Consider the following 66,011-nt stretch of genomic DNA (forward strand, 5'->3'; position numbering starts at 1 on the left):
CAAGAAAACTGGAACTAATCAATTCAGGGGAAAGCAGAACCAAATGCCAAGATCTGGATGCTAAGGACCAGTGCAATGGGTTCCCCTTAATCACCTAAAATGAGAACATATTTGCCATGACAGGGAATTTCAAGAGCACATGATGCCAAGCTCTGCTCCCATCACTCCCGTGGATTTGTTCTATTAGGGTAAGACTCAATTACTCAGCACTAACTGCCTGAAAAGAACAAAGCCATCCAAAGCTATAGAATTACATTAAAGCGAACAGAACAGCACAGTGGGTCAGATACACATCTTGCACAAATCAAAACAGGAAAAAGCCAAACCCCTACACTGTTGAATTTAGCCCCATATTCTTAGCTAGAAATATGCAAACTGCAGATTACAGTCGAGCAGGATGCATGTTACATGCCTGAGACATTAAGGAACATTCTTAGAAAAAGGGGGAAGCTAGATCAAGAGCATGGGGTGCACAATTATCTGGCTTCTGTCCTCCAGATAAACCCTGCCTTTTCCATGCCCACAGGAATGCAGGCACAGCAGCACGAGGCTCCTCTGAACTAGAGACACTTATATTAACTTGCACTGTGCAAAGAAAAAACCACCCCATCGAGTGTTGCACTTTGATCACCAAAATGGCACCTCAGTCCTCAAAAAGATATAAACTGAAGAGACAAGGGGGTTAATTCATCCATAAAAAGTAGCACTGCTAAATAAGTTAATCTATATAAAAAACAAGAGAGGCTATCGACAGGTTTGGGGGTAGAAGAAGAGTCACCTTCTGAGCCCACATGCGCTTGTTTTATTTACATATCCACAAATACCATGAAACACCATCCCAGCCCCCCCACTAGCAGCATGGTCACATGAATCCCATAGATGAGCAGTTCATTCATGAGGCTGAAGTCTACACGCCTTCGCCCCAGTAAGAGGAGGATGATGGAGAGTTTGTACTGGAAACGCAGAAAGATCCGGATGCCAAGGTACTGAAGGCAAAACAAGATAGAGAGTGCCACCCAGAGGATGGAGGTAAACAGGCTGCAGCTGAAGTACAGCAGGAAACGGATGAATCCATACATCCATCGGGATTTGAGATAGATGTCGAAATTGTTGTACTTGGTACGCACCAAGTGAGTGGTCCTCACCGGGCCACAGGCCGAGTGCAGGCAGGTCGTGTGGGGGCCGTGGAACGAGCGGACCCGGCGGGGAATGGGGATTACCGGCATCAGGCACCCCACCGGTCACCGAGTCCCAGGGCAGGATTTACAGGGCACATATCAAATATTATCCATGAACATGGAAGAGCTCCAACAGCCCAGGAACGCTAACTCTTTGCTGAATTTCCAGGAAGGAAGAGACCTGCAGGAAGGCAGAGAAGGAAAACACATTTAAGTAGCCCCAGCAGGAGGAGAGCAGCACAGCAGATACTCCAGGCTCAGCCGTGACTTACAACTGCTTTGTGAAACTCAGCAACTTCACTTTGCTTCTTTGGTTACTGTTTACCAGCCATACAGAGGTACCAAGTCAGACTGCACACAGCTCCCTAGTCACCTGCAATGTCAGCACTAGTTGTAACCTGTTAGAAGCTCCACGGTGTTACTGCAGGAAAGGGAACAACTTTGCTCTGGAATAAATCACAGATCCTTCTTAACCAAAGAGCCACGCTGCAGCAGTCCACCCATGCGAGTAGTAATATTAATGGAATAATGTAATATTAATTCATGTTTCTTTGAAAGGAGAATACCAGTTTTCCAGGTACTTCTGCAAGTGAATTCCACCGCCCAGCCCCAGCGGTGAGTTTGGATTTCGGCTCATTTCTAAACTTGGCAAAGCTTCACCAAATAAACAAACTGAAAAGAATGGCAGGTCCTGCAGGAACAATGAGGCAATCGTGTTTTTCACACTCCGCAGGATGTACCTCCCCTTGCTCTGCCTGTCACTGCCTCCCATGGCAAACAGCCTTTCAAAGACATCCACTAGTTTCTTTCTCCCTTTGGGACCTGCAGAGATAAGTGAAATTATCTTGATCTTCTGGAGTGTTTAGGATTTATAATCTTAACATCCTTCCACACACCCATTGTTGTTGTGTGAGTGATGAGCAGTAGCCCCTTAGCTGCTCTCTGCTTCACCCCAGGCTCACAATGTGCCAAATTCCGGGAATTATACAATGACAATGCACTCATCAGATAATGCTGAAAACAACAGGGACTTCCCTGGCCTCCTCGCACACCCAGGCTGCAGAGCTGGGCAGATCTTGCCTTTGTTGAACTAGAAATCCTACTACACTTCAAATGAAAACTAATATGAAAGGGACTTCAAGTTTTACTTTGCTACTAACAAAACTCATCACAGAGTAAATGACGAGGTGGCAGGAAACTGCACTTTGATAGCAAACCCCTCTTCTGATGCAATGTGCACCACTGCCCAAGTCTTCACTGCTTCCTACCTCAAATTCCCTGCAAATGGAAATTGCAGCTCTGCTCTCTGCGTGGCCCCAGGTTCCAACTCCTTTTTGCCAGGAATCAGCAGGCAACCTGCTGGCTCTGCATGAATCAGGGGTGAATAAAAAGGAGCCTGGATTAACTTATGATTAAGGAATTTAGGAAATTGAGGTCTGTTCTCAGCTCTCAAAGACACCCTTGTAATTTTAAGCGCTGCTTGCCCATAATTTCCTGCCTGCAGAAAGGAAATACCATCAGCTCGGAAGTGTGTTACAAGAATGTATTTTGCAAGACATGTAATTTGGTCAGATACTAAACCAACACTACTTAAAATCAACACAGTTTTGCGCCTGGAGCCTGCAACCAAACATGCTTCTCACATGCTCTGTATATACTGCTCTGTGTTTGTTTTTAAAGGTATTTTTGGAGGACTAAATTAGCAAGAGAGGTTAAAATTCATACTCGGGACTCAGAACATGCAGTTTCTATTGATGCAGCCTCCTTCCAACCCCTTTTCCAGGCCACAAAGGGCAGTTAACATTTCCAGCAAACTCTTACACAGCTCCCGAATCCAAGTCCCTGAGAGCCACAGGGAAATCAGAGCACTCAGCACCACTGTGCCTGTGTGAGGAGCCAAACCCTGCCCACCTAAGGTGCAGTTTGTGGGGGTGAACTCAATACCTTGGCTTCATGTCTGAGCCCTGCTTTGGAAGAGTTTTCATCCTGATAAAACCTTCAGTAGATGAACCCAAGAGAAGCACTTGAACAGCTCAGCTGTGGAGAGTTACTGTTGGGAACAGCAGCAGCTTGTTCCCATGTACTCTGCCCACCAAATAACCAACAAGCCTTTGGCAAGTTCATGCTCTTCAGACAAACTCCAGTACCAACACTGGGACAGCCACGAGCAGAGGGACATGGTCAGAATAAAATAAACTCTCTGAAATATTACATTTTAAGGGTGCTGTAGCCACTCAGCAGGAGGTCAGGAATCCACTGCCGGTCCTGAGGCCACTTAATTCTCGTGCCAAGACAAGTGAGGTTTTCCTGGGACACCTGGCCTTCTAGGAAGAGGGAAACAAACTGCTAAGGTGCTTCAGAGACTCACAACACTCTACATATGAGTTGATCTAAAAGATAAAACAAGAGAGTGAGTTTCAATTTGCTCATTTTGTGTGTCAGAAAGCTCCGAATGACAAGGCCCCTCCCCAAGCACAAACTGTTAATACCATAAAGATTCCCAGAGAAATCCCACACTCAGAATCACCCAGCTTGTACTCAATGCCGGATAAAGACAGGAAAATCACAAAATACTCTTGTCAGTCCCCTTCTCCTACCACAGAGCCATCAACATCCATCTAGGGTGTAGGAAACACGATGCAGAGCACCCACTGCCAGCATCTTCCAAACAGAACATGGAAAAGCAGCTCCCCCCAGGCTGTACTTTGGCACACAATGCCTAGATACAGATCTGGACACCCAGTTCCTCACGATCATCTTTTTAGGGACCCTTTTGTTTTAAAGCACCTTGCTGTGAGGTTGCAAAGCTGCATCAGGCTCTTCTGGATGTCACCCTACAGCTCAAAGGATTTCAACTCTAAGGCCCGAGCAACCCATGTCAGCCATGCTGCTGTCACCCAAAGCATCACATTGACAACGGCCTCATCAGGAGGTTATAAATCCGAGAATTATTCACTTGGGTGAGTTTTCACTTCCTCTCCTTCAAAATGGAGTGGATGAGGAGGAAGCTATGGAAACCCAGCCCTGCTTCCCTTCATCCATCTCACATTCCAGACAGGTTTGCTGTTACTCGGGTACTTCGTGGAGGAGGAGGAATGATGGAAGGGCCTCCACGGTCACAAACAGGCCCATCAGTCAGGTCCCACGGGACCCAAGTGTTCCAGGAGCCCAAGGAGGTTAGGGACAATGACAAATAAAGGTTAGTGCTGATAACAGAAAGCAGGGAGCGCCGGAAGGAGGGGAAATTCCAACTCCTCCTACATCCTACCCGATCCTAAATTAAACCGCATCGACTTCGGAGAAGAACCGGAGGCAGGAAGCGCAGCCCGGACTTCCCGGTGGCCGGCGAGGTCGCAAGCTCGGCTCAGACAACGCGGAGCCCCGCGGGCGGGCAGCGACAGCCGCCACGGCCCCCGGGCCGGGCCGACAGCCACCTCCGGAAACCGGGGCCTCGCAGCGGCACCGGCGGGCGCAGGCCCCGCGCCCGCCCCCACCCCGCGGACCACGCGAGGCCCGGAAGGCGCCCTCGCGCTGCCCCCCCCTCCCGCTGCGGGCCCCAGCGCAGACGGGGGCTGAGGCAGCGCGAGGGCGATTCCCGGGCCGCCGCCGCCGCCGCGTCCTCCCCGTTGGCAGCCCCGCACTCACCGTCCTGCCCATGGCCTCCCGCCGTGCGGCGGCCGCCCAGGCCAGGCGCCCCGGGCCCGGGCTGATGGAAGGCCCGGGCCTACGGGCGAGCGCCGCAATGCGCATGTGCGGGGGGGAGCAGCGGCGCGCCGGTTCCGGCCGGTGGCGGCGGCGGCCACGGTCAGGGAGCGGCCGCGGAGGCGCGCGGCGATGGCGTCATCGCGCCGCGCCGCCCAGGCCGGCCGGAAGCGGGAGGGCGCTGCGTTGCCCCGGTAACGCGGCTGGGTGCAAGGGGCAAGGCCTGCGCCGGGGCTGATGGCGGCCGGGCCGGGGTGCGGAGCCGGCAGGGTCCAGCTCGGCTCCGGCACCGGGGGCAGCTGCACGTTAGAGGAGTCCGCGTCCCGGGAGAGCCCGTGGTGCTCACCCCGCTGGAGGAGCTCGAACGCTCTCAGGCGGTAACATGACAAACGCACAGCCCCAGGTGTCTGGGGGGCGCAGAAGGAGCCAAAAAGTTCCTACGAAACAGACGGGTGGAGGAATATTGAAAAGCAAAATAAAGAGGAGGAAAAGAAGCGTCCTCCCTGCTGTCTTCCGTTGAATTGAATTAGGAATGGCCTTCCGTCCTGGAAGGAGCACAGGAGTGTCTCTTTGGCTCCCTGCCCCGCTCGCTGTCCAGGCACTGTTGTGTGGAATAACAGCAAATAATCATAACTGGGTCCATCTGCCAGTGCCGAGACCCGCGGCGCTGCCCACCCCTGTCCGTGCTCGGTGCTGGTGTGTCCCTGTGCCTGCAGAGCAGTTCTGCCCAGCCCGCACAATGCAGGGCCTGGGGTGCGCATCAAAGGGAGATGACAGGCAAGGTAACAAGTGCTGCTGCGCTGCCAACAAATTGCTGTTGTGTGCCTCCCACACACCGCCTGCTGGGAGGGAGAAGGGAGGCGAAGCTGGTGTGGTTTCTCAACAGCCTGAAACGGAACATCTGTTCAGTGACTAAGATAAGCAGGAGAGCCACGTTCCACTTGTCCCTCTGCCATTGCCTGGGACTGGAGCCACAGCCCAGGGCTGGGAATTTCAGCCCAAGCAACACGATGATGAAAGGACTTTGGCTTTCCAGCTTTGCTTTTGTCGGAGAATGGCAGGGATGCTGTAATTCCGCAGAGGGGGGGTGCTGGCATCCTGCAGGATCCCCTTGGGGTAGGAAAGGTCTTTCCTGTCCTTCAAAAACACCCAGGCAGCTCCAGTGAGCAGCCCCACAACCTAAACGTGTGCAAGGGTGTGATGCAGCAGCATCCATGTCAAAACTGACCTGTTTGGTTTGTTAGGTCAGCATGACAAAAAAGCAAGGTGCCTGAAACATTCCGACCCCTTTCCTGCTTTAAATGCACACGTACCTTCACAAAGAACAGCCTGTCCTCAGGCCAGGCATGAAGTAAAGCTTTGACATTCACAGAGGTAAGGTCCTGAAGGCGTGCCGGTGGCTCACATGCAAGGAGCCCGCCCACAGCACCCGGCAGCGCTCGGGGCTGTATTTCTTCCCTGTGCTAATTTTACTAAAGACACAACTCATATTCCTGTTGATTGAACAGTTTTGTGGTGACAGCGGTGAAGATTTGTGGGGAAACTTATCATCAGCCCAGAGAGCAGCCATTAGTCCCAGTCACAGCGCCCAGCCAGAGCTGATGTATTTTATGGCAGGCTCTGAAGACAAACATACACATTTATATGTCACTTGTTGCACTATAAATTCTAACTTGTACTTCTTTCAAAACTTTTAATGAATTGTACACATTTCCGAAGATTTATAGCGTGAAGCCAACAGCTCAAAATATTACTTTCAACATATTTGTCACTTTGGCAACAGAACAAAACAAATCGGGAAGATACTGCGTTTAGGAATAAATCATGAATATATGCATCTTGAAAGAGTTTGTTTTGGTCATTAATAGTTGATGCCCCCCCCCCCCAGTGCAGGATTTAAAGTTAAATTATGCAAAATCAAAACCAAACCTTATAATACTTAATCAAACATGCATAAAACTGTCAGGGCCAAATAAATTCTCTCAATTAACTTGCTTCAGATTGTGATTGCATTTACTAATTTAATCAACACCAGAATAATTTGGAGCCTGGGTAATGATGAATTACTGTGGTGCGGCACATGAGGGGCCGCTGAGGCACGTGCTGAGACGGGGATGTGAGACACGCTCTCAAGGCTGAGGGCAAGAAAATAACAGCTGAGTTGTTACCATTGGTTTATAATAGAAACATCTTCTTATTCCATTTTGGGGGGGGGAACTTTGTCCAGTGATGGTTTTAAATGCCTGTCATTGCTAGACCTGCTCTGGATGAATGACTTGAGTCAATCTCATTTCCATCTGAGCTGAACAAGGAACTCAAATTGACATTCTCGCCACATTTTGAACTCATTTTGTGACTGTGATCTTCTGCTCTGAGTACAGGGATCTATGACTTCCAGCCCTGCTTTCTGGCACCGACTCAGACTTAGCCTGGGTCAACTCATTTAGGCTGGAGCTGGAGTAACAACCCTGTAATATTGAGATGTCCTTTCGTTCAATCCTTTTGCACTCTGAATGGATCTGCACTTACAAGAAAATGGGTCTGACCCCTATCTGGAAAAAGCTTTCAATACTATTACTTGTGGAGAGCTAAACATCTCCATTTTGCAAGCGTAAGCAAGGTTTTATGGGGAGGTTCTCATTTACAGGTCCATGTGAAGGAGGCTGTAAGGCATTCAACCCCATCAAATACCTGCACCTCTGAAAATCACACCCTTAGTTGCTCTTTAACCTTTCCACACCTGTTTCACAAAAAAATAACCATGTCCCTATAGCTGCTGTGGGACTGATGTCAGCACTGCAAAACTCTCCCTTTTTCTCTCTCTCACTGCAAAACAGACTTCCCACAGGCTGGCTGGCCATTTTTGTCACCGTTCATTTGAAATGGGGGTTGTGCTTTATAAACGTCGAGCACTCAGCGAGCGCAGTTTGGTCCCCAGCAGAAATCAGTAAATAAAACTGTGTGTGCTGAAAAGGACAGCCAGAGAGCTCGCTAACAAATTTCCTCCACTGACCCAGAAACAACTCCTTGCTCAGTGGTGCTAGAGCCATTCAGAGAGCCATAATTCTTAAGGTCTTAAAGATAATAAATGTGTTAACATGGTATTTTTCAGCCTTGCATTCACTGCTGCCTTCCAGCCGTATCCAAAACCACCATTCAAAACAAAGTGTCCTGGCAAACTCCCTTGGGGTTTGCTGAACCAGCCTGTAGAGCTGAAATATAACAAATTAAGGAATTAATTCGTTCCTTTTCCTGAAAGGAGATTTAGGATCAGGTCTGGGCTTTAAATTTTAAACATAATCGATCCTCCCTACAAATCTGAAGTGCAAAAGCTTGTGAAATAATTTTTCCTTATTTCTTCTCTCCAGATCTCACCTCTTAGCTGAAATGTCAGCTTTAATCTGTTTGGAGAGATTTGCATGTGGTAAATAATAATGCACTAGATTAGACTAATCGAATAAAAACCTATGTAGCAGAAAGTGGAACTAATTCCCACTTCTGCAGCACTGCAATACCCGTGGGCATCCCCTGAGCAGTGCTCAGAATCCCTATCCCTCCGGTCCTCTCACCTCCCCAGGGAGGCTTGGGGTATTATTTGGGATTTCAGTAGCACTGGAAACCAAGGGAGTGATGTATATGCATCCACACCCTCAACTAAAATCCACACTGCAGCAGTGCTGAGCACAAACAGATATCCCAGCTCAGCAGGTAAGGCTACAGAGCACGAGGAGGGCAGGCTGCCGTGTCCCTGCAGGAATTCCTGCTCCTGGAACACTTTTATAGATAGATATTTTACAGGTGACTTGTGAAATATAAAACTAGACCAGTCTGCAGTTTCTAAAGAAATAAATGGTCCGTGTGAGGCTTGGTGAGACAGTAATGTTTGATGTATTCAATATACATGACACCTCAGCGTGTGCTCTGGCATAATAATCTGCCCTCTGCTGCCGCCAGCATTTGCCTCACTGAAGAGCCTGGGGGTGCCCAGGGAGCTGGGGGAAGCCTGCCCCTCCCTGCCCTGCAAACTGCTCCCTCCTGCCACAGGGAATGGGGCACAAGGACCAGCCCCAGTGTGGTGGGATCCCAGTTAACCCACAACAGGTTGGGTTAAATGTGTCATCCTATAGCGGGGACACTCACCTGCACTGGTACCATAGCACAGGACAGAGCCTCACTCCCAGCCATTCCTCCCGCCTCTGGAGAACAGAAGGTTGTTATTTTAGCGATACTGGAGTCAAGGAAAGATTCCTGCTGACCTGCAGGGCTGGTGCAGGAGCCAGCTGCACACATATGGTGAGTGAGAAACTGTCTCTAAAACAAATGAAAATAGAATTGGACACTTTGCCAGGGACAGGCCTCCTGCCAACGCTTGTTGCTGCATCATGTTGGCTACCCCCGATCTGCCTGATGTCAGAAACTGCTGATTATGCAGAAAAACCTCATGCAGAAGTGTCGTTATTGCCTTCTGTTCATCCGTGCTCTAACGTAAGCACGAGGCGTTAAACCAGCCCCAGTCCCAGCCTGCCCTGCGGAGCTGAGGTTTGGTGGGCAGGCCCGGGAAGCCTCCCGGCTCCTCAGGCTCTGCCAAGCCCTTCTCAGAGGTGATATTTCAGTAACACCTTTTCTCTGGGAACCTCGGTTTCCTGTTTTCCCATTCATCAATAACATGTCTCAAACGTATCATGGTAGTAGCAGATGGGTCCTTTTAAACTCATTGTGTAGATCCACCAGGTCTGTGCTGGTCTTGCTGCCCCTGGGCAGCAGCAGGGCTGGGATATGTCTCATCTCCAGCATTTCCAGTGCCCCTGTCTCTGTTTCCAGAGGTACTTTAGCAGCCCATGAGGGTGCTCAACACCACACCAGCACTTTGGGGCAGGGAGTTTGAGCAGCCTCTCATGCGACAGGAGCACACCGTGGCTCTGCAGGGAAACAGCAGCAGTTGAAGGCTGATAACTGCCACAAAGCTCTGTGCTGGGCAAAGCAGGAAGGCTCATCTTGAGCTCTGCAGTGAGAAAACACAGACCCCATCTCACGCCATCACCCCCAACAATTCCCTGGGGAAAAAACCACGAACACCAAGATACCCAGGCAGACTTGAATTTTACTCCTTCTATCCCTTTTCCAACACATAAGTCCCAGTTATCCAACCCCTGCATGCAAGGGAAGGGAAGATGCTTGGGAAAGATGGAGAGTGACAGGAGAGAGCAGAGACAAACCTACTCTCGGCTAAGGTGTGTGTTCCTGAGCTCCCCCTGTCCCTGTCTCTGTCCCCCCACTGTGAATCGATGAAGCCATCTACTCTGGGCATTGGCTAAATGTCAAATTTAGAGACAACATTCATTTTTCTGGGATCAATGGAGAGCAGTTTGCCGGTATCCGTCAGTGGCCAAGCCCTGCACTCGCCGGGATTAGCTGTGATGGCATCAGATCAGCACTAGGGGTTCACTGCGTTCACAGAATCCTCTGTGCTTTGAGTTGGGGTGCACAAAATAGCTCCATGATCTTTTAAGGTAAATTACTGTAAGAGTTCCTTCTTCTTTTTAAAGCAGCCAGGAAGAGCAGGTGATTCCCATGCTGAATCATAGAATCATGGAATGGTTTAAGTTGGAAGGGACCTTAAAGCTCATCCAGCTCCACCCCCTGCCACGGGCAGGGACACCTTCTACTGGAGCAGGATGCTCCAAGCTCCTGTGTCCAACCTGGCCTTGAACACTGCCAGGGATGGGGCAGCCACAGCTTCTCTGGGCACCCTGTGCCAGCGCCTCAGCACCCTCACAGGGAAGAGCTTCTGCCTAAGAGCTCATCTCAGTCTCCCCTCTGGCAGGTTAAAGCCATTCCCCTTGGCCTGTCCCTACAGGCCCTTGCCCAAAGCCCCTCTCCAGGTTTCCTGCAGCCCCTTCAGGCACTGGAGCTGCTCTAAGGTCTCCCCTTCCGGAGCCTTCTCTTCTCCAGGCTGACCCAGCCCAGCTCTCTCAGCCTGGCTCCAGAGCAGAGCTGCTCCAGCCCTCGGGGCACCCGACCCCGCAGCGCAGCAGGTCCCGCACCGCGAGGAGCAGCCCCGAGCCCCGCACTGAGCCACCCGCGGGTCCCGCAGCCATCGCGGACTGTGCGTGCGGCCGCGCCCCGCGTGGCGGTGCTCCTGCCCCAGGGATGCTGCTGGAGCGCAGGCAGCAGAGAAGGATGCGGGGAGGGAGGGGAAAGCGACTCCAATGAGTTCAAAGCTTTGGGTTCAGAGCGAAATCTCTTCTCGGAAGCTTTACAGAGCTCTCTGTGGGAGAGACGAGGGGAGCAGGCAGGTACTGAGTGCCCTCCTGTCACGATGCCCTAAAGATGCCAGGTGGGAGTGATGTGCACAAGGGAAGGACCCGCAGTGGGACCCCACAGAGCTGTCTGCAGACCCCTGAACCCTCTCTATCCCTGGTGCCAGGGGAATAAAACAAACCCTCTCATTCCTGTGGGGCAGAGCTGCCCCGGTCTCTTTTACTAAGCCAATTTTCCCCTTGTTTTAGCAGGGGAATCATCAGTTTCGAAAAATGCTTTGCTGACAGAAACTTTTGGTGCTCAATACATTTCAAAAGTGTGTTTGACACTGCTTGTGCTTAGGCTGTGTAGCGCCAAGAAAATGACTTTCCAGCAACATCCACATCAATAAAAATGATCAAGAAGAAAGGAACAAAGGATTTATAAAACAAAACTATCCCCAACTATTTCAACATCTAATAGCAGTGCCTTTTCAAACCGGGTTGCAATAAGATAAAGCTGATTTTGCTGTAGGTAGAGCACTACCCCTCTCCTAATTACCCCTGAACGGGGGGAATGTGGATCTCCATGGCCAAGTTACACCTCCTTCAATAAGGAATGTCACTTTGTCACTGCAGGAAGCACAGGAAGTGAGAACATCGCTTCCAAAAAACCCAGCCCTAAACTCCACTGAAGGGCCATGTTTCAGGTGCGGGTACCCTACAGGTCCCTGCTTGTGGAGCGCAGCGGTGTCAGTCCCGCTCCTTTCTCCCCAACTTGCCTGGATTTGTTGCCTGTAACTCAATGGTGCAACATTTTACTGGCAAGAACATGGAGGAGACAAAACCCCAAAGCCCTCATCAATCACAGCCTGGCTCCTGGTACAATTAGCAAGTTCTATTATCTTAAGAATGACACTTGTAGCACAGAGCAAAGCAACGCGCACCTGATATTATAATGCTGCATGTAAAAAAAGGGAAGGCTGGAATTGCATTAGCATTGCATTAGATTCCCATGACTTTTTATATCAGCACTTGTGAGTTATTTATGAATTCATTTATTTACTAGGACAGCCCTTTCTGCATTCAGTTGCCATGGTTGCTTTAACTCCTGTATCCTATTAATTCTGGATGTTATGAAATAAATATAGATCAGACAATCCTTGTGTGTTGGGTTTTTTTATTGTTCTCATTTTACAGTTATCCCCATGTCCTGGCCAGAAAGGGTTCAACTCCAGCATCTCACCCTCACCAGTGCTTCCTGCCGCAGAACTACAGCCTGGGCTGAGGGTGCTGAGGCGCTGGCACAGGGTGCCCAGAGAAGCTGTGGCTGCCCCATCCCTGGCAGTGTTCAAGGCCAGGTTGGACACAGGGGCTTGGAGCAAGCTGCTCCAGTGGAAGGGGTCCCTGCAGCTCCTTGCTGAAGGAGACCAGTTTGGCTGCCCTGGGAGATGGGGAGCGACTTTGTTTTACAGGGTGAAAGCTTTGAGGCTGCTGCTTGTTTCAGCCTCAGACCCCACTGGAAATACCGGTGGGGCTCAGGGGCTTGGCTTGTGTTTTGCCCCTTTGGAGAAGGTAAAAGTGCAATTCAGAGAAGAGGATGGTCCTGGAGCCAGGATCCCAAAGCCAACATGCTGGAAGTGTTTTGTAATAGAATTCCACAAGAAAATTAAATCAATTACTGAGTCTAATAAAGCTCTCAAGGTTTTTAATTAAACTAAGTTTTAATTAAAGCAGCATGGGCTCGTGCTCTTGTGATATTCTGCCTCAGACCCTAGAGGATTGCAACTCCTTTTTGTAATTTACGTGGGCTGGATCAATCACTGGAGTCAGGGAAGCAGGAGAACTTTGTCGATTGTCTGGGATGAAACAGTGTTTGTGAGCCTGGAATCTCCAGCAGCTCCAGGCCAGGAGTGACACCTCGGAATGGGCATCAGCCTGAGCTAGTACTGTCCTGGGAAAAGTCCTCTCCCAAACAAAACTCCTGCTGCCTAATCCATGATGATGCTGTTAGGGGGCTGTTGTAACAGCTCAATAATTCGCCAGTGCATGCCAGAGGTGGCACTTTTGCCTCTTTACAAAGCCATGCCCCACTTGTCCCCCAGCAGTGGATGAGTGCGGGATGAGGAGGGGGATCCCATAGGGCAACAGCACCAGTCCAGGACACAGGCAGGAGAACGACAGGCAAACCAGAGCCACCTCCTCCAACCTGGACATCTGGTAAGTGGCCCCAGAATGTTCTGCCTCTATTTTAGTCTTGTTTTGTACACAATATGCCCAAAACATGCTTTATTTCTTAAGGAGATAAGGATCTTTATGTAACCCCTTTTTCCTTAACGTTAAGTCCTTTGTCAGGATTAAAGAATCCTAAAACATCTGCACGGGCTTGGGTGGCAGATGTATAGAGAAAATAGCTTAAAATAACACAGAATATTAACCTACTGAGGTATTAAAAAATAAAATAGAATAAAAGGACCCTCTTGCATTCTTAGTTCCAGCCAATTCCTGACCCTGGCCACCACGCTGCAGGTGGGTAACAAGAGTGTGTGGTGGGGATTCCCATCTGAGTGCTTCAGGCATTTTTATCTGATGCCAGAACTCAACATTTCCAGGAGTTTCAGCCACGCTGAAGAAGCAGAGCTGCCTCAGTGCTGGGTCCTGTGAGCTGCCATGAGGATGCATCCATCCATCAGGAGCGCCGGAGCAGCCGGCTCGAGGCTCACTGGGTGACACCTCTGGACACCAGCAACTTCATTTAAATTTGCTCGATCCTACTTAAACCCCAGTCCTTTGTGTTAGGCAGACTGATGGACAGACACTTCAGATAGGGGGGTTGGTGCTAACAGGAGGAAGGACAAACTTTCCTCTTGGCTGCAAGTGCCCCGGTCCCCAGGCCACCTTTGCTGGATTTGCTGCACTGGGTGGCCACTGTCATCCTCCCTCCTGCCTGGCTCCCAAACTATTTCCCCTCTTTTTAGCAGCAATAGCATCACTTTTCCGGCCCTGACCTGTGACACCTCAATGAGGAGGTCTTCCAGGTCCTCTGCACCCATGAAAAGGAGCATAGGGAAGTTAACCCAAGGCTGCATTTGTCACCTCCAGGTCTGCTTGTGCCCTGCTGACGCTGCTTTGCAATACCACAGTGCTGGGAACCAGTATCCTTGTCCTGCTCCTCCCATCACCACGAGAGCCAGACTCGGGCCCCAGGGGCTGGCAGGAGCCCCTCTGCAGCCTCATGCAGCACTGCTGGGCCTTAAGACACACTGACAGCGTCCAAGGAAGGCTGGGAGCCATGGTCTGCTCTCCAGAGAGTGCACATCAAGCACTGCCCCAGCCAGCCCTGCTCCTGACACCATGTCCACTAACCACATGGGCTGTGGGTGCTCAGTGCCTTTCACAGCTCAGCAGGGATGGATGGACAAACGGCCGTGTGGATGGATGGCTCAGAGCACTCAGTAACTGCTTTCCCGATGCCTTTGCCAATACCTGTGATCAAACCTGATGCAGCTGAAAGGCCTGCAGTGCCTTGGTCAGTTAGAGCTCACTGTTAGCAGCCTCTGCTGTCCTCATCTCCCGGCCCATTTCCAGCGATCCATACAGGTCCCATCAGTCCTGGCCACAGTCAGCTCCCTCCCAGCCAGCAAAGACCATTAGTGTGATTACTGGAGGTCATGAAGTTCAAACCAAAATGTCAATTTTCATTTGGAAGAATGGTCTCATTTTAGGAGCAAAGGGAATTTTTTTCTCTCTCAGAGAACCCCCGACTGTGAAATCATTGCTCCCCAAAGACTTGCAAATTTCTGGCCAGCAAAAGGTGCCAATAGCTGCTGGAGCCAATAAAAAGATTAACAAGGGTCACTGGTGCTTTCCTCTTCCCTGCACTCAGAAGGCTCTGGGGCCTGTTTTGAAGATATTAACCACTGCCTTTACCTTCTGCGTGTTCATCACCAGGTTTGGGGTCTTTATGGATTTATTGACAGGACATTGCCATTAATCCTACCTACGGAATGCCAGCCTGGGAGTCACTGAGGTTACATCACCCCGTCACACAGGAGCTTTAGCCAGAGAAGTCTTAAAAGGTAGAGGGAAACAGGACAAAGTAGGTGGTGGGTGAAGAGGAGTGGGGCTCTGCCAGGCCCTGAGGCATGGAGAGCACCCACCAAGCAGCCTCTGAGAGTCTGGGAAGGCAAAGACCTGACCTTGGGAGGTAGATGGAGTCTGCTCATTGATTCAGCAGGGCCAGGGTGCCAGCCGCATGCTCTGGGGTTAATGATCTCTATCTTGGGGTGACTTGGGAGGGCAGAGAGCTGGTGAGATGGGTGCTGATCCTGCTTGGAGTGTCCCGGGCAGGGCTGGCACAGTGTGGATATTGGAAATTTTAGATGTCTCCTTTCTGCAGGAGCTCAAAATAGGTCCAAAAGGCTTCACTCACATTGGGATGCTCCTGCGAATCCTGGCTGGGCTGCTGGCAGCTTGGGAGGGCACAGGACAAGGCTGGGTGGGCTCCTGCCTACCCAGGAGGTGTCACGCTTTTAAAGTGGGTTTTTCCTTCTATGTCATTGTGTTAACTAATTAAGTCTGTTCCATCTTTACCTACTGACAACGTGGCACTTAATTAAGTAGTTTAATTAGAAGCTGGCATCTTTAATTAAGTTTAGGGCTGTAGAGGTGACTGGGAGCCTCCAGCTGAGTTGCAGAGCCTTTCCCTAGGAAAATGATGTGGGCTGCTGGTGAGGGAGAAACCTTTGCTCCCTTGTCCATCATCCTCAGACATGGCAGGGAGGGAAGCACCATCTCCCCACCGCTGAGGGGGTGGATGGTTTGGGCACCCTTTGCTCAGATACTTAGGAGAGCTGAGGGCTTCCCTGGGACCATGGAGTAGGAGGGAGACATGAGGGGTATGGGTGGGCTCAGCAGGAGGTGGGTGTTGTGAGCCACAGGCTCTGCCCAGAGGGTGCCCGTGTCTCCTGACTGGGAATAAACCTGCTGGCCACCCAGGATGGATGGCTGCAGGACAGGTACCACTGGGTGAAGGCTGTGGTGAGGTTAGGAGCAGCATCTGCAATTCTAGACCACGCAAGAGGCTGTCCAAAAGATGCATTGCCTTTTAATAACGTAAATATGTAAATATTACTGAGGTGCCATTAATCCTTATTGCCTCAACATGATACCACTCTTAAGAACAAATGTAGTGAGATATTATTAATACGCACAGCAATAGTACATTGACCTAACACCAATAAATCGCAGAGCTTCGCACAAAGCGAGGAGCTGCTCAGGGAGCAGCCTGCATCCCTCGGGGTCACCTCCAGCAGCACCCCAGGCTCTGCAGTGCACAGGAGCCCAGACTGCCCCTCAGGAGCCCTAGCCCTGGGGAGACCAAGGAGCAAGGAGGTCCCGGGAGAGGACTCGGAGGAGGTGGGGCTCAGCAGACCCTGCTCCCTCTTTTGGAGCAAGAGCCCTAACTGCTGAGGCTCCTTTTCCAAAGCCTCACAGCCTGAGAGTTTTCTTGACCCCTTCTCATAACAGATTTACCTTAAATCCTAGATGTGTGTTAGGAAAGAGGGTCTTATTGATCCCAGAAGTGTGGAAATTAACCCAGGCTTTGGGCCAGATTTCCTGTCTCGGCAGACTAAGAGGTGGCCAAGCCTTCATCTCATCAGTTGCTGGATCACAGAACAGTTTGGGTTGGAGGATCATCCAGTTTCAACCCTCTGCCGCGGGCAGGGACACCTTCACATAGACCAGGTTGCTCCAAGCCCCATCCCAAGAAGCTGTTTGTCTATTCACAGACCCAAGCCCAGCTCTGTTTAAAGCTTCAAGGCAGTCTCTCACTGCCTGCCTTTGGTGGTGGATTTCCCATTTCAATACAAGCACATACAGGGATTACAGATTGGAAGGAGCACCCCAATTTGCCAGGCTGAGAATGCAGGCTGTTGCCACCTCTCCTTGGCCCTGGCAGGGCAGCCCCTGGCTTCGAGCTGTGTGAATGGGAGCAGAGGGAGAGCGCACGACAGAGCAAGGGAAGCCATAAAGTCTGGATTTAGGGCTTGAAAAGGAAACAATTCTGTGCAAATGGCTGCTTCAGTTCAAATCAGCCCTGCCTTGTAAATCCTGCGCATCCTTTTCACGAGGGAAACCCGCTGAAATAACCCATATTTCAGCAGCACACAGACTTCTGGAGGCCTTCACCTCTCGGTGCCCTCTGAGCCCCACACCCGAGCACAGCGCTAGAGAGCAATTCAGGCACGAGCATGGCCATTGGGTCTGAAATTAATCCTCAATTTCATGATTAATGAACTTCAGAAGCACAGATTTACCCGGGTACAGGGTACTGAGGGGTTGTGTACAGTAGATGACTGCAAATAATCAAGATTGTAACCAAGACAAGGAGTAAAAAAAGAATTATTTTCAGTTCCTTTCTGTAAAAGAATCAAATGCTGAACAGTAAAATGATCAGGCAGCAGGCTGATTTTTCCTCCCTAGAGCATTAATGAACTGCAGGACTCATGGCTGGAGGATGCTGTGTAAGTTATCGCGTATGAAGGAGCTAGAAAAAGACTACACAAATTTGTGCATTGTACGTCCATCTCTACTGCTTTCAGCCCAGGAGGTCTCTGATCAGTGGGTTGATGGAGGGCAGCAATGAACAGCAGCAGGATCACCCTTTTCCCAAACACTTCCCCTATGCATTGGCTGCTCCCTCGGTAGAGACAGCTCCTGGGCCAGGGGGAGCAGTGGAAGCTCATGTGGGTCTGGCATAGGGCAGGGTGCAATACCTTGCAGAGATATCAATTAAACCACTCCAAGCTCATGTAAATAAGGCTTTCAGCCAAGCAAAAGAGCCCCAGTTTATTTGCCAGAGCTGTTTCGGTCTTTGCCTCTCACTAGCACACTCCTTGCATGCTCTGCCAGGCCCACTGGTGCTCCTCTTTCTCCTCTTGCTCAGCTAAGTGAAGCTTGCTGTGTACAGACTGCATTTCCCTTTCCAGAACGTGAACCTTCCCGTTCATTCCAGGGTTTCTTTTGTGCATCATCATTTTAGCAGACCCTATTGTACTGGAAATCTGTTTGCCACATGTTAGCTGGAGCTCATCTGCTAAGATCCTTGGTTAAATATTCATGGAGAGGTAGCTATTAAACCAGGGGCAAGAACTCAGGTTACACAGCAGAGATGAGAAGGGTGGCTGGCAGGGGAGGCCAACTTCATATCAAGTTAAAAACCCTCATGGAAATTACTTACCCCACATAAGGCCTGGGCATGGAGAAGCCCTCAAGCACACCCCTGGCATCGAGTCCTGCATGAGCTTGTGGCCATTAAAGTAGCGAGAGGGAATTTCCATACCGGTTGAGCTTTTCACAGGGGAATTAGAATGAAGTGTCCTTGCATGGCATGTGCCCATGCCCACATGCCCAGGCTAAGGAGGTGGGTTGAACAGGGAATAGCATGAAACCTGCTATTCCAGTCCAAAACAGCTACTCAAGCACTGCTGCAGTGAGGAGGTGATGCCTGAGCAGGGCTGGTGGGGACAGGATGATGCCCTGTACAGCCAGACCACCCAGCAGGCTCCTCTCCACCACCTCCTCCCTGGCCATTAACTCCCACAACCCGGGGGCAGGAACACTAAGGGCAAAAGGACAAGAGAGCAGGAGTCAGTCTGGGGTGTCAGGTAACCAGTTACCTGAGCTCTGCCTAAAGGTAACTTCCTCATGAATAGCCCACAGGCCTCATCCCAACACCGACATGCCAAGCTGGTGAATTATGCAGGGCCTGGTGGTGCTGAGCAGATGGCATCGCTGCTGTAACGTGAGCAGCCACGCTACACAACACGCAAAGCCCAGCAATTAACCTTTCCCAAGGTTTCGTCTTGTCTCGGGGATTAAGCCTCCTCCAACCCCCCTGTGCTCCACTCCTGCCTGAGAGAAAAGAGTAATCCCCAAATAAATATGGGAAATGGATTTCGACACCTCCAGCAGCCCTGGGAGATTGTCACTGGGGCTCCCAGCCCTCCGACTGGGTACCAGCGGGGCTGAAGAGGGCGCAGGAGGAGCCAGAGCTCTGCGCTGCGGGTGACACTTGCCCTTCCCAGCTCCAGCAGCCTCTGGTTTTGTCCCTGCCCTGGTAGAGCTCCCCACTCCTGCACTTCCCTGCAGCTCAGGCACAAACAGCTCCTACCAAATCAGTGGTGTCCACAGTGCTGCTCTCTCCCACTTAGAGTCATTCTCTGTCCCCGTCCCATACCTGGGACAGCAGGGTCACCCCAGAGTGACCGATGGGATCAGCGCAGAGCCGCTGCAGCTGGAACCTGCTCATGAAAGCAGTGTGACAGCACAGCTCGGGAATTGTCACTGCCTGAACCCCAGCCATCCTGTTCCATGAAGCTGTGGCTCCTGAGATCTGTTTGAGATTCAGTTTTTATTTACATCCCCAAGCTTCAGCATTTTATTCTTTCTCGAGCCTGTCCTCCTGGAGCCTGGACCAGGGCTGATTTATGAGAGGAAAATAAAAGGAGAATGAATCATTTTTTAAATGAAGAGAACAAATCGATCTTTTCCTCTTCAAGTGAAAAAGATCCCACTATTCCAAATAAGAAAGGTCTATGGCCCTGATCACTAGTTTAGAAGGAGAGTGGACAAAAGAGAAAAGGCCAGGGAAGGAGCAGCCCTGCACACTACAGTGCAGGTGGGGGGGGGGGGGGTTGTTCCTGACCCTCTTTCTCCCCAGACCCAGACTCACAGCCACCCATTGGAACAGGCAACACCCTCCAAAAGCTTTGAGCCTTCAGCCTGTGCACAGAAAACAGGCAGAGCGGGTGCAGCCTCTGAAAAGCAGCTCCAAAGAGGGTTTGGGTGGGCTAAAGACAGGGGAAAACCAGAGCCTGTTCCCTTTCACACCCCCTTGGCAACAGCTTGGTGATCACGCAGCACAGCGGGAAAGGGAAACGTGGATATGGGTAATGGTTTACTATTTAGAGGAAAAAAACTACGTATCACATGTGAGGCATTCACCTTGGTGTATGACACAAGTTGTTCTTTTAGGCATGATTCTTCAACCTCTTCATAATTAAACTGATTGATTCACAACAATGCCTAATACTTTTAATTAACAAAGTGTTGTACATATACTGGCAAAGCATTACTGGCGCGCTTCCTATGCAATACACTTAATTCTGTAATGAATTATTAGTACAAATGACTAAGACACATTGCACCCTGGAAGAGACCGTCAAGAAAGGCCAACTTCCGACTCTTGGTCACTTGTTGGACTCTCTGGGAGCAGAAGTAGTGCCACATCCTCTCCTTGGTTTCTGAGGCGCTCTGTGGCCAGGACAGAGTCTGTCCGTGCTGGGGACATCAGTGTCTTTGCACATGACACTTCTGCTCCGGAGCTCAGAGAAAGCCAAGGCAGTTTCTCCATTGCTTTCTGCCTACAGAAATGCCAGCATGACGTTTCTTTCTCTCAGTGCAATAGAGAAGTGTCCCTAAAAGATACATACATCCTTCCACTTGACCCGGAGGTTTTGCTTGCTGTTTTCCAGCTAGCGTCCTAATCTGACTGAATTGCTCATTCAAAGGAGCACCGCAAGGTACAAAACCAAGCCTATGAAATCAGAGCACCAAGGTCAGAGAGGGATAAAAGTTTGTTTTACAGTTAGCACAAAGTTCAAACAAAACAGTCACTTTGCTCCCTAAGGTGTCTGGAGAAGACTACAGGGAGGTAAACTCTGCGTGTGAACACAGCGATGCTGAGAGCTACACCTCCAGAAAGAGCTGACTACAGAGCCGGTTCTGCTCCTGGCAGTCCCAGTGTACTGCAGCTCAAGTCTGGAGTCAACAGTCAATGTAGGGAGATGCCAGGAAGGAAAAGAGTGGGATTACTAGGGAAAGAGAGCACCCAAAATGGACCAGCCACCAGGACAGCAGCACTTGCCCCTTGGGGCATGCTGGACTTCAGAGCAGAGGCATGCTTCTCTGCCAGCCCCTGTCCACACAGAAAGCCAGTTCAGAGCCTCTGGAGGAGGTTTCTCAGGGTGGAAGCACTGGAGCAGCCATCACAGCCCTCTCCCAGCAGAGCAGCCCGTGCCTGTGCCCGTGTCTCGCTGCTGAGCTGTGAGGTTAGAGGTGACTGATGGTTTTATGCATGGTCATTAGGTCTGAGAAGGAAACCATGTCTTGTAAAGTAAGGATATGAAGGTTAATGGAAGGATTCTATGTTTTCCCAGGTTTCTTACAAATTAGTTAAGAGACAAATACCCTGGGGCCACATGCAAAGCAAAAGTCATTCCTGCAACTTTTATTGGATCACAGTTGAAGAACCTCGCGGTCAGAGGTCACCAGTGTTACTTTAAGACACAATCACTGGGGTCAAGCCAATTAGCACCGGGATCACATCACAGGCTTTTCCTTTTTCTCTTTGTTTCCAAGTCCTCCTGACCAGAGCCTCCCAGTCACCACTTGCCTGCAGTTTTCCAGCTGACAGACCTGTGGCTTCTCACTCAGCTGAAGAAACCTCCAGGTTTCTTCCTCTTTTGGTTCAATTTGCAACCACACAGGATAAAACTGATGGCAAACACAACTAGATCCCTCTCTCCAAACGGCACAAGCTGTGCCCACGGCTTAGCACAACAGGAGGAGACTAGGAAGGAAATCAGAAATGAGTTTCTGAATGGCCAAATATCTCCCTCCAGTCTCTTCTGTCCCCAGGCAATGCGTCCAGCGCCCTCCTCCTCTGACCAGCAGATCTGAGCCCGTTGTGCTTGGTCAGCACATCGCAATGATGAGTTTCATGCAGAAGCTGAGCCTAGCCCCCAGTCTCATAAATTTGTTATGCATTACATCCAATTAATGTAAATTATTACAGTGACTAAATAACAGCTCTGCCATCAGATAAGGGAATAATCATAAGTGAACCTGCAAGTTCCCAAGGGCCAACAGAATTAACCCTTTCCCCTGACTCCACTGGACCAGGTGAGAGCTGGGTACCAGCCCTTCTCCTCTGACTGCAGCAGACAAATCTACCTGATCCAATGCTCTCATCACCATCCATGAAGGTCTGGACAACACCAGAGCAATCACAGTAATTGCAGCTGCGTACTGACACACACAGCATCCATCCTTCCAGTCACCAGGTGAGAGACACCCTTCTCCTTGCATCATTTCCCACTCCTGAAGACACAGAACCAGTCGAAGGTGGCCACCCACCTCCCAGGAAAGCACAGCCGGAAGGTACTGACCCTGGCACCACTAATTCACACACCCGTCCAGCGTGCAAAACATGCCCTGCCCCTGCAGAGATGGAGCCAGGGTGAGTACAGAGCATTGCCTGGCAAAGCAAACATGTCTCAGAGGCAGATTTAATGTGTGCTCCGGGGGACCTGTGGTCAGAGTGCCCCAGGCAGGTAGCTTATGCTCATCAGAAATGCCTCCAAGTGCCTGTGCTGCTGAGACCTGGAGGGACCCTGGTGTGTTTTTCAAAGCAGAAGTGATCATCAGTGTTTGCAATAACTCCTGGGCTCAGATTAAATGGAATAAAGGCACAAGTTCAGAGCAATAAATAAATAGTCCTCTCCCTGCCCCACCGTGCTTCTCATGGATTCATTTGCAAGCTTTCCCATGTCTTCCTCCTTGGCGTGCTTGTGCCCAGCTCCTCCGTGGTACCCATTTTACCTTGGCAGAGCAGCCACAAATCATAGTGACACACCAATCAAGAGATCCGGGAATTTTTACACCACTCTGCCTCCTGAAAGATGAGTCACCTTCTGCACCACATTGCCGGGCACCCAGATAAATCTGTCACAAACTTCTCCTTCCCTCTAGGTGCAGAAGCCTTTCCATTTTTCAGTAGAGCTGTATTTCCTCTTTTGAAGCTCCTCTTTCTTGCCCCAACACGCATTCACACCCCTCAGCCATCTCAGTGTATTTCTCCCTTTGTTCCTGTTTCACTGACAACTTCATCCTAATAGTCTCCTCAAAGGAATGATGAATGCATAAGCTGCATATTGATCACTGCAGTGATTGATTACTAGATCTCTTTGACAGATGAGCCTACTAAGGTAGTTGCCAATATGGAGGTATGGATGGCAGGGCCCCCTTGTACAACAGTCTAATGGTATCTGACCTGATAGGGCAGAAAGGCAACTCCCTCATTTCAGCAGGAAAAAAGGCCTCTTTATACTCTTTATAAAATAATTCATAGGAAACTTAAAACACTCAGACACAGAGAGATTGCAAATGGGGAAATATGATGGATTATGGGTTGAAAGGAGCAGACTTCTGGAAGCTAAATTGATCCCCAGGAAAATGTTTTTGTCTGCTGTGAAAAATGGGCAATATCTGAGCAGCTCTGGAGGGCTATAATCTGGAAAATAATTTGCTTTTGATTTCCTTTAGTTTCATGCAAGGTTTTTTGTTGTTTCTTTTTTTTTTTTTTTGAAGTTGGTTCCTTGCAGGCTTTGTTGCTCAGCTGGAAAATCAGTGATGAAACAGGGAAGGGATTAGCCATGCCGCCAAATACGGGCTGATCCTTACTTAGGGTTGTAAAGCCCTCACCCCACACGATGTCACTTATGCCACGGGAGATGTTACATCCTCTACAAGAAGAACTCTGCCAACCAAACCTGGAAAAGTCAAGCCCATGGTTGAACATGAGTGTGTAGGTGGGAAGCTAGAGACTCTCCAGCCATGATGCTGCCATCAGCAGACACTTGTAAATGCTACACACAGGCTCATTGTCTAAATGTTACCCGTGCTCCTAAATTAAGACGACAGAGCACAAGGATTGCTCAGTCTCCTTACTCAGTCTTTGCTCCGTGACAAAACCTCCGCATGTGATCCTGTGCGATGGGAATAACGTCTCTTTGGAGCACTACAAGCAACAGCCTCACAGCGGGAGAATCCCACCGGCAAGGAGGGGTGCAGGGTCTGTGCTTCACTGCCGAGCAGCTCCACTGTGGAGCTCCAGCTCCTTCCCAGAAGTACAAGGCAAAACAAAGAGCAAACTGACTTCTTCTAACCCCTTTCAATTCAGAGTGCTGAATGACTGTTAAATAGTCACGGTGCATAAATCCTCAGCGAGGCAGCTACATCAGCCACCCCAGTTGGTGGACACTGGGTCATAGAACCAGGATTCTGATCAGGAAATCAGGAAACTGAGGCTTGGAAAAATAGTAACTTCGAGTGGGACTGACTCGGGGGTCACTGAGAAGTGGGAGTCTGAAGGCAGAGCTGGGGTCAAAACCAAGTGTTTTATTCACTGCGTCTGCACTCTAATCAAGAGTGTGTCCTGCCTCCCTGGCTTAGGGGCTGGGTAAGAGAGAGAACATAGGATAACCCAGGAAAACACATTTAGAAGCTTCCCTTCAGTAGAGGAGCTTCTTTTGCTCTCATTTTTTAACCAGCTTCCCACTTATAATAACAAGAAATGTTGTTCTGGCAACAACTGGAAGAGTTTTCTCCGAGTTCAAAGTGCTAAGAATGAAATTTATAGAGCAACAGTTACAGCCTCCCAGGGTCTGCAAATTCCTTGGCAGTAGGCTTTTGCTCCAGCGAAATATTGACTCAGTGGTGAGCTAACAGCTCAGGAGCCCATTACAATCACATGCATACCTTGGGTTCAGACAATAACTCAGCAGGATGCAGCTACCAGAAAACAACAGCAAGTTAGCTAGATTTCCATAAACTATACATTTGGTGAGTAATAATCTCGAAGTAGAAATGAACCGAGCCTGGATAGACTGCTGAGCCAAATGGAGATCTTTTATTCATGGCTTCAACTGCTGCATGCACCGAGTAGGATGTTTGTGGAGGGCTTCAACCCTCTAAATATACATGTGTGTGTTTGACTTCACACGTATTCCTACTGAGCTCAGTTATTTTACTGTTAACGGGACTTCGGGTTGCAGAGGGTTTTCAGTATAAATCAGTAAGGATCCAGTAGTGAAAGAATGTCAGGCTTAAATTTAATGTGTCTTATTTTTTGCACATTCCTACTTTGAGGTAGAGCCGAAGATGCCCTCTGCCTATCAGGAAATACAGCCCAGAGGTCAAATCTTTCTCAGTTTACATATTACTGCTGCTGACTTATATTCTTAGAAGTCAGCCAGAGTTGACCTCTGGCGGTATAAAGCATTTTGAGCATAAGAGCTCTCAGAAGAACAGAACCACAAATCACCAGGTCTAAGTACAACAAACAGTTTCGAGGCTACTTCCATGGTGTCTGTGCAGCCAAAGTGCTGTTTTGCTGGAGACAGATATCTGAGTTCATTTTTCTGCCTCTGGAATAAAGAGCGTTTTCATTTCTTTTCAATCACAGACACCATTTTGATTCCATGTTCATTACACAATTATCTTTCATTTATAAGAAATTACAATTTCTCAAATAAGAACTGCTTGTATTAACCCCAAACTTCTGGAGATTTCACACCCATCCCTGCAGCAGGCTTTGAGCCAAGCTGAGAACAGGCAGGAAGGAAGGATTGTCTTAAACAAAGATATTAAAGATAAGGCTGTGCCTATGAGAAGAACATGCATTACATTGCTCCAAGAACGTATGTACCTACGGGGGTGGTGGGGAGGCTCCAGAATTGTGAATTCCATTTCAGAGAGACATTTTCCTATGCATGCGGGGAAGCGTTCAGCAGTGTCATGAAGTGATCTATGTCTCCTGCTGCCAGCAGCACAGCCAGGGCACAAGCGCTGCAGTGAACTTACACACTCGTGCACATGGAACTATTTTTCATGGAGCTGATGAATTCTGCAGTGACGTTCATAGCAGTAGGACACGTTATTGCTGCAATATATGACTATCAGTAACACCTACAAGCCTTTAATATTCCACAGCCGAACTGTGGAAACAGAAGAAAGTTGCTTGTAAATGCCTTATTCACAGTGTAACTGGGTTGTCTGTCAAAATAACTCTCACATGGGGAACTTCAGGCAGGAAGCTTCAAAATCAGAAAAAAAAAATGCAAGAGACGACTTGATGAATGTTAAAAGCATTTTAGAGAAGGGGAAAATGAACAGAGCACTTTTCAGCTTCCATTCTCATCACTGGGAGTTTCAATTAGCTGTACAACTATCTAATCACTTTTTTTCTGCAGTCTTTGCAGCTCCGTTCTCTGAATTGTAAATATTGTAGCTTCAAGTGACAGGGCTTTGTGGGCAGAATATGGCAAAATGGATTCTGCCCTTCATTTTCTCACTATAGGAAATGTTTCCTGCTTATTTCTATTTCACACATCATTTGTTTCGATAGGAGTGCTGCTCAAGTGGGCTCTGCTTCAGGATCTGCGGCTGCTCTCCCTGTTCTATCTTCACTATGAACGAAGTTGTTCTCCCTCAGAATACCCACTCACTCCTGGGGGTAGAGATGCAGGCCCTCAAATCTGCCCCTCTAAGCAAACACTCAAGTTCGTTGGTGGCAGGAGAATCACACACTTTGAGCAGGAATGGACAGAACAACAGGGCTGCAGCATGAAAAGCATACTAAAAAGTGAGCCTTCTGGGTTATGGGAAGGGATTGCCCACTCCTGCCCTGCTCCAACTGTAAAGCCTGTTGCAGGATCAAGGTGATTCATAACCTGGAGTGCATCAGACTCTTCCTATATGCACCTAGCACCATGCTGTCATTGTGCAAACAGCAAGAGCAGCGGAAACAGCAGCACAAAGCCAGTGGTCAAGGGCTTAAAGGAGCTTCCCTCTCCAGGAGCACAGCCACACAGCAAGACACATCCTGGTTTGCATTCCCGTCATTTGAACTGCCTGATGGTTCCTTGTGTGAAACATTGTCCAAGGGTTTGGCAGGAAGTTGTGCTTAACAGCAGACTCTCATAGGAGGCACTTGATTATATTAGACAGATAATTATTGATCCAGCTATAGTTTATCCTTGCTGCCTAATTTCAATAACCAGCAGCTTGGGGGAATTAGCAAGGGATTCTGTTCCTCCTCCCCCTGCTTCTTCAGGATTTGTCAGAAACAAGATGATTTATGTGTATTCCAGTAAGATTCTCGTTTGTTGGCAGGCTGCAGGGATTGTTTGGGCTTGGAAGTACTAAGCTTTTCTATTTAAATGCTTCTATGCGAGTATTCATGGGTCTCACTGCCTTGCATTGTAATATCTGAATAATAACTGTGACTTATGCAAACCAGTTTTCAGCTGTTCCCTGCCATCAATTTTTCATTTTCAGCAACTCCCTGCCATGCCAGGGAAAGAAAAAATAACCTGATAGGCAAGAAGAGCAAGATCCAAGGCAGGCAGTAATACCTTCCCTTTTTAAATAATGCACAACTCATTTCTGGAACACTTGCAGATGTCTTGCTTTCTATTAAGCACAGATAATTTTCTGAAGATGTTCCCCCCTCCTTTTAGGTGAGGCTTTTGGAATAACAAAGTGTAGGAACACAGGTCTGCCTCGTACATCACGGACCAAGGCTTGGCTGAGCAAGCGTCCGTGAAACACTGGCAGGACTGCAAAAGCTCTGGGTTTGGTATAAAGGCAGTTAGTTGCTGTTATTTCCCAGTGCTGGTAGAGCAGCTGCTCCACTCCATTCAAAAGGTGCCTGTGTTTTTGTGAGGGATTAGCATTTCTAGAAGTATCAGTGCATCAAAAGCATTGCCCAAAACCAACATAACCCAGCAGACACTTCTAAAAGTGGCCAAGGGAATAGACCAGCTCTCTTCCAGGAAGCTGGTTTGGCCACAAAAGCAATGGTTGCTGTTGAACTGGGAAAGGATTAGGAAAATACTTGCTCCCTGGCAATAGTCAAGTCGACCAAGTCTATTGATAAGGAAAGGCTCTCCTGCTAGCAGGAGAAGTGGTGTTTAACTAGATAACTTCACTTGATAAATGGGAGCATCCCAGACAATTCCACCTGACCACGAGCCAGTGGTCATTCTCCTAGGCTGATTTCACTAGTGTGCAATGGATGTCTCTGAATTTCACTCACATGATGACAAATAACCTCAGTTCCTTCAGGGAACTCTTGAGGTCTTTTCTCTTTCCTAATGAAAACCTCCCACTTGGGAAGCGAAAGCAAATTCTTACTCTAATAGTGAAAACTCCGCACCAGTGCAGGTAAACATACTTAAAAATACATCTTGGCTTTCTTTCTACTTCCTGCCTCATTTGGGAGCCCACATTGCTGGAAGGCTGCTGGGGATTTCCTTCTCTCTTACCAGCACAATCTGGAAGCTTGCTGTGTAATAAACACTTCATTAGGCATCAGACTGATGCATTATGACACAATTTACAGACGAGTGCTTGGGAATACTCTGCTCACTTCTAGGCCTGCATGGGAACCAGATTACTGCTTGAGGCTTTCTCAACGCCAGTTAGATTGATGCTCTGACATTACACCTTATGCCCAAAACCTTTCCTTAGCTACCAGATACAAAGGTGGCATAGAAAGTGATTTTCACACCCATCCATGAAAAATCCCTGAATCAGAGATATCCATGTACTCCCAGTCTGAGCTGCTTCATGTAGCACTCTGCAGTTAGGAGGAGCCTGGACTTCTTGCTGGCATCAGCAAGGAGTCCTTTTGTCCCACAAAATACAAGATATATTCTATCCATGTCATGCAGTGTTTCATACCATCACTTGATGACTTCCTTTACTTTCAAGAAAGGTTTCAGGACAACTCTTTTATTGCATTAACCTTTGAAAACTGCAAACTAAAATAAAAACCCCAACCAAAGCCAAACCTCTTCCCATCTTCATTTCAAGGGCTCCTTACTCCTGGGTCATAGCCCTTACTATGAACTGTAAATTCAGCCTAGAAAAAGGTGAAAGAAGGGCCCATTGTAGCTGGGAATCCCGAACTAAGCTGTAAGGCTTCCTCTGACCTCCCACAAGTAGAATAAAGCCCTTTTCCAGAAGCTTTTCCTCAGCTCCAGCAGGAGTTGAGCAAAAGAACAACCTTCGGATAGAACCTGGCCTTGTTTTAGGGGCTTCAGGGAGACCACGGTGGGGAGCAAACCCAGCAGCAACTCACTGGCATAGTGTTGCCTCAGAAAACGTAACCGTTCTTCAGCCAAGAATTACTGGAGTGAGAGGGTTTTCACAAACTATGGAGGCTCTTTCAGAGCAGCTCCTGTGTTATTTTTCACTCTCTTGCAGCACAGGGGGCTAGGATCTTCTTTGCCAAATCTTTAGTGAACAGCATCTGCAGCATCTTAATTACAGTAGCTGTTCTCATCTTAATCTCCTGCTTCAGAATAAGGTTAAGTGTAATCTGTCCTAGATTCTTATACAGATGGTTCCTTTCTTAAATACTTGAGAAGAGTTTAGTCGATCTTTAATTCCTTAATCTGGGAACCAAGACCAAACTGATTGAATGATATTTTACAATAAAAATGTAACGCACACCCCAACAGGGGCTGATTTCTTTTCAATACCTTTTCTCATTCCGATGGAAGTTGCTGGAGGTTAGAAGATCCACATGTGACTTCCCCTTCTCCTATTAACCCCAATGACAATGCAGCATTATGGATAAGGAACATCTCAGTGGCAGAAGCTAGCAAGTACCTCTTTCTGTAGTTGAAATATGGAAGTTTCTAAACAGTTCAATAATATATTGAGCAGCTTTTATGGCTTTTTATCTATAGCCAGACTGCTGCTATCACCAGAAAATACAAATCCTCATTGGGCACAATTTCCTTTCTGCAAGAAAACAGCACCTAAGCCAATAAAACTCCGGCAAGGAACAAACTAAGACACATGATGGCAGTTTTCAGGTAGGTTCACAGGGCAACACAGTGTGATTACAGCCAGGAAAATACCAATACAAAGCTTTAAACCAAAACTTTGGTTTGTAAGTGCTTCTCTGAGTCTTGAACCAAAGTACTTGACCTTCACCCAGCTATGAACAAAGAAGGGTAGATTTTCACTATAAACAAAGAAGGGTAGATTCAGACTAAGGGAGTAAAAGCCACAAGGGTTTTGGCTACACTTTTTCTTGTCTGGTTCAATTTCCCTTTGGGAGCTGAGTTTCTCTCATTTTCAGTACTGTACCAAGGGAACCCCAGTTGATACAAGAGCAGTTACGCTAACTGCTCTGCACTGCGAGTGAGAAGTGGTGCCAGCCTCCGCAAGCAGCTGGAGGAAGTTGTTTCAACCTCAGTTGTGAAGCGAGACATCAAAGTCCTGTTGCAAAGCCAGCCCAGGGCCCCGCAGCGCCAGAATCACCCCAGCTGTCCAGCACCCAGCCACTCTTCTCAGAGGAAATAACTGCATGTGCACTTCTTTAAGCTAATAATCACTTCACCATTTTAATTCCCCAGCTCTTGGCTTGTGCTTATGATTTTAAGCTTTGCATTCAGTAAGACCCTAAAGGAAGCTCAAGAAATGAGCTCTCCGGAGTCACTTCTCCTTGTGAACTCTACCAGAAGAAGCTCTGCCTATGCTGACCTTTGGCAAGCCTCTGGGGAGGGTGTTTTGACACCTTCCTAGCAATCCTGGTAGCCCCATGTAAGAATAACTGAGATGTTTTGTATCCCAGCAAAAACCCTGCCTTTGCTTTGTGGGCATTTTAAAAACTAGCCATGATGATGTTCCTACCTCTGCTCTGGAGAATCCTTGAGATGTTCCTATAAAATGCAACGGTCACGGGTTTCTGCAGTACACCAACGTGGCAAAGGCATCTGGCGGCTGCAGGCACGGCCAGTTCTCCATCCATCAGTGGGAAGTTACTGCACAGGCTTTGCAGGCAAAACTCATGATGGAGAGGACAATGAGCTGGTCCGATCAGAGATCATTCCATGAGGAAGAGAGACTACAAGGGCTCAGGTGAACACCTTGTATGTCAGCTGCAGGCCAGACCTGGACCCAGTCGATGCTCTTCAGTGCACACCGAGTCAATGCACTTGCCACAGAGTGCCTCCTTCCACCCTTCTTTTCTGGGCATTCCCCTCTTCCATGTGGTGATTACAGCAGCCTGGAAAAGCTTCCTCACATCCACAGTTACACAGTGGGAGAGAGGGTGCTCAAAGCCATACCAGCAGGGTTGGAAGGGATCTTAATGCTCACCCAGTTCCAGCCCCTGCCACGGGCACGGACCCCTTCCACTGGAGCAGCTTGCTCCAAGCCCCTGTGTCCAACCTGGCCTTGAGCACTGCCAGGGATGGGGCAGCCACAGCTTCTCTGGGCACCCTGTGCCTCAAAGCACATTTGAGAACGGGGATGCTCTCAGCGGGATTCATTCTGGGGACACGAGCGCCTGTCAGCGCACAGCGGCGGGTCCAGAGCTCCCATTGCTGCCCCCTTCGCCGGACGGGGTGGGGGGTCCCTGAGGAGCCCCTCACCAGCTCCAGCAATGCCAGCAGCAGCCTCAGAGCCGCGTGTTTTAACGCACCCAGCTCGGAGGGCACGGTAACCTTCATCTATCTCTCCTTGATAAATCAGCGGCTCCTCGGGCCGGGCCCTCCTTGCGGGGCTGACGGGAGCCCTCCTGCTCCACGCTCTTTGTCACGGCCCCTTCCCCCTGCTCAACTTCCCCAAGTTCCTGATGGGCCTCTTGGCAAGCGGCAATTTTTCTCCGAGATTATAAATTTCAGCTGTTGCCCTGGTACAGCAGATGTTGCTCTTCCAGCTCCCCTCGATTGGTCCCCAGCGACAGGAACCGATCGATTTTTCGCCTCGGACGGCGTGGACGGATGAACACGGTGATAAATGGCTCAGGATTGATTTGCACTTAATTGACAATTTGGTGAACCTGCTCTGAAGCCCCGAGGTTTGGCCCCGCCAGCCACCGCGCCCGGGTAATGCACGGCGCGATCGATGCGGCCCGGCCCGGCCCGGCCCGGCCCCGCCGCCCGCCTCACGAGCCGCGCCTTGCGCCGGCCCACAGGGGGCAGCAGAGCCTGCGGGACGGCGCGGGCCGGGCGCGGCCGTTGGAGCCGTTAGGACCGTTAAGCGCGGCCCCCCCCCTCCCGCCTCAGCGCGGCGGCCATGGCCGCGCCGCATCCGCACCTGGGCAGCGGGCTCCCCTCACCTCTCCCTGCCCCGTGCTCCGGAACCCACCGCAACAGCGCCCGTGTTGTGTGGGGGCAGCTTCCGCCCTCGCTGCCTGCGGCCTGATGTTTATCCTCAGTGTAACCCAAACTCCCCTCGGGATCAGTCACCTGCGGCTATGCGGCTTTACGGACAAAGCAGGGAGTTGGATTGCTGCAGCAGGGAAAATAAAGGCCAAGGAGGAAGTTAATTAGCAAAAAACTATAACCTCCGATCGCCTTTTCTGTCGTCTTTTGTTCTTTCCTTCTGGCGTGCCAAATCCCCAAGCTTTTCCCCAGGTAATACCCCCACCACAGAGCCTGCATTAGGAGATAATAAAAGCTCTGTGCAGTCCATGGCAGCAGAGCAACACTATCCTCCAGCATTTATCTATTATTTACTACCAGGTCCTCTCAGAGCCGACAAGGGAAGCAGAGTGAAGCCAACCTGTTGAACAGATACTCAGCCCCATCCCATGTGTGAGGATTCTGCAGGGCTGCGACAGTCACACATAAAGGATGTCCGACTTGGACTCTTTTCCCCAGTAGCTTCTCAATTACAGCTAACCCGGGCTTCAGCTCCAGTAGCTGGAACCAGCGCTGGGTCTCAGTCCATAGCTGAGTTCTGATGGAATAAATGGTGAGCAAGGCTAAACCCTTCATCTTAAATAACCACCTCCAGCTTCACCCCCCACTCGCCCCAACCCCAGCTCACCCCGGGGGAGCTGGCATAAACCTGCAGTGACCTTAAGCTTCATAGATAAACCCAGAACCGCAGACCTGAGGCGGCAGCAGCCTGATGGAGCAGAGCGGGTCCTGCATTCCCATAGCCATGTGCACACACACAGCTCCGCTTCCTGCAGCCGCAGCTCTCCTCTGGGTAACAGAAGCTCTGAAGCTAATGCCGTGGGTTGCACCACGGGCTCTGACCCTCTTCCTCTAGGGCAGCTGGGCTTCATGGAGCACAGACAAACCTGGTAGTAAGGCTCTGATTGAGGGCAGCAGGTTTGATTTACATCTACCTGCTCCATGCCCGGCTTGCACACCTGGGCTGCTCTCCAGGTTTGGGCTCACTCTTTGGGAGAGAGCTGCTGTTACTGCTTTTCCCTTTCCTTCACATCTTGAAACTGCCCAGGGTACCAGCCGCTGGCCACATGCTTTGCATTATTCTGAAGCAGTGAAAGGGCATTTCACTGGCACAAAAGCTATCAGATAAGGAGAGGTGAAGGCCTCCCCCATTTTTGTGGAACACAGAAAAAAGCTAAATCCCATGTCAAATATAAGGCAATAAATCTTTTTGTCTTCAGCTCTGCTTCAACCAAGGATGCCCAGCACTACCGGAAAATTCAGCCCACCTTCCCTGTAAGGCAGCCTCACAGACTATTTTGTTACACTGGGTATATAATGGAATGGAGAAAGAGAGGCAATTAATTATGTGGGATAAAGAAAAATTCTTCCTAATGCCACCTGTAGCTCTGTGGCATCTCTCTGTTGATTACAGCAAAGGGAAAATAGCAGATTACGAGCCAAGTCAGAATGCACTGCCAATACATTTAATTGGGAATGAAAAGACAAGTTTCCTGCTTAATTAAGAACTGTATCAAAAGAAGGCTAAAATTACATGGAAAGAAAAACTTACATTTTCTCTGGCCCCAGAATGACCTCTGCTGTCTGCAGCTCACTTTTGTATGCGCCGTAGCCAACTCCCTGTGTTCCTTGCCTAGAGAAATAGGTAGCTGAGGGTGCCAGCAAGCAAACTAACACTGAGTTCATTTCTCATGGCAACAACGATTACAGCCCCGCAGCATGGAGAGGGTTTAAATAATCGTATGTTCAGTAGTTTGGTTTTCTTATGAATCCATGGGTTATAAGAAGAGTTGTGCTGCTGACACCGCTGGAATGAAATAGCAGCTTCTCCCGGTTTCAGCATGGTGAAAGTTGGCAAATGCCAAGCGTTAGGGTTTAATTGTTGGCCACAGACAAACCATTTATTAGACATCGGTTTGTTTCCAAAGAACGTTTTGCTAGTGTGAAAATAGCTGGTAATTAACCTATGATGAGGTAGATTTACCTCCCTTAACAAAGCAGGGGGATCGCTGAAAGCTTGTATTTGCCAACCAGTTCACCGTTAGTAGTAAAAACAAGTCAAAAGCTCGTATGGCCTTGGTGGAGACACAGACATTCTTGTGGGAAGCCATAAAAATGGTCAGAACTCCCACTGAAAGAACTGAGAATGAGGATTTCCTAGGATTGTGCCTGTACTTCCATTAGATTCCTAACCTGTATCCAAAGGAACAGACAGCTAATTGGATACTAGGTGTTCATTGGTTCAGAAAAGCAATATTGGTAGAAAATAGCTGAATGCTGGGAACAGCAGGAGCTGCTGGTTTGATAGTGCTTTGCATAATACACCACAACCCCAAGTTCTAAATTCTACAGTTCCTGAGCCAGCTGCTGGTATCCAGCATTCCTGTGGGAAATGCAGTTTGTAAGATGTGTGAGCTCAGGAAGAGAAGCAGAGGTACAGTAAGCATCAAGCAGCATCTTCATTCGCCCCAAATCAGGGTGTGCTTTCCATTAATGGTTACTGCTGGTACCTTTTTCAGCTGCAGTTTTCCCCGTGGTGAAGTTCACTGTTCTCCTGGAGAGCATTGTCCTTGATGGGAATACTTGGGGGGAAACTCAAGCAGGGTGACAAGAGCGCCCAGGCCCACTGAAGCCAAGGGCCGGATGACTGCTGGCTCCTGTGAGGTCAGGGTTTCACCCGAAGGCTTGGAAACCTGACAAGTTATTGTATTTACTGCACTTCTACAATGGGGCTCTTAAAGAGACTTTGCTGTCAAAACAAACAGGAGGGAACGGAAATGAACCCCTTTGTAATCAGACAAGTGAGTGCAGCAAATGAGGCTGCCTGGCTCGAGTTTCTCATTCCCATGTTCTTCAATGCCGCTGTTATTTCTGAGCGCGACGGCGCAGCCAGGTCTGGAAGTGGAGGGATTTGGAAAGCAACAAAAAGAAACCCCATATCCCCTGCCTGTCCCGTGAAATGCTACAGGAGACCCAGGGATAATTATTACAGGGCTGTAGCAACTGCAATCTGGGTCTGCTCCAGGTGACAAAGGGTTAAGCCCGAGTTATTTTGAACAATAGATTTCGCTCTATTTTCCTGTTTCCTCCTTTGCAGACTTACATTCTGAGGCTTTACTACTTAATCTCCACTGTAGTAATAAAATTTTTTAATCCTGTGTTTAAAATATGAGATTTACTTGTCAAAATCTGGATATACAGCAGGAATTATAATCACTGGTCAGCCAATGCAATTCCCCTCAGGTTCAGGCTGGTGTCTGGGAGAGTTTGGCAGGTGCTTTGTGTTGGTGCTGGAGGTATGCAGACTGCAGGGGCTGGAAGCTTTCCCATGGCACCGGGGACACAAGCTCACAAGCGTTTCACAGGTACCAGCTCAGGTTTCCTGTTTTTCTCTTCTGTATTTTATTAATCCCCCCATTCTTTGGTGCAAACAGTAACATCAGCTCCCTCAGCCAGCACCTGCCTGGCAATCAATGGTGCAAGCCTTTGGTCAGAGCTGAAACACACAGCAGGTTTGCCATGTCAGCATCTCGCAGCCACAGCTGGGCATCACTTAAAGTCTTTTTGAGCAAGACTTCGGTCAGGGAGTTTTAGATGGTGTGATGCATGGCCCACAGCAGATACCAGAAGAGCCCTGGGAGCCCTAGCAGAGATCACTCCCCGGTGCTGAGCACGCTGAGCAGACACAGGATGGCTCTTTAGCATGAGCACTGCTTCAGTGAGTTGAGGCTAAACTTCGATTCAGAAGTACACACGCTGATAAGGAGCAGATGTGGGAGCTAATAGAGATTAGCATCCAACTGCTAGTACTGCTTTTCTGGGAGGGGGAATTCCAGGCTGGAGGACAGACATGGCCTGGCCACTTAACTGTAAACTTGAAATGTATTCCTCACCTAAACAAAACTTATTTTCTACACCTAATACTTATTCAGAGCAGATTTAGGATGTGCCACCCACACCTACAGTCTTTTTTACAGTAATATGGCAGAAAAGTTTAAACTCCTTTATGTTTTAGTGTGGTAAAAATAATGCCAATATCACAGGGGAGAAATCCTGCCTAAGATCTCATCTAATTGCATGCTTTATTTCTATAATGCCCACATGTATCTGCCATTCCAGGTCATGAGTGCTGTACAGGGATGGCTTTACCCAGGAGATGGTACTGCCTTCTCCTTTTTCCTAAGGGCTGCCCTGGTGGCATGTGTCTGGTCAGGCAGTGGAGAAGTTGTCCAGATCACACCAGCACCCAGCCCTGCCTTTCTCCCAGTTAAACCATTGCTTCATCCAGGCAAAATAAAAAGGCTCCAAAGAAAACATCAGCAGCCTTTAAAATACAATGAGGCCTCAGCTGAGCATCATCCCAGTCAGTCATCCTGCCTTGCAAACCTGTGCCACAACCAGCTATGGGTTCTGGCTCCAGTAGCTTGATAAAAATGAAGATATTCTCCCTGCCTCATTGCACCCAGCACGAACTCCCTTCCCAGCACATCCAGATGCATCTTGGTCCAAATACTGTGACCTAAACTGCAATGAATGTGGCCAACCTTTCCATCAAGAAAGGTTTAATTTATCGCCAGCAAAGAACAACAAATCACAGGCTTTCAGATTTATGGCCCCCAGGATCCGAGTTGACCAGAGCAAAGCAGCCTTTCCAGCACTGTTCATTTCTTTAATAAAGTTGAAAATGTAAAATATGCATGCATGCAGAGCCACCCCTCCTGGATTTTATGTAAAGTGCATGATAAGTTTATGGATGGTAGTAACATATGACTCCTTGTAATTTCATTATGTTAAAAGACACAGTTGGGATCTCTTAGGCCCCTATTTAAGCATTTGCGAATTAAATAATGGAATGTATGCAAGACTGAGATTGGAGAACAACGTTTCCCAACAGGCAGAATTGATGGGAAGAGGTTTCAGTATTTTACATGGCTGTAACAATCTTTGCTGCCCAATTAGAGAGAATCTGACAGGAATGAGGGGAAAAAAACAGAGGAAAGCAGAAATCTGTCAAGATGGGGAGAAAGCAAAACTTAGTGCAGATTTAGGGCCCTGGATCAAGTCCACCCTGAACTTCAGGTAGTTCCAGGGTCAGATCTGGGTGCAAACTAACATTAGGGTGCATCTGTCACCTGCATCAATGGCAGCCAGAGAACAGGTTCTTGCTTCCACTGGACTGTTATTAACATGGCATCAAAATTTCAAGGCAGGCACCAGAGCCCTCTACGACCACCAAGAAAAGAGGCAGCACCAGAGAGCTGAAACCCAATGCTGCATCCATTGATGCAGCTCAAAGATTTGCTTGCTGGGCCCAGGCAGCGTGCAGGAGTGTGCCCAGCACCGATGCCAGAGGAGTGCAGAGGAGGCAGTGCCAGTCATTACCCTTGCTAAACTACAGCCGATCCTTTTGCCCTCCCTCTGATCCCCCTCCCAAACCCACAGATGAGATGATACAAATTCATTATCTTGGAAAGTCAGTGGGTGTGAGCTCTTCCATGCCCTTCCCAAAGGAAGTTTAAGGATCCCACCAGGCACATCCAGCTATCGCCACATAAGCTGCACCCCATTTATGGGATCCCCCGAGACACAGTAGCCACAGGTCAACCCCTGTAGCTCCAGCCTGAATTCAGAGCACCTAATGGTTACTGCAGCAGCTGTAGGCTTATACTATGGATAAGCCTTCGCTGTATCTTGTCACACTATAAAAAATGCGTTCATGCCCTGGGTCTGTCCCTCCCCTCACGCCCCCCCACCCCGAGACCTCATGTTTAATTTCATTAAGCACCTGGCACAAGTTTCTTCATAAAATAGTTTGGTCACACTGGCAATATAATGAAGGCAGGGAAAGCATCGAGTACGTTTTGGATTTATGGTGGTGTGCGTGGGACCCTTCATGCCCCGAGTTAAGTAAACCCTAACCTGTTCGGGCAATACCTTTTGGTCAATAGAAATGCCATTATTTAGACTATCACAATCAATAAATTGGATTTTGCTTTTCCAAGTGAAAGGGCTGTTATTTTTCATACAGTTTGTCAATAGGCTCTAGGCTGTGAGTTATATGAAAGATATTCTATGCAGGCCAGAGAGTTATGAGCTCTCAGGCAGATGAATTAAGTTCTTTTCACTTCTATGAAAAATAAATACAGAGACGGCCAAAACAGATGCCATAAATTGTGGTTTTGATGTAGGATTTCCATCTTTTCTTGTCTGTTCTAAAAAGCCTGGGTTCTTTGTACTGGAAATTCTTTTACCATTTGCATCCATGCAGGGAAAGACATTATTATACGCTGAAATGGTGTGCCACGGTCTGCACTTACAGGTGAACACTGACTACTCATGAGAGCCAAGAAGCAGCACTTCTTGCTGGAGGCTGGAAAGAAAGATGCAGTCTTCCCAGGTTGAAGCCTTTTCTTGTCACCTAAGAGTGGCCTGAAATTCACCATGGCGTACTGCTCTCTGGAGAGAGAGAAAAAGCACCATCGTCTAAAAGAGGTGCTCTGGCAGCCATCCTGCAGGACAGCGCAGCAAAGGATCAGGAGTGACCCTCCGAGGGGCTCCAGCTCCTCAGCCTGGCCCAAGCTATTGAGTCATCTGGGGAACTGCAGCAGCAGCAGAAGCTTCATTCTCTCCCCCTTGCTCTCTCTGGAAGGACTCAGAGCTCCAGTCCCCAGTGTATCACAGCCAAGGAGAAGATTTTACCTTCCATTCTTTCCTGACAGCTCCTCCTGTCATCCCTGCCTCTGCCAGTCTAGAGATTACCTGTCCCCAGGGGCTACTGTGAGGAAAGTTCAAAGAGAAACTAATTTGTTGCGAGTAGAAATGTGTTATTGGAGAGCCCCCCAAACCCCGCTAACCTGGCGGAGAGCTCCTGTGTTCCCGTGGTTTGAAACCCGTCTGCCAACCTGCCCCTTCCCTATGGCCTCAGTAATTCTCCCGAGCCCCCCACACACACACTGGTTCAGCGGAATTCCCTGCCCTGCCCCTCCACCCTGACACGATCCATTATTTAATCTTCACGTGCTCCATGCACCTCAGCAGCCTGTGCAATGTATTGGTTTTTCATTTCCAAGTGTGCTCAGAAGAGCCAGGGCAGAGGACGGGGCCTCTTTGTTGCCAGATGCTGCAGGGCTGTTTGAGCAGAAGGGGAGTCCTTAGTTCAATCTCATCATTAGGATATTGCTTCCTTTTCCCCACCAGCATGTGCCTGAAGCACTCTAAGACAGCCAGCTCTGCCCTTGCTGTTTCCTTACCCAATCCACTCTAGTTAAATACCTTTTTCATAAGGAGTTTTAAATTATAAGCCTAAATGAGGCCAATAAATTATACTTCGTAAAATCCTGTGCACGTCATTTTCTCGCAGAAAAGGCTCCAAAGAAATATTTTCCATGCCACCACCTATGTTCCCATCCCTTTGCAATATAACATTTATTCTAATATTAAAATGGCAGCTGCTCTATAAATTGTGAATCATTAGCACTCTTCATTGATTTTTCCCTTGCAGCCTGCAACCCTGGGCAGCGACTACTTGTGAATATCAGTCTATTGGATTGAGATTCATATCCTATTTGAGGGTCAAAGACCGAGACCTCATGAGCTTGAACTTCTATCAGCCTAAAGCTGATCAATACTTGGAGATATATTTGATCCTGGCCGCTAGCACAGATTAAGTGGCCATAAATACAATCAAAAACGTGAGGCTGCTGGGATAAGTGGCTGGGGAATGGGAGCAACAACGCACACATGCCAGCTGCAGTGGGCTTTCCAGGAGCAGGGACAAGCCTGCAAGACCTTCCTCAGCCCAGGGCTGGATGCTGCACTTTTGGGGAGGGGGCCAGCAGCACCACTGATGGAAGAAGGAAGGAGGATGCGTAACTTCAGGGACCTCAGAAACAGGATGCCACTTTGTTTTCCAAGCTTGCTGTTCAGGCTTGGATAGGGGACCCCCTTCAAGTTCCTGCCCAGCCTGCATCCAGGGTATCCCAGGAGGTGAGGAGGATGGCTCTCAACGTGGGTGCGTGACTGCTGCCCAGCCACCACTGCACCCAGCTCAGAGGAGGCACCGTGGTGGGCACACCACAAGAATTAGTGGGAGAACACCAAACAAAATCAGTTCCTCTGTTTTTCAATCTTCCCTCTCGCCCTCCTGCGCCATCACTAAGTGAAACTTTAAATATATTATTAAAATGACCCATTAAAGAGAGGACTCATTCCATTTGAGTGTATTAATGGCAATTCTGTGCTGGCTGAGGAAGAAAAAACCCCATAATCATAGGCCTCATTAAAGAACAATATCCTTCAAGAGCTTTTCGATTTTCCCTTTAGATAGCGTGAAGCCTTGAAAAATAGACATAGAAGCAGAAAGCAATAGAGACATTGTGTTGCACTGGCACAGAGGCTGTGACGCTCAGGAAAATCACCTTCCTCTTTTTAGGCACGCTTACAACATGCCTCTTTGCACTGTTACCTTTGATCCTGAGCTCGAATTTAGAGGATTCTTTCAAACACCTGGGAGAGGCAGGGTGGAACTCATTAAAAGTGACATGAGGTCAACAGGACTCGGAAAAAGCAAAGGGCTAACGCTGCACGAAGTGTTGGTAAGAGGGGGTGTAGGATGCAGCGTGTGCCCAGACGAGCAGCAAAGGGCATAAGCCATCCCTCACCGTGTGAGGAGGGACCCTCCGTGCCATGGGGGCAGCGGTGGGGCACAGCCTTCTCCACCAGCACCTCTTCAGCTGGCTTCAGGAGAGCAGCCACTGCCTCGCTGCCATCAGATGGGAGCTGGGGTTTATATTTACACGGCTTCATGTCCTTGTGGTGTCCTTGTGGGATGAGACTTCATTATCATAAAGAATATGTTTTTATTCCCCTACGTAAGTACTACTTATTATACACTCATATATTTCCTGACACAACCGAGGGGTCCTTATTGTTGTACACCAAGGTCACTGCCAAGTAATATATTCAATCTATTAAGTTATTAGGGAGATAAATAATTTGGATGCAAGCTGAACTCTGAACTTTTACCTTTTCCCCTGACAGACGGGTAGTTCCTTGGCGTTCCTAGTAATCTTGCCTGTGCTTGGATAGTAATTCCATTAGGGTTATGACTGCAGCTGTACATATGCAATGACCTCAAATACAATTTCTTTATGGACATGGGCAATAGGAATATTAAAATTTTAAGCCAAAGAGGATGTAATGTAACTTTACATTATTTATTGTAGACACAAATCCTTTACAATATTAAAGGATAAAGAATTAATAAAAGAAAGATCCCATAAACAATCCATAAAGTCAGATGTCGTTCAGGATTGAATGCAATTGCTTTTTAGTGTCTTCTGGTTACAGACTTGCACTTCATTAAAAAAAATCTAGTCAGGAATCAAAAGCATCCTAACTTGAAAGCGGCTTTTGAGCCCTCTGGTTCTGCTCCTACCCACAGATAATCTTAATCCAGAGGTTATTACAGTTAATTAGGCCCTGAAACCAGGACCTCTGCACCCACTAAGCGAAGCATTGCTCTCTGCAGGACCCCAGAGCTGACCCAGAAGCCCAATCTCTGCCTTGTCAGGAGACCTTGGGGTGCGCTTCAGCCTGGCAGTGCCCCAGGGAGTATTTTGGGACCTGTGGTTTCTTCTCACCAGATACTCTACCAGATAGCTTTCATTCCCCATAAACCTAGCTGCAGAAACTGTCATGTGTGAATGTCATGTGCTGAATTTGGGAAAATAAGTGTTTGGAGCATCACCACTGCAGCAAGGAGGCTGCTTCCCCATCAACACAAAACCCCTGCTCTGGGATGCACGGAGAGAAGGCAGATATTGCAAAGGACAGATGAGAATACAAAGTGCCAGATGCTCTCACTTAAAAAAGCCCATAGCCAAAACTGGCACCACAAAACAAACCTTTGCCAGGCTGAGCCCGCCACGGTGCTGAGTTCCTGGGACTGGGCTGGTGAGGGCAGGGCCAGGGAGCACAGAGCACACATGTGAGCCACTGCAGGGCACACGGCTGCAGGAGAGCTCATCCCACCCAGCTCAGCCCCTGCTGCTCTCCAGCACACCTCGGTGTGATGCAGGACAGGCCCTGCCAGCCAGGCTGTGGACACCGGTTGCACTGTGCAGTTTTAAACTGGGATCTCAGTGTGTCTGGGGTACCAGCACTGTCACCACCAACATCTTCCTCAAGGCTGATGTCACATTGCATGAGATCGCGGTCCTGGTACCCAGAATGTTAGCTATGCCAAAAATCACATCATATATTTAACAAGGGTTGACAACCAATGTGTTAAAGATGCTTTCATGTCAATTCTCTTTCTAATTTAGACTTAGGCTGTCAAGAGAATGTTTTCAGCAAGGTTTACATCGGTAGTCTAAATAATTAACTGAACTTTGGAACATGCTTTTCTCTGATGAGAGCAGAATGAAAGTGGGGGGAAAAGGCAATAAGACTTCCCTACCATAACTATTAACTGCCCTTTTGCAAATACCAGTATATGCAAATACCTTATTTTAACCAATAGAATGCTTGGCTTAATAAAAAAAAAAAAAGGAATTTGAATAATTAAAGTTACCTCATTAAATTCTAACCAACCCCTTCCTTCCCCCCCCCCCCCCCCCCCCAATGCTGTCAGCTTTTGCTGTAAATCCCCCAAATCCTATTGCAAAAGTGATTAAACACGAAGCAAGTCTGCCACTCCTTACATTCCTGCAGGGGATTTCACCTGCCTCATTCACTTTTTGGAGGAGAAAACAGAACCCTTTACCAGCCTAGAAAGTGCAGAACAACCCCATTGGCAAGCAGCATTATAGTTTTATGCACAGATTTTCTTCAGGCCCCAATCTACTTGGTGCAAAAGCACGTGTGGACCTGAGCCAGCCCGCAGGACCATGAGGATGGGAAAGATTCCGCATCCTCTCCTCCTTGTCCCTTCAACGTGGCTGCACAAGGAGATTTCCAGGCATGAGCACAGCAGGGCTTTAACTTGGACCCCAATGCCCCTGTGAGGCTGCCAGGAAGGGGAAAGGAAGGGGAAAGCAGCAGTTTCTTTGTCCCATGTGGGGACAGCAGATGGGGGAGGCTGAGGGTGGGCCTGTCACCCTGGGCACACACAGGCACCGAACACAAGAGCCACAAATGTGAGGAGCTCGACAGCCACGGGGATCCCGGCTGCAGACCCATTCACATGATCCTCAGCATCATCATCAGACACTCGCATGCTGATGGGCTTCATGTACTTGGTGCTGCAACATGTGACAACAAAACAGCTATGATTATTAGTTTCCATTTGGTATTTGGCATTGGAGTTTAGTTTTCACATATAAGAGGCTGTTCTAATCACCTCATGGGCTTTTCAGGGCTGTCACTTAACTAACCTGGTTTATTTTCCTCTCCCGAGAACTAGCTGTGCTGCTCCTGCCTCTAATCGTCCCTGGTGATGCTTTATTCCTACTGCTGAATGCAGAAGTCCGACCCGTCGCTGGTGTAATGCTGCTGCAGTCAGAGTTCAAGCACTTCTTTTCACATTCTCTATTCCTGCTTCTTTCTTTGCCCCTCCTCCCTCATTTATCATCCCCTGCCCGCACCCTTTCACCACCCCTCAGTGTCTTCCTCTGACTGGGACATTGCCCAGGGCTCAGAGCAGTTGCTCCCAGGCACTCACAGCCCCTCGCCCTGGCTGTCCTTAGGGAACAGGGGCAGGAAACATCCTCCCCAGAGCCCAGGTCGTGCAGACCTGCCCAAAGGCCTTCCTCAGCCCCAGGGAAGGGGGGAGCTTCGCCCACACACGGTATTAGTGACTGGTTTCAGACCAGGCAAATCAGTCTTTCCTTGGCTTGGATTTGAGGGGTTTCTGCTTCCCTAGTTTTGGCAGTGCCTGGTGGGCATTTGTGCTGGCCCAGCTCTGCTGCCCTTACAAACCCCAGCTTTTGTATTGCAACAAATGAGCAAAATTCACTTCACACCACATTACCACTTGCAGTATTAATTTAGATTTAAGCAGCACTATTGCTGATTAAATAATTACTCATTGTAAGGGACATTTACTGAAGATGTATCCTACCTGGTGTATTACATGCCTGTTAACCCTCCTCTGGCATGTCTTAAAGCGTTAATGGGTGGCTACTGAACTTGCAGAGAGTCATTAAGTAGCTAGCCTGCAGGGATCTGCTCTAACCAGTGTTGCTCTGAAGGGCTGGTGGGCCCATTCTTGAGAGTGGACACAAAGTCAAGCAGAGCAAAGGGCTTTGGGTCTGTCCCACAGCAGCTGGTCCCTTACCCAAGTCCGCTGTTCGATAAAGGCACATCCCATCAATGATAGATGGGTCTGTCAGGTGGACAGAGCCCTGAATAACAGCGCTGAGCTCTGGGCAGTAGCTGCCTGGATCCTCCTGTGTCATCAGGGTAGACTTCAACCCTTTCAAATGAGCAGTCCTGCCCAAGGAATGGGTCTTCTCCAGCCAGGGTGGGCAGGGATATTGCTGCAGTGTGCTGGGGATCACAAGCCCTCCCTCTATGGAGGGAGGGACACATGAAGGTTTAGCTTTGCTGTTGCAAATCAAAGGAATGACATGGATTTGTAGCCTATCTTCTTGACAGCCTCCCTTAAACTGCTTATTTTAAACAGAGGATTAATAACCTTGCAGAACACAGGGAGCCTGGCTCCTCCCGGGGCACAGGGAAGCCGCTGCAGCATCCTCCCCAGCAGCTGGGCGAGGATCTCCCCACCTCCTGCCCCTACAAACTGTGACCATGCAGCCCTCAAAAACATTCTGCAGGCTCAGGATATGCTCCTGGTTCAGTCATAGGAATAAGGAAATACAGAAACTTGCCTTGCCTCTGCACTGCTTGAGCTGGGGGGGACAGGTCTGTGTGGGAAACCTGGCTGTTTTCTTAATAATCAGAATAAAATCGTTTCAAGGTCAGGTATAGAGCCTTTGCTCCTCCCACCCCCATTCAAGCTGGCCAGAAATGCTTATCCAGAACATACGTGCAAGCTAAAGCTGTTGACAAATACACTTGTCCCTCCACTAACCACACACACGCGTTAGTTACTAGTGAGTAGCTGCACTGAGCAGCGCACAGGAGGTGTTTAATCCAAGTCCTTACGTCCCTCAGCCATTTGAGGGCAGATTTTCCATGCAGCACCGCTGGACTGCCCCACAGAGCCCGTGGGGTAGAAGGGTAAGGGAGCAGGGAATAGCAAGAAGGTGCCTTTCACACTTCTGCAAGACCTTGCTGACTTCAAAATGCCACATTTTCAGCAAAGCAGCAGCACATCCAATAAATCACATCTGTACACTGCTTTATTCAAAGGCACTGACAGTTTAGGATTGACGACACCCAGGGCAACCTAGTGTCAAGCACTCCTAATGAAAACTATCCCATTTTGCTCCAGTAGTAGCAGCTGCCAACAGACATAATCTACTGGCATATGGAGAAGGCCATGCTAATCCCTGCAAGGTCATTAACAAGAGGGTGAAAATTACATGCAAAGCACCAGCTGTGGCATCCCCTGCTCCCTCACACTTGATGTAGCAGGGGCAACAGAGGTGAAAAACGCAAGTACATCTCAGCAGGCCAAGCACTGCTATTAGGAGCACAGCTATTTCCTCCCCCTTCCCCAAACCAGGGTTCAGGACAGCTGAAATCCTTCCTGTGCAGAAGAGCAGAAAGGCTCTCACAGCTGTCCCGTTTTCACACTCAGAAATGACTTGAGGGGAGATGAGCTTCGTGTCAGCGTTGCTGCAGGGCAGCTGAGGCAGACAAGCAACAAGAAGGTCTTGGCCCACCTTGTTAACATGGGCTGGGCTCCAGCGCTGCAGGAGGCAGGGAGCCACATCCCATCATCCCTGACAGCCTGTCACCGCTGCGCTGCTGCCCGGTGTGGAGCAGACGCATACAGTGTGGTTACATCCCATCCTTCTTTCCAAGCATGTCCCTTAAACCACGCTGACAAGCCTGAACCTTGTATTATACCACCGGTTCCTTATTTGCAGGGTCCCTGCCAGCCCACCCTCCCCACATCACGCACCTCATCTTCTGCCTCTGTGCTGCGTTTGGCACCTCTAGTGACTGGCTTCGCCTGGTGCATTAGTCCGTACAGACTTGGCTACACTGCCAGGTTCACAGGGCACAGAGGTGGAGGTGCCCTCCCAGTGAGGAGCAGCACTGCATGGGCTTAAGGGGAAACCAAGTCTGCAGCCTACCAGCCCTCCATCCCTTAACCTGCAGGTAAGGACCCTGTCCCTTCAGGATCACCTCAGTTCATGTACTTTAACATTTACATGCACATACGAGCTCTGCATCCATAATCCTAAACTCGCTCCTTAAGAATACTTTCCCCTCATATTTGCATGGGAACTCAGGATCTGGCTTTGCCTCTTCAGTGAATCATGCAAACACTTTTATAAGCGATGAATCCAAAAGTCTGTTAAACCCCCAGCACCAACTCCTTAAACCAAATCTTTTTCACTGTAAAGCCCAGCCTGTGCAACGCTCAATCCCACAAACCCCATAATTGGGCACATTACTTTGGGTAATGTTCAAAAACATTAATTTCAAAAAATGGAATGGGAAAAAAGCTCTTTAAATCGGCCAAAAGATGGATGGTCTCCAGCAGCATGACCTTTCTCCATACCACGGTGACACTGAATCATCTTAAAGCTATTTACATTTCCATTCTTCCTTGGAAAAATGTTGACAAGGCTTTCACCGGCCATAATGGATACTCAGCAACGTCTGTGAGAAGTGTAACTTCATCAAGAGCCCGTCCTCAATTCCTCTTCACACCAGTTTCAATTAATGGAGGAGAGGTGACTTCAGAGCCACCCTTCTCATTAGCACGACCAGTTGAACGGTGGGAAGTGACACAGCTCCCCAAAACACAGCTAATGCAACCTGTGGTGGACTCTTAAACCAGCAGTGTCTTCCTGCCTCCAGCACATGTGCCTGCAGCTCCCCCTTTCAATGATGAATTTGACCTCCGGGCTCATAATTGCCCCCAGGTTGCAGGTTGGTCTTGGCTTTACTTTGCAACCTGTAACTGGAGCATCCACCCGCTGCCAGCTCACCGAGAGGCAGTGGCACAGTGCACACACACAGCCCGTGGTGCTCAACACACAGTGTGCATTGTTACATGCTGAGAGTAAAGCATCTGCCATGCTGGAAGCAGGAGGTGACCCCCAAGTGAATCCTATCCCCATAGACACAGCAAGCCAGGGCCAGACTCAGTCCTGGCACATGAGCCTTCATACACCCATTGTATTGCTGCTCCCAGTCCCACCCCAGGTATCCCAGCCTTCTTCCTGTTGGGCACAGCAGGGAAAGCACAGCTCTATCAAGGCTCTGTGCACTGCAACTTGATCTCTGCTTGGCTTGATATAATATTAATGACAAGTAATGTGTCAAGCCACAGAGCCACAAAAGTGATCATATTCCAGCTGTGCTATGCCCGAAGGAAAAACCTGGATCACTTGGACCCCAGGGCCACGCTGGGGCCCGAAAACCCTGCAAATACACAGGAGCTCCTTACACCCACAGCCCCAGCTCTGCTGCCATCCCACCCCTGCAGCACCAGAAATACCCCACCAGAGCAAAGCACGTGCAATTAGTGTTCTTCTGAGTTAATGGGATGCTTCAACTACCACAAGGGGATTTATTTCTGAAAAGGATCATTTTCCTGTTGGCAAATGCGGTGATAAAACCCCCGCACAAATCTGTATTTCAGGGGATCTGGGCTGAAGCTCTGTCTCCAAACGGACTCTGGTCACACTGCTCCAGCTGCTGCGGCATGGCCAATATCAGCATCCCACAATTAGCATGCAGCATATTAATCCGCACAACTGAATGAGCCTGGTCCTCTAATCCAGAGGAACACTTGGGGGACCGATTCTTTATTTCTGAGTGCACAATTAGTGCAAATTAAAACCAGAATAAGTTTTAGTTTTGCCATTTCGGGCAGGCTCATCAAAATGCTCTCGCCCCCCAGAGCCAAGTTCCAGGAAAGGCCTAACAAGGGGATGTTTCAACTGCAATGATTAGGATAGTCCAGGAAAATTAATTTTGAAGCTGATGGCAGCCTCCTGTCAGGACCAGGCCACAGTGAAGAGGCTGCATTCACAAAATGAAAATGAAAAGGCTGTGCTAAGTGCTGCCAGTGGCAAGGAACAGAAGCGGGATCTGGCTCTGCTCCTTCTCAATCGCTCTCATAAAAGCCCCATTTAACATGAAGCCAATTCAACATGATCAGCTCAACAACTAGAGCAGAGTCCTCAAACATAGGTCTGCATCCAAATCCTCCCTCATTTAGCTAAGGGCTCCCTGTGGCTCTTGATTAGGGCTGGTCAGAGCCATTGGAGCAGCTGCTGACCAAAACGAGAAGGGCAGCAATAACCACACTGGATATTTAACTTGACTTTCCAGAGAGCATAGTTACAACAAATGCCCTTTTACCACCATTACCACCACATGCCCTCCACCTCCTGCCAGCCCGGGGCTGCTCAGCACATCCAGCCTTGCTTTGCTCCAGCATCCTTAGATGAGCCCACCAGCCGCCACCTGGGCTGTGGCACCTCCATCCTCCTTTACCTGACAGAGCAATATTCCTGGTGCTCAGCACTTCCTTCACCAGAAGGGAGCCACCATCCCTCCTCTCCTGCCCACAGACACAGCTTGGTTTGTCCCTCTTATTGGCCAGGACACCCCCATCCCCAGCACACAGAGAGCTCCCAGAGGCATGGCAGCAGCAGCAGAGCCAAGGCAGGACTGCCTCAGGAGCAGGCAAGCAGGAATTTTGACATCCACACTCCAGAATTTTCTTCACCACCTTTCACATTGTAATTCCTTCACATCCCAACCAGTCCCAGTCCAACGTGCAGAGGGAAAAGCAGCCACAGCTCACCATTGTGTGGCCTCATAGAAAGGAGCCAGCAAACAACTCCAAGCCTTCAAACCAAGACTGTGTTAAAGGCTTGATGCGCATCGAGCTGAGACCATCTGAGGCTTGTTTTGGGTTGGTTTTTTTTAGTTGAGAAATGAATCACACACTGGGAACCAACCTCTGTATGGTCATAAAGAAACAAATATTGCTTAGTCTAGGGCCCAAGCACCAGGAGTAATGCTGAGGAAACACCATGCACCATGATCTGAAAATGAGACCAGCCTCGCATCCCATGAGCTTGCAACAACCTCTCCCAAACCCAGCCCCACACAACTGACCTTCAGCACAGAGGGAAGGCTCCACCCCAGGCCCCAAATGGCCAGTACAGGCTGACTCCATGGTGCTTGAGAGAAACCAGGAGTCAGCCAGGAGCCATTAAATAACATCCTCCTGGCCTCACCTGCAGAGTCCAGGTTGGGCTCGTTGGGGCTCATTCCTCTTTACAGGCAGCTTGGGGTAAAGCAGCTGGTTTGGGTGGAAATAAACCTTCCACCCCAATCCTGCCAGCCCTGGGGGGGTGTCTGCGTGGGGACACAGCCCCTGGGGCCCCGTTTCACTCTGTTGCTTTGCACTTCTGCTAAATGCCCCCTGATTTACACGCGGCAGGAGAGGGGAGCCCGGCATCGCTCCCCTGTGCCTGTTGATAAGTATTCCGATGAGCAATTTCCATGGATTGAGAACAACGTCCTCCCTCGGAAAAGCAGAAGTGATTCCTGAATTAATTTAGGTTTCCCTCTGCCTTTGCAGGCCAGCTGGATGCGGCACGCTTCATCCTCCCTGCAAACAGCGCCGCGGGCCCGCGGGGACACTCAGCACTTTATAAACCTGTCAAGCCCTTAAAGCCGGCCACCATGAGGCTTCACAACAAAACACGTTGGGGTTTATGGCCACACACACACACCCCAGCCCGCCCCAGAGAGGAGAAGCACCATGGATGGTTTGGGAAGCGAGGGGATGTTGTTTGGTGCGACGGTTTCCTTTAAAAGCAAGGGAAAATAAAGGCATCCAAGCTGCTGCAGACTGCGATGCTTGGAGAGCATGTGTACGTATATAGGAAACAGGAGATTGTTACCAAAGTCATTTGCATTCATTCCCCTCCCTCCCTCCTTCAGTGAGGGTTTTTAAAAGGCCTGATGCTAGAGATGGCTGAAAGACCTTTAACTTCTGTGGGAACCAGACACTTTTGGGTGCAGAGCGCCTGATGGAGCTGGTTTCCATTTACAAAACGTGTTGTTCTGCCAGCTCCCCCCTGCCCGGGGCTTCCAGCACTGATTTATTTTTCTACTCTTCCACCAAGAAGGCGTTTTTCACACAAACACCATTGATTCAGCATCCCTGCGACCTGCCGCAGGACGAGCGCTCCCCACAGCCCCCAGCACGCAGCTCCCCTCGTCCCCTTCTGCTTCCAATGTGCCCTCGCGTCCCCTGGGCTGCTCCTTCTGCTCAGAGCCGTGCCCATCCCCGCAGCCCCGGGACACGGGGCCCTGGGCTCGGAGCCGCAGGTTGGTCCCTGGAGCCGCGCTCAGCTGGCCACGCTGCTGCCTGCGCGCCGCTTCCCTCCCGCACGGCCGTTTGCTGCCTAACAAGTCAGCATCTGATGAAGTCTCTGCCGTTTGGGTCCCTCAGGGATTATAATGTGACTGCAGCAGGTCCCGGCTGCTCTCGGCAGCCCAGCGTGTTGTTGCTTCATTAAACGCCAAATTGTTACATTAATTCTAACTGCCCTGTAGAGATGTAGCTGTCAGGAATGATTTACTCGCCTCCAGCTGACTCCGAGACTTTTTACAGGCGCCGGCATAGGAGCTGGAAGAGGCCAGTGACCGGCTGGGAGCGGGATGTGTGTCCAGGAGATACTGGCAGCAAGTGGCTCTGCCCTGCCCAGAGAGATGGAGAAGCCACAGCGGGCGAATCAGCAGGGAGCTAAACCGAGGTGGAGTTTGGGTTTGTGTGACCTGTGCGCTGCTGGTGACCAAATCCGCCTCTTAAACACCAGCGTCTTTGCTGGAATATTTGCTGAGTCCCATTCTGGGATCCCTCCTTCACCCTGCAGCCTGCACTGCAGGAGGAGGGTCCGGGACATCTGTGTGTGTCAAAGCCATCTCTGGTGAGCAGGACTGAGCTAGTTGTTAGCATCCCTCTGTGTTTTCCTTGGGTTCGGAGTAGGGATCTTCACACACAGCAAATCTGTCAGAAGAAGGGGAAGGGACACAGGTCCCCTTCATTTGGACACTTATCCCTGTGGAGCACTGGTGTTCCCAGAGCCCCAAAACAGCAGTGAGGGTGAGTTGGCACCACTGTGGAGCCGCTTGGCCCCAGAGCTCTGGGGGCTCCTTTATTCATTTGTTAGAAATTACCTGAGTCTTCATTCAAAGTGGAAGGGAGACAAAACATCTTGGTAGCAAATGTGCAGTTTTATTGCTTATAAACCAGAAAAGATGAGATAAATAGGATCTTCTGTCAGGGGATCACAGTCTGTGGTTTCTGTAGGCAGTACACACACCTTCCTGACACCCTGCTCACACACACACACACACGTGTGTATCCTGCAAAAGAAATAATGGGCAGAAATTGTGTTCTAACATGGGCAAGTTTGTTTAAACCTAGAAGCCTTGTCTATTTGTCTATAAATATTTTTTTCATCTCCAGAGTGCAAAATGCTGAGCACAAAAGCAGTGCTTTTGCATTCTATATCAAGGTTTTCCCTGTGCCCTGTTCCCTATCCCCTACACCTGTGTGCCAGCAAACACACCTGCACGTGTGGTTTAGTGCAAAACACATTCCCACCTTGACACAGGATGGAGGTGTTGGAAAGGAGAAAAAAAAAACGAATTTAAACACCTTTGCTTTTTTTCCTGGTGCATTTTTGCCACTTGTCAGGCTTTAACAAAGTCATTTGCTGCTTTTAGATGTTATTTTAGTGTATGAATAGTGCAGCTCTGCACTTTCCTGCCTTGTTCCCAGGGACCTTGGTGCATGCAGGGGGAGCCCAGGTGGGATGTGCAGGGTGGTGAGAACAGCTTTGCTTGGATGCTCTGATACACCTGGGAGAAGCCACTGGAGGGGACCCAGAGGACGATCCGGCCGCAGCCACTACCCCTGCTCCCCGTAGGAGAGGGGTTTCCCCTGGCCCACGTCCCCAAAGGGAACTGCAGGAGCTGTGGAACAGGACGTGGTGTCTGTCCCTCTTACATGAGGGGCTTGGTTTCGTTGGCCTCATAGAAGAAATCAGAGTAAGAAAGAAATAAGTTGACATCCACTGTTTGACACAAAATCTAATCATTTCCTGCACCCATAGGGAGTGCGAGTTTAGGCACGACTGCTTCCAAAAGAGGAATATGCTGTTGAGGGAAAAAGAGTCATACATTAAATTCTCCTCGTTGAGAGCACAAAAGATTTCCTGCCTCCCATGCCAAGCACTCATACAAATCAGCAGGGCTTATAAAGCTCACCTGCAAACTGAGCAATGCAAAAACCCCTCTTCCTAATTCTGCCTGGGTTTTACAAGCTGTCACTCAATTGGATAGCTTTGGGTTTATTTGCTTCTTTCAAATTGGTTTTCTTTTTAACGGGAAGAAAGCGTTTATATTAATGGAATCCCCGAGCCTCAGCCCTGAAAGGAGAGGCTGAAATGCAACCCCTGAATTTTATATCAGGACATTCAGGGAGCTCTTCGCTGTGTTCAGACGAGCACAAGAGCCGGCAACTTTCCACCCGTTCCGCCTTTCAGAGCGGAGCACAAAGGCGGGGAGGGGGGGGGGAATTTGCATTTCTTCCTTTCTTAAATCCAGCCATCCGCTGGGAATTGCTAGGGTGAGAGGAACAACAGCGCCGGTTATTTGCGGGGAGGGCAATGGCGAAACAAAGGGGTTTAAAACACATGTTCAATTACCACGCTTTCTGGGCGGTGTTATCCTAAAATCCACGACGGTTCCGTCTGTCTGTCCTTATTTCGGTCTTTTTCAGGGAATCGGAGTCTTTTAGAGTATTTTTCGCTTTTTCATAGTAAAATATTATTTACACTTCAACTGCCAAAAGCCTGTGATGCAAAACACGCAGATTTGGTAAAGGTGTTTCTGGCTCATAGGGCAGGAGAGTGAAAACCACAAACTCTTGTTTTCTCTTGGGGTGAAGTTCCGTGATGTGCTTTTAAAAATCCCATTGTTTGCTAATTACTCCATACATTTCAGTGAGGAATGTCCCTGCAATGTACCTATGGGCTGGCAGCAACAGTTGTCTCTATTACCCCGTTCCGGAGAAGGAATAAAAAGCAGCTCCAGCTCAGGGCTCAGACCCGACTGAGGCAGATCTGTGCTTGGCTGCAGGAGACGCAGCTTCACCCATCTGGAAACTCCCCCAGGAGCAGGGACACAAGCAAATGTGCAGGTACCACCCCCAGGTTCCTGCTGCTGGGGAGTTTTACACCAGCAGCCCCATGGTGTCACACAGTGACAGGGGTTTCTCCCTTCCCTGCTGTAGCTCTTAGGCTGCGTCTCCTGAATAAGGAGTGTGTTTCTCTGCTGAGGGACTGTTACAGCCGTAAGCAGTGTGCGTGTACCTGTATTGCCTTGGGCAGGCTCCTGATAGCTCCCTGAGAGCAGGACCTGGAGGTGTTCCTTCTCCTCAGGTGCAACTTGTAACAGGAGGGGGAAAAGCTCTAAAGATGCTTACAGAGTGCTGGTGGTTAACAAGTATTTTGCATTACTCTGCCCTAGGATCCCTGCAGAGTGGAGGGCAGCGTGTGCCAGAGCATCACTGATGGGGCTGGACCCAGAGGCAGCTGCACCCCAACCCCGGTGCTGTCCTCTGCTCAAGCATGCCGCTGCTCTCTATCTCACCCACTCTCGAAGATGCTCAATGCAAGGAAGACCCCGGTACAAATGTCCCCCAATTTCCCAGGGGAGTGAGAGCATCAAAGCCCATGTGCTTTACAGTGTCCCCCATAGGATTCCTAAATCAGAGCCTTCAGCAAAGTGCTTCACTTGGCTCTTGGGAGCATGGCCACAGACACTGGATACGAAGATGTGTTCACACACATGAGCCTCTTGTGCATGCAAACACACACGGGATGTGTGTGTTCAACCAAGCTTACTCCCTGAGGGGATTCTTCTTTTCTTTCTGATTTTGAAGTATTCCATATCTGACTTGTAGTGTTTCATGTGCACAACTTGCTGCCCACAGACAGACAACGTCACCCTCTGCTATTTGCCATTGCTTTATCAGCACAGATTTCTGCTTATACCTTCATAATGAATGCTGAAAAATAACCGTCACCCATCAAAACCAGCTTGACTGCAATCAAAGCCTGTGCATGCACAGAGCAGTAAATATGTTTGGATCTCCCAAAGACTTCCAGCCTTCGAAACAGTCATTTTTTGTTTCAGTTTATCGAAGCATTTTTCCAAAGGTGGGATTGTTCCTCTATAAAAAGGGAAGAGGGATATAGAGTGTATGTCAACCCTTTGTTGAGTCATGGCATCGAGTTTTGAGGGCTTTCACTTTCAGTTTCAGATCTTGCGTTTACCTGCATTGATGCTTTGGATGTGTATTTAGCAGAAGACTATTTCAAGTTTAGCTGACAAATTTATTTGTAATCGTGAAGTATTTGATCATCAGAGAGAAAGCGAGAATATAAATAAAAGACACCGGACAGCCACAGAATCTACAGTTAATGCCATATTTTTACAGATAACAATATACAATTGTCTTGCCTACATCTGTGGAAAGACACAAATGCCTGGAACAGAGAAGTGTCACCAGGAAAGTGTGTGCTCGCTCAGCCATGCAACCCCCTAAGAAGGTATTTGGCAACAAGACATCAGCGTGATTTCCGAGACACTTTGCAGTAAAACTGCTGCAAAGGAATTTGAAGGAGAAGCGGAAGAGTCACAACCCAGAGCCGACAGCGTTCCCAGGTCAGGGCAAACCCCTCCTGAGCTCGGGATGAAAGGGTGGTTATTTGGAATAAATACATCTAGTCACGGTTCAATGCTTATCTGGAACAGTAAAACTAGCAATCTACAAATTAAAGAGAGAAGAAGCAGAATTAACATATGGTTCCCATTTGACAAAGGAAAAGGGTTGCTGGGGAGTGATTGGCAACTTAAAGAGCATTTCATTATAGAAAAGTTAATGTAAATTCAAAATAAAACATTACATACCGCATCAGATATAAAATACCTGCTGGAAGAACAGTTTCCTACCATGGGTTTCTGACGTGATTCACTATTAACATTTCTCCTATAGAAATATAGACATTGTCACACCTTTTACCGTGGATGAGGACTTTATTTTCTCTTAAAAAGGTTTCGATGTGGATGGGTGATGAAACAAGTCCTTGCTTTGGGGAATGCACTGACAACAGAAAGCAAAATACCTCATATCAAATCTGTAAAGCACAAGTCTTGGTGTTTAGTAAAGACACAAGAATGGGCTTGGACGCTCCATGTGCCCGTCACTGCACTGCAATTGCCCTTGCTCACCGGCCTCCAGCCCCTGCCTTTGGGTCACCATCCAAAAGCGCATCTGCTCTCTCCATGTCCTGATGCTTCCCTGCCCTGCTCAGCAGTCCCGGTTTGTCCCTCCTTCATTTCCAGGGGCAGATGACGTTTTACAGCACCGAGTCCTTTCCCTTCGCACCATGCGGTGATGAACCCTCTATCAAAACTGAGCGTGGTCAACTTCCTCCAGCCAAGAGGCCGGGCTGGCAGGGAAATCCGGGTATCCCCCGCTGCTGCCGGTGGAGAGGTCAGAGCTGGGTCCATTCCCAGCCAGGACCCTCATGGATGGGGGCACCCCCTGTCCGCTTTGTCCCATGATGCCCAAGCCGTTGTCTGGGTAAACCAAGCTGGAGATTAAAGGCTGGTGGCCTGGCAATGCTTGCAAGGAAGCTGGTGACTGGGGTATCCCGTAGGGGCTGTTGGATCGCAGGTCATGGTACTGGTCCTGAGCTGGGATGCCGCTGTGATCCAGAGCAAAGCTCCCGTTGGTCCCAGCCTGTCTACCCAGAGCAGGGGATGCTTCATTGAGATTGCTGTAAATCCCATTGGAATGGCTCATCTCAGACATAGAGGGCTCATCTGAAAGAGAAATGGACTGGTTTTACTGGGAGAGCAGTGGCCACGGCTGGCATTGTTTGCATGGGAACTCCTGCAAGCTCTGGGAATAAACAGATTAGATGGATGGGAGCTGAGCAGCCACGCACTTCCCTCTTGTAATTCCTTATTATTCCCATTCTTGTTGACAGATCTTCGTAGAAAGTCATGGGATTATTATTTTTTCTGTGTGCAAACTCCTGATACATTTTGGATTTTAAAAATATGCCCCCAAAAATACATATTAGAATTTGAGACTGTGCTTTAAAAATAATCCCTTAAAGGGGAATGTGAGCTCCACGTCTTTGCACCTTTTGCTCTGCAGTTCTATTTGGCTGTGAGGTTTATCTGGAATTTTGATAGCGTTTTTAGGTGCTACCTGAACGTTCATTGATGAAAGAAAACCTCCCCATTGCTCACGAGAAAAAAGACGCTAAATCTCAGCAGGGATTTTCTGCTCAGGAACTGGTGAAACGCATTTGTACGACTTTAAAACACTGTTGGAAATACCAGGATTTTTTTAGTTACCACCGAAACCGGTTTGCATTCGTTAGGGGCAGCAGGAGCTACAAACCTGTCTGTGGCACCAAGCTGGCGATAATTGTTTAACACTCTTTAGTTATTATTTAGTGTGAATCCCTATTTAATGGAGCTGATGCACAGTGTGAATAAACAGTTGGAAATCAAATAGGTTTTAGGAGCACGAGGGAGAAGCTGGGATGCAAAGTGTGTGTCTAAAGATCCACAAGTAATAGACGTACGTGTGTGTGAATACACACACAGTTCTGCATTTCAGCTGCTCTCCTGTATTGCCAATACCGCTGCACACACACACAGCGGTTTGGGCACAGCGGTGGCACAGACCAGATGCTGGTGGGAGGTGTGGGGTGAGAAGTGCTGCTGTAGGCATGGCCCTGGGTTTGTCAGCAGGAATCTCTGCTCCAAAGGTGGGACCCTCCGGTGCGCAAACCTCCTGGTGCGCAGCGTCTCCCTTTTACAGCCCAGTGGAGAGGTAACAGCTCCCGCAGAGCTGGGAGGGGAGTCCTAACGCAAATAAACCCCTTTAAATAGGGCGAAAAAAGGATTCACACGCTTTACCCCCTAAAGCTGTCAGTGATTCCGGACTCTGGGTTTTGTACTTCCAAGGGCCCTTTGAAAGGGCTGAACACGAGCAGCGGCTCCAACACCCGCGGCGCTGCCCGGGAGCTCTCCCCGCTCTCCCGCTCCTCCCTGTCGGTGCTGCCGCAGCCCCGGGGGAGCGGAGGTTCCGCTGCAGCGGCTCCGGTCCCCCCCATTCCGGCCAGGACCCGGCAGCCGGGGCCGCAGAGCGGTGAAACCCGCGGCTCTGCGCGCCCCCGCCTCGGGCTCGTTTTCACTCGTTGTGTTATAGCTGAAGGTTATTAACGTAGCACCGGGGGGGGACGGGGGGGCAGGACGAAAGCAGCTTCGTGGGGAGGGCAAAGCCCCTTCACCGACCTGTGAAGGAGACCTCGGCGTCGCTGTCTGGTCCCTCCTCCTGGATGCTGTCCTTGTCGGACTTGGAGGTCCCCCGGGACCGCTTCATGTTCCTGAAGTACTGACCCCACCGCTGCCTCCCCGCGTCCTTCTTCAGCCTTTTCTCCTTGGCCCTGCGGTTCTGGAACCAGACCTGCAAGCGGGACAGGCCGGGGAGCTCCCTCGCTGCCGGAACGGGCCCCATCTCCCCGCCGCTCCCCCTCGCAGCCCGGGCGGCCCCGGAGGGGTCCGAGGGCCGCCCCCCTCACCTGCACCACCCTCATGTCCAGCCCCGTCTCCGAGGAAAGCTGCTCCCGGACGTGCCGCGCCGGCTTGGGCGAGTTGTTATACGCGTTCTTGAGGGTCTCCAGCTGCTTGGCCGTGATGGTGGTGCGGGGCCGCTTGGCCGTGGACTCGGCCTCTGCCGACACGGGGAGAGTTAGAGGTGAAGGAACCCCCGTCAGCCACCCCCCAGCATCCCTCCCTCCCGCAGCGTGAGCGCGTCCCGGAGGGCAGGAGGGCCCAGGGCCGGCTCCCTGCTGCCCTCGGAGGAGAGGGAGGGACGGGGCGAGGGGTACCTCTCTGCTTGGCCGTCTCGTAGTCCGCCTTGCAGACCAGCCTGCTGTCCTCCATGAGGTAGAACTCGTCGCCGGTGGCCAGCTGCCGCTTGCAGACGATGCAGGCGAAGCAGTGCAGGTGGTAAACGAAGTCCTGGGCCCTGCGCACCACCTGGGTCGGGGGGATGCCTTGCTGGCAGGCGGCACACTTGGTCCCGAAGCGCCTGAGCGGGGGGGGACAAGCGGCGGCCGCTGAGCGCGGCGGGGCCCCGGCGCTGTCCACGGCGCTGAAGCCGCCCGGCCCCGCCGCTGTCCGCGGTGCTGAACCGGCCCCGCCGCCGCCCCGGCTGCCGGCGCCCTCCCCGGCTTCTCCCCGTCCCCGACCCGTCCCCACGCACTTGAAGAAGTCCTCCTTGCAGTAGACGCCGTCCCCGCGGCTGAAGCACTTCTCGGCCAGCTGCGTCTGGCAGTCGGAGCATTTCAGGCACTTGCTGTGCCAGTGCCGGTCCAGGACCTTGAGGATGAACCGGTCCACGATGTGCTGGTTGCAGCCGGCGCACAGCGGGATCTCTGCGGGGAGGCAAACCCCGTCAGCCGCCGCCCCCCGAAACCAGTTTTGGGACGAAAAAGATTCGCGTTCGTTCAAATCCGTTGACGCGGGGCCGCGAAGCCCGGGACCGCGCACCCCGGGGGAAGCAGCCGGGAGCACTGGCGAAAGCAAGAAGGAAAAGGATGGGAACGAAATTCCCCGCCCGTGCCCACCGCGGTAGCCGCGGGAAAGTTGCAGCGCAATTATTTATTCCGAGCTCTCTATTTCCCCCCCTGCACCCCAGAAATCCACCCGCAAATAACGGGCGGGAGGGAAAGAAACTACCGAAAATCACGAGGATTGCACTCAAAATAAAAACGCGGTCGGCTTGTCCTGCCGTCCTGCGGATACCAACAGAGATGATATAGAAAGAGATGACACAAGTGTACAGAGAAATAGGGACATAAAACTAAACAGATTCAGTAGCCAGAAAACAAAAATGTAAAGATATACGGACATAAATATATAGATATCGGTATATAGGCATAGAAATAGCCAGGTAAAAATGTGGATACAGAGGTACATAAATATAGATATATCGGTGAAGGTACAGATGGAGAGAAACATAGACGCGGCTGTATAAAGATGTAAGAGTATCTATATATAAAAATAACTCTATATAGATACGGAGAGATGTACAGCCCTGCGGAGGGGAGCGGTGGGGATGATGTCGTTGTAGGCATTCATCGTCTCAACAATTCACTGTGTCCAAACAAATAACCCCGAACAACGGCGGTGCTAAGGGCAGCGGCACGGTAACACGCCAGAGCCCCGCCAGGTCCCGCCGCAGCCCGGCCCGCGGCTCTTACGCTGCATGGCGACCCCGCGGACGCTCCCTCACACGGGCCGCAGGCACTGGCGCATCTTCCGCGGGGTGCGGAACAGCCTCACTCCCCCCCGGGCTCCCCCACATCACGGCTGCGGTTCGGTGCCGCGTCCCCCATCCCCGGCCGCTGCCACCCCTGCGTTGCCGGGGTTTAATTCACTAAAGCGGATTCCTTGGAGCCGCAGCCCTCCCGCCGGTGCGGGTCTGAAGCGCCGGGCGGGCACCGCTCTTATTTAATCCCCCCGGGCCGGCGGCGCGTCCCCTTCCGCCGCCCCTTAACTGCTTGGGCAAGGCGGGAGGGCCGCGGCTGCGGGCGGCGGGGGAGGCAGCGCCGGCCGCGGCCCCGGGCTCGTTGTGAGCCGCGAAACTCGGGATCTGCCCCCGGTCCGGGCAAAGCACAGCGCGGCTCGGCCCGCCCCGGGCACCGAACCCCCCTCCGGGCCCGGCTGCCGTCGCCCTGCCCCGGCCCCCCGCCCTGGTGCGCCCCGCTGCTCCCCTCCCGCTGCCTCCCCGAGCCCCGACGGAGCCTGTTCGGGGACCGCGGGGCCGTGAACGAGGGTCGCGTCCTACGGGAAACCAGCGTTTTGGTGTCGGTCCTTCCCCCGGGGTTCGCTTTCGGCGGTGCCGCCTCCGCCCCCCTCGGTAGCAAAAGCATTTCCCGATGCGCGGGGTCAAACGCGCAACTGCCGCTGCTGCGGTGTCCGCACCGCGGGGGACGCAGAAAGACAAAACTGGGCAGGACGGGGGGCACCGGCCCGACAGCGGGAGCTGCCCGGCCCGGGGGTTCGATCCCGGTGACTTCTCGGTCCCCGCACTCCGGGGGTCCCGTCCCGGCTCCTCGCCGTTGTGTTTTTAAGGCACCGTCGGCCGCGGCCGACGCTGGCGAGAACCGGGGCGTTCCCGCACCGAAACCGGACCCCCTGCCCGGGACCCTGCTCTGCCATCCCCCGTGGGACCCTCGGTACCCCGGATACGCCAGGGGAGGTCAGCGCGGTTCTCCCCTCCCCGACGGTGCTGTCTCCGTTCGTTAAACGGGAGGAAAAAAACGGTTGGGAGAGGAATTAACGGGAGCTTTCCCAAAACGGGGAGAAAGCCGGAGCGGAGCAGGGCGGGGGCTGCGGGGGGGTCCCGCCGGCAGGGAGGGGATGTCCGCGGGCAGAAAGTCCCCGTTTCCTCCCTGCCCTCGTTGTGCGGGAGCGGCGGGACCCCGGGGCAGCAGCCGCCGCGCCGGGCAGAGCTCCCGCCGGGGCCGGGCTATCGGGGAGCCCCAGTCCCAACCCGACGGCGCACAAAAGGGGCCGGAGCCGCCGGCGTGCGGGGGGCAGCGGGGGGTGTCCGGTGGCAGGAAAGAGCGGGAGGGAGCGGGACGGACGGGACGGACCGGGATGGACACCTCGGTGCCGCAGGGCCGCCCTCCCTCCCTGTAGCCAACCCCGACTGCAGCCCCGAGGGAGCCCCGTGGAGCGCGGAAGCGGCACAGACGGCGGCCGGTTCCCAGCGGGGCACGCGGAGGTTTCCGCGCTCCCCCCTTCCCTCACCTGGGCTCCGCGGGAAGGGGCAGAGCTCCGCGGCCTTCTCCGAGCCGGCGCGGACCCGCTCCAGCAGCATCGCGGCCCCCGCGGGCGCGCCGGGCACCGTCCGAGGTGCGCGGGTGGCTGCGGAGGAGTGGCGGAGCGGCGCGGAGGGGAGCGCAGGGAGCGGCGCGGGGGGCGGCCGCCGCCGCCCGGGGCGGAGCGGGGCCGGCGCGGGGGGGGGGGCGGGCAGGGGGCGGCACCGACCGTCGGGCCGGGTCGCAGCTGGGCCGCGGTTCTCCGCGGGGCTCTTTAGCATCACAAAAGCAGGAAGGAGACGGAGGGGGGGAGGCATCGACCCCACGTCCCACGCGTGGCCGGAGCGATGGGACCGGGGGAATCGACGTCGAGGGAGGGGAGCATCCCCCGGGCCCGAGTTTCGTTTCCCCCGCTGCGCACGGGTAGCAGGGGGGGCTCTTCCCCCTCCACTAATTAGTTAATGAGCAGCGAGGTAACGGTGAGGACTCGAGTCTGACCCACGGCGCCCCGCGCCCTGCGGATGGAGGAGGTTAACGGCACTGATTGAGGACGGGGCGGACATGGACGTGTGTGCATCGTGTGTGTATCTGCATGTGGGTGTGCAGGAACACGCATGGGGGTGTGGGACAAGAACACACGCGGCTGCAGCGGTAGTTGCGTGTGTGCAGGGTTGTGCACACTCGTGCATCCCTGCATGTAGCCTGTGTCTGCTCCGGGATGCTCGCGCTCTGTCCCATGGGTGCTCATGTGTCTGAGGTGCGAAGGCGTCGGTGTGACCACGGCCGTGTTGTGCCCGTGCGTGTGGTCCCCCCCGTGTGCGTGTGCTGGGGTGGACAGCGCCGTGCGTGCGCCCCGCTTGCCCCAGGCAGCCGGAGCTGGTAATTGTGGTTGTTACCGCGAGCCCGTTAATCCCCGAATCCCTTTACCTCCTGCTCGCGGGGGATTACAAATTAATAAAAGCAGCTTAGGGGCGGGAGCCTCCCAGCACGCACAGATGCTCCCTCCGGACGGCAGCACCGCGACTTTCCCCGGGCCCCGAGCTCCCAACCTCACGTTGGCCCCGCACCTACAGAGCATCGGATGGAGCAGCGAGGGCCCACGCCAGCCCCCACACAACGGCACAAGGGGCAGTGGTTGTGTTACCTTTGAGGGTGGTGAGGACAGGGAACCTTTACCCCTGTCTGCGTTTGTCCTCAAGACATTTGGGCGCTGAGGCCACTCCTCAGGCTCCCCAGGGGAATGTCACTGCTTCCCAGGCAAGGTCACGGGCCAGCAAGGAAATCATAGAATCGTTAGGGTTGGAAAGGACCTTAAGATCATCCAGTTCCAACCCCCCTGCCATGGGCAGGGACACCTCACACTAAACCATCTCACCCAATGCACACAGCTCTGGAGCAGTGCATGGCGGTGCCCAACTTCCAACGTCCTTACCTACACTTCCCAGGGCTTTTGATTCCTACCAACACCCTGGAGGACTTCAGCAGGTAGATAACCAGTGCTTTTACCAGGCCACGCATCCCACACTCTCAGTGTCAGTATGGATGGAGCCACAGAAGGATCCAGAAGCCTCAGTGGACATTAAAGCCATCCTGGCCAACGGGCATGGAAGGCAAAGGGAAAGGAAGATTTGTGTGTGTGTGTGTGTGTGTGTGTAGAGGAACGGGCAACTCATGGGTCAGAAACCACCGTGTCCCTCACTGCCACAGACATTCAGTGACGTGAAGTTGTGGGGTAACAGTGAAAGAAATGGAGGTCAAGGTTACCATTCCTGGTGCTTTCCCAAACGACACGACCGCTATGGCTGGGAAGGGAGGTGCACACCAGCTCTCCCTGCGGTACAGAGCCTGAGGACACAGGTAAAGAGCCAAAACGTGCCAAATGGTTGCCGTTTATTTCCAACAAGCACATCAGTTTACAGGTCAGTACAAAACAGTCACTTCCTTCCTCCAGAGGTATGGGACTGAGCAACACCCAACGAAGCAACCCAGAGCGGACGTGAAAACGTCCGGTTACTGAATTCCAATAAATAAAACACTGAAGTCACTCTAATGGCACAGTCACTGCTCCCACCAGCGTGGATGCAGCACAGCCCTGGACAAGGCACCCGGACCGTTTGGCGAGATGGTTGCTCCCAGCCAGTTCTGAGCAGGAACAGCTGAAAACTGGGAGTTCTCAGAACAACTCCATCATGTCCCTTCAGCACTCGCAGCTTTTCTCTCTTCCCTGGCACATTCCAGAGGCCTCCTTTCATTTTCTAGGCAGGTTTAGCACTTCCTCTTTAAAAACACCTGAAGAGCAAAGGCGGCTCCATGCACGAAGAAATCCTCCTTGGAAATACCTGCCACCAGCGTGGAAGGATCCCCATAGGGAAGTGGGACTGCAGAAACTCCTGTGGAACAAGCCAATTCCCAAATCCAGCCTCCAGCACTGAGCAGGTGTGGGGTGAACTTTCAAAGGAAACATTTTCTTGTGATGCACCCACCAATTCCCTGCAGTGAAGCAGCATCACACATCCCCCAGCAGACACAACAGACCTTTACAGTCAATGTACAAGGATGTAATTTGTCATTATAAAGATAACAGAACCCCAGCCTGGTTTGGGTTGAAGGGACCTTAAAGCTCATCCAGTTCCAACCCCTTCCACTGGAGCAGCTTGCTCCAAGCCCCTGTGTCCAACCTGGCCTTGAACACTGCCAGGGATGGGGCAGCCACAACATCCACAAGACAGAAAATCAGAACAAGCAAACCAAGACTCACACAACCAGAATCAAAACCAAGAAGACATTTCCAGATGAGGTCACTACCAGCAGTGAGGTGAATACCTTGGCTGGTTCACCAGCAATAGAGCATCGATATGGATATTAACATCCCAATTCCATACTTTTTCACTCTAAGGAAACAAACCAGAATACTGTCAGCTTGAGCATTGGTTCATTTTGTCATATTTCCAGCAGGGGCACAGCAACATCAAAAGTAAGGGTGTGGAGTAAAAAAAAACCCCACCTTATTCCAAGCCCACAGTTGCTGCTGTTTAAATGGCAAAACCATCACTGCAAACCTTTTGTGCTTGTATACAGATGAAAAGCAGCAGAACAAATCAAAGCCAACGCACTCATGTTTGCTGGAGCTGTAACTCACAGCAGCAATGACTGATTCCAACTTCAAAACATGCACGAACACTGAGAGCAGGGAATGCAGCACTCCCACAGACATGGACCAGTTCCCCAGATCCAACAGTGGCTGTGCTGCGGTTTGGGGTTTTGCTGTGGTGGTGTTTGAGAAGCTGAATGTCCTCGCTTGCCGCTGACACCAGCATCTGCCCAGATCAGATCACTTCAAAGCTGCCTGATTTTCAAGACTCCATTTGGAAACTCTGGGCTTTCCTCTTAATGAGCCTCCTCCTGGGCCCTCTCTCTGGATTCCAGCACAAAGCAAGTGGCACTGAGCAACATCGCCTCATCCTCTGCCTAGTTACCTACAAACTGTTTCAATACCCAAGCCCAGGTGCTGTAATTATAGGTATTATAAATTCCTAGAGACCCACAGTCGCTCCTTGTGACAGGACTCTGGAACAAGTGTCCTTACAAAGCACAGACACATTTTGATATTAAATCAGTGTCACTGATTTAATAAACAGTGTCACATCCAACCACAGCAGCAGCAGCTCTCAGAGGTGCTCCTGCAGCTCTCAGAGGCAGGAACTGGCTTCCAGCCTCGTGGAGAGAGCATGGAGTCAGGTTTCTCCCATAGGAGCAAGGGCCATCGGATGCACACAATGAACAGTGATGATGGGTTAAGAACAACACTGACCATGCACCTCACCATGTACGTCAGACCAACAGCACTGTGTGAAGGAGATGCTTTTTCCCTCTGACACACGTGTGCAGTAACCACAGAAGGTTATTTCTTTGTCTATGTGTTATTCTGAGAAACTTGAGGAACAAGTTTCGAAGCTCACATTTTTTTATGCCTATTGGAAGCTGCAGAAACATTCAGTGAACAAACAAGATCTGATCATGAGAAAATCTCCCTGTTGGGCTTTTGTGCTTTTAGGCTATTCTGGCCAGGCTTGAAACTTTTTATACTAAGGCTTATGATGGAAATCTGAGGAGGACACACTAACAGTATAAATACAGCAAAGTGGCCAAGGACTATTCATTCCTTCCTGGGTAACAGGGGAGCCAGCAAACATTCAATTTAATTAAAAGTTGCAAATATAGAATTGAAAGGAAAAGCCTTTTTATATAACATAATTAATCTGTAGAACTCCCTGCCACAAGAAAACATTGAGGCCAAAACCTATTAGGATTAACTAAAGATTAGGTAATGGATAACTCCAGCATGCTCAATTACATTGGATAGGATTATAAACTTCACTATCCAGGACGTGAATTATCCCCCAGCTAGGATCAGAAAGGAACTCCTATTCTGAATGGTAATTTTATAACTATGTGCATGGCTTCTCTAACCCCTGTAAAGGCAACTGCCATATTTCCAACTGCTGCCCCATCCCAGAATGGAGCAGCTCTTGGACTGAGCAAACCCCCTTTGTGATGAAAGCAGAACAGTGATCCAGCAGAAGGGCAAGAGAAATGGGCTCCCAAGTCCTGCACAGGACTCCCAAGTCCTGCACAGACAACGTCACAGGGAGCAGGTGATGCTGAGAGCTCAGAACTGAAGTGTTTGCACTGCCTTACAAGAAGAAAATTACCTCACTGTACTGCAGTTATCCCACATCACAAGAAATTCAGTGTTTCCCAATCTCTGAATTT

The 66,011-nt window shown here is 50.4% G+C and overlaps 2 protein-coding genes across 12 annotated transcripts; both read right to left on the reverse strand.

Annotated features, from left to right (window-relative positions):
• Positions 1–749: 749 nt before the first annotated feature.
• TMEM250 (transmembrane protein 250) lies at positions 750–49,516 on the reverse strand. Of its 11 annotated transcripts, none has more exons than XM_057409133.1 (4): positions 4,824–4,993; positions 3,391–3,502; positions 1,919–2,000; positions 750–1,359 (listed from the first exon to the last, which is right to left on the reverse strand). In XM_057409133.1, exon 4 carries the CDS (start codon positions 1,224–1,226, stop codon positions 807–809), a length of 420 nt encoding a protein of 139 aa, XP_057265116.1. In that variant the 5' UTR covers positions 1,227–1,359; positions 1,919–2,000; positions 3,391–3,502; positions 4,824–4,993; the 3' UTR covers positions 750–806. The 11 variants fall into 11 exon arrangements, with proteins under 11 accessions (XP_057265116.1, XP_057265113.1, XP_057265114.1 ...); XM_057409130.1 differs by having other exon boundaries at positions 3,391–3,568; XM_057409131.1 differs by lacking the exon at positions 1,919–2,000 and adding an exon at positions 2,447–2,543 and having other exon boundaries at positions 3,391–3,568.
• Positions 49,517–54,605: 5,089 nt separating this feature from the next.
• Positions 54,606–59,679, reverse strand: LHX3 (LIM homeobox 3). The gene is made up of 6 exons (XM_057408942.1): positions 59,673–59,679; positions 58,673–58,844; positions 58,296–58,498; positions 57,987–58,138; positions 57,700–57,871; positions 54,606–56,208 (listed from the first exon to the last, which is right to left on the reverse strand). The coding sequence occupies exons 1-6, from the start codon at positions 59,677–59,679 to the stop codon at positions 55,790–55,792; spliced, it is 1,125 nt and encodes a 374-aa protein (XP_057264925.1). The 3' UTR covers positions 54,606–55,789.
• Positions 59,680–66,011: the final 6,332 nt, after the last annotated feature.

Source organism: Pezoporus wallicus, unplaced genomic scaffold (assembly GCF_028554395.1).
Source record: "Pezoporus wallicus isolate ANWC-B61680 ecotype Strahan unplaced genomic scaffold, APGP_CSIRO_Pwel_v1 contig_8341, whole genome shotgun sequence".
Classification (NCBI taxonomy): domain Eukaryota; kingdom Metazoa; phylum Chordata; class Aves; order Psittaciformes; family Psittacidae; genus Pezoporus; species Pezoporus wallicus.

Excerpts from the sequence above, each read along its gene's own strand:
- TMEM250 (XM_057409135.1), bottom strand. The coding sequence starts at position 1,226 with ATGCCGGTAATCCCCATTCCCCGCCGGGTCCGCTCGTTCCACGGCCCC.
- LHX3 (XM_057408942.1), bottom strand. Across the intron at positions 58,139-58,295 it reads CGAGACGGCCAAGCAGAGAG|AGGCCGAGTCCACGGCCAAG; the intron begins GTACCCCTCGCC and ends CCGTGTCGGCAG. Across the intron at positions 57,872-57,986 it reads TGGACATGAGGGTGGTGCAG|GTCTGGTTCCAGAACCGCAG; the intron begins GTGAGGGGGGCG and ends TCCCGCTTGCAG.